Source organism: Telmatherina bonti (assembly GCF_933228915.1).
Source record: "Telmatherina bonti genome assembly, chromosome: 3".
NCBI lineage: Eukaryota > Metazoa > Chordata > Actinopteri > Atheriniformes > Telmatherinidae > Telmatherina > Telmatherina bonti.
The window spans coordinates 30,799,779-30,871,867 of NC_136621.1; the positions used below are offsets into that span (position 1 = coordinate 30,799,779).

The window sequence follows — 72,089 nt, forward strand, 5'->3', positions numbered from 1 at the left end:
GTCATAATAGCTGTTTGTAGGTTGTTAAACAAGATGATCAAATATCAAATTGGTCTCAGTTTGAAGATCGGCATCAAATATAGATAACTTCTTTTTCTTTCTTGACTTAACATTCCAGGTAAAGTAATAAAAGTGATAGAACCATTATGTACCTAAGTTATTGGCTTTGTAGTTAAGTTGCACTGTGGTGTTTTGTCCACCAGATGGTGAAGCATCAAGGGGGAACTGCCAGCCAGCCTGTCGTCAGTCCCAAGTACTGTCCCGGAGTAAACAACAATCCAGGCTATCTGTGTGAAACAGGACACTGCTGTGGAGAGACAGGCTGCTGTACCTACTATTATGAACTCTGGTGTAAGTTATCTGATCAAACTGGGATGATGAAGTGATGGCTATTATTTTCCACCTTTATTATTATTTCTTAATACTTCAAGACTGATATTTTTATTTGAATCCAGATAAAAAAAATATTTACAAATAGATTTTTTAAAAAGTGTTTACTTATATTACAACTTGTATTAATTGAAATACTGGCGTATTTTGTCTTGTCAGTGGTTTTCTATAATGTCTGACCTCCTATTGGATATTAGGTGTAATCATACTCCAAATGAGTTTTTTCCCTTTCTTTCTGTTCCCATTGTACCTGTTCCCTGCTCTTCCCTATGATAATCTAAATCTAATGTTAATACAAATAATCTAATGAAACAAGAACATCAAGATTTATTCACACAAAGTCAGAACACCAGCTTAAATTGGCAGGATGCGCTTTGTCATGTGAGATTTGCTGTTTCTTCTTCCAATTTACGCCTTTATGTTGTCTGTTTAGATCTAACATGCAAGTAATCACCTATAACCACAAAAGAATCTTATAGTTTGTTTCTAATAATGATGAATATTTTATGTGTTCTGCAGGGTTTTGGTTGTTGTGGACGGTTCTGATCCTGTTCAGCTGCTTCTGTGCTTACCGCCACCGTCGGGCCAAGCTGAGAATCCAGCAGCAGCAGAGACAGAGAGAAATCAATCTGATCGCTTATAATGGAGCTTACAACTACCCTTCCTCAACGCTGGACCTCAGTAGGTTTCAAATCATCTCAAATTTACATTCAAGTCTAGCAACTGGACAATTTATTGGCCCAAAGAAGATCTCATGTTTCTTTTACAGTATGTTTTGGGGGATCTGTACTGTGCGGCACAGGCTTAGTATTTGAATAAATCTGTTAAATTCAGCTCTATTCTCTTTATCAGATTAAATATATTTACAGTATCACTTAGTTGTCAAACATAGTTCTCTTGATAGTCATGCATGCCCATACCATTACACTTCCCCTACTATGTTTAAGGGAAAGTTTGGTCACTTTGAGCAGCTTAACTGATGTTCTCTGGGAAATTTTAGTCAGGCCTCTCTTCTCTTCTTCACCAGTCTTCTATTATTGAAGTAACCCGGCTCTGTTTATATCTTAAATCTTTAAAGTGATTCTGAGTTGATTTGTTATGGTGAATGGATTCTTTTCAACATTTTTTTTTTTCATTTATTTGGATCCCCATTAACTTGCAGCAGCTACATGTATTAATGTTCATATTCACATACCAATATACAAATACTTATACATACATGCATACACACACATACACATGTACTGTATACATACAAAAGCATATCCATACATAAATACATACATGCACACATACATATATACATATGTATGTACACGCATACTTATGCATACACATGCATGTACATACATTGACTTATACAAATTTAGCAATTTAGCAATTCACCATTTACCATTGACAAAATTGTACACTTATTTACTGAGGCCACAGCTACTTCTTCCTATGTTTTAACTGGGTTTCCATTTCAAGATTTAAAGTGCATTTTAGATCATTTTTAGACATTTAAACAAATGCACAAGTTTCTTTGATTTGTTTTTGCCTGTTTCAGACAAGACGTGATGCACATAAGAGAGAATGAAAACCCCTTTCTGCAATATGTTGAAAACTTGGGGAATTATAATTATTATATTATAATTCAGTATCCCAGATATTTAACAAAAAAATCTCCTGATTTTCATTTTGAGGATGTCCACTGCAAGGAATGTTTACAACTACTTCCTTTGTTGCAGGTTTTCTGACGTCTTTCAAGTTGCCCTCCTATGAGGAGGTGGCTGCGCAGCCCAGCACCCCTCCTCCACCATACAGCTCCATCTTTGCCCTCCAGGCAGGTACCACAGGAGGTTGCAGCTCTTCCTACTCCCACCATCACCATCACCACCACCACCACCCTTGTCCACCCTACGTGAGCCCTGGCCTGAGTGGCCTGACCTCCTCTCAGAGCTCTGACAACTACACCAGCTGCTCTTGCGAGTCGTGCTCCCTCAGCTCACCTTCCAGTACCTCCTTTTCTCTCCAGGTGACAGATGAGACGTATGACAGCAGCCACATCTCCACACCCAGTGAAATACGGGGAGACTTTGCCATCTTGCCAAGGGTTGGGGCCATATTCACACCGACACTCTCCCCACCTCCCCCAATGCAAGTCCCACCTGATGTTATACCTGTAGCTACTCCCGATGTCATACCAGTGCAGAGATATTCCCCTAACAGCAGTGAAGGAGCCTCATATTGTACCCCTCCTCTTTCTCTCCCTTTACACTCTCGCCTTGCATATCCTTCACGCTTCCCACTCTCCCCCCTCGTCCTGTTGTCCAACTTTCCTCCTGGTCAAGCTCATCCTCTTGTCCCTCCAGATGCATCTGGTGCCATGGCAATCCAGAGACCGGAGGAGGGGGTCTCCTCTCGTGATCACACCCCCACACAGGTTCTCCACTTATCAAACGTGGCTGTACATAGTTCCAACAGAGAGGAGCGAAAACACGAAAGAGAGGAGGAAGAGGAGGAAGAAGATGATGAGGAGGATCATTTCAGGCATCGACGACTAACAGGTGACTCTGGCATTGAAGTGTGTCGCTGTCATGTGAAGAGAGACGAGGATGGACTGCAAAAAGGCTGTGTGGATAACGGAAAAAAAGAGATGATGCACGAGACCATGGAGCCCAGTGTCCGGTCACCACTACTGGACTGCTGCGAGGAACGCCGTGGCCATGTCTCTTCGTCCTCCGGTGGAATTCGAAAGGCCATCGTCACTGTGGAGTCCTTGTAAGTTGGCAGACAGGAAGATGTGCTCAGAAAGCAATAGATGAAGAGATTGATCACTAAAGAAGTCTTTTAGATCTATCTGTAACCTTTACAAGCAGAAGGACAGAAGGAGTTGTGCTTGTTTTAAATGGTAAACCCCCCCGGTGAACCTGGGAAATGATTTTTAAAATACTTAATAGTCAGTCAGTTCATTGCGCTTGTAGTTTTTAAGATGGTATGCTGTTTTTCTTCTCTGTCTTTTTCCTGCTGATGCTACTGGAGCTTGCACTGCATACAAACCAGCCCTACTTTTCTCCTTTTTCTCCTCTCTTTTCTCGTCTGTACGATACAACATTGCTCTCAAAGTAGCATTGTAGCTTCATGAGATGAAATCCTTTATATCTTCTGTTTCTAGCCTTTGTGTCAGAACTTCTTTAAGAGGTGACCATAAAGTAAGTAACAGTGTAAGAAAGAGGAAAAATATTTTGTTTTATTGTGCAGAATCTGAGAGATTATTCTGAATTTCCTCTAATCTGTGCTTTCTTAAAGAAACTCCAGATAGGTTTATGTCTGAAAGTACTTAAAAATGTGTTTGGAAGTTTTATAACTTCCAAATGTATGCAATGCATGCTAGGACAACCGCAGAATATTCTTTAATATACAACAGATAATAATAAAACAGAATCACACCTCTTACCCAATGCAACAAACATAAATAAGACTGTTTATTAATACCTGACAGTTTCATTAAATGTGAACAAAATGTTCACCAAGTGAAAAAACAAGAAAATAAAACACAGACGTTTATTTTTAGAAATGCAGCTCCAAAGCAAGTGTGTTAAGATCGTGTAATATAATCTGTATTTAAGGATCCTTTCACTTATAGAAGTTGCGTTCACAAATATTAAAGCTGAAATGATGACAAAAGTGATATTTTTCTTAGGTTTCTTCTAGCCTATTTCCCTCATTTACAAGAAGATCAGGTGTCATCATATGTTGCATCATGTATTGCCTCTTTGATGAAAAGGGATGCAAACATGGCTTAAAATGTATGACTATACTATCTTATATGTGGTGGTGTTGTAATGGTTAGAATTTGTTCTTTCTGACTGTTACATGGACATACGGTGTAATTGCGCAGCTTTTTAACTTTGAATGTGTTTACCATGTTCCTAGTTGGTAGTTGCCGTGTTTTACAAGGCAATGCGAATCTTATTCCTGCATGGGCGGACTGTTGAATTTTTACGAGGCAGACACTTTATGCTCCATCTTGTCATTGATAATGAATGTAAAAGGTTATGCAAAGCAACAGAGAATACACTCATACTGTCTGGGAAGATTCATTTTATTGTGGAATGCTGGATTGAAAATTTCTGGAAAAAGTGCTGAACTGCAGCAGGATGTTGGAGTTGGAGCGCTTTTAAAAGAAATGCCCGTAGTAAAGTCTTTCCATGTTGAGCAATGCTTGTTAAATATATCAAATGTGTGAGTTTGGGGTTTTAAGTGGCTGAAATGTTTTCCTTGGTGATTACTGCTGTGGATAAATATGTCACTTAACAAGAGTTGGACTGCTTTTCTTTAAGCGTGCCCCTTGTGGTCCATGTGTTGAAATCCAGTGCCGATTTTCTGTCTCTGACTCTTTACTGATGCTGTGGTTGTATGATGTAGCAGGGATAGCGCACATGGACTGTCTTGTAATGAGCTATTATGTGAAATTTTAGTGAATCAAAATGAACAAAATGTACAAGTTTTAAAAACAGAGAACATCTCAAATGACATTTTGTTCATGTTTGTCTTGCTGTTGCTGTGAGACAAAGGTCTCCGCAGCTCATCAGCTGGGGGTCACTTTACCGTGACCTCAGTTAAAAGCTGACTTAAACGTCTTATTTCTGAAGTGTTGAATAAATTTATTAGCGTGTGGACAGGAAACTTTGCCACACTTAACGCTGTAGTACAGTTTTTAAATGGATGATTTGATCATGCGTACTTCATCGGAATTGCGTTGCCCTTTGGTTTTCTTATAAAGGTCATCTGATCATCTCTGTTCAAAGCTCTTGCGCCGTGTCTCACAGGTATATATCAGAGGACACTGTCTCCTCATCCCTACGAATGACATGAAAGCCTTTTGGCACATTTCATTTCCATGTGTTCTTTCTTGCGTATGTTGTTGATCAGAATATATCGGTGCCTAGATTAATACAGACACTCTATGAGGCATTCTGTAGTGAATTACTAGTTTGTGTGTGTGTTTTCTTTACATTGTGAATAGCTCTACATTTGACTGATAGGTATTTTCTAACAGCTCCTAGCAGTACATGTGAGACTTAAAACAATTGTATTTAGCAATAGCGTTCACAATTTTTCCTGATTCTACTCCATGCTGGTTGATAGGAAAGAAACTGTTGTGAAACATTTACCTCTTTATTACAGATCCACAAGCTGTGCCGGGCAGAGGCCTCTGATTGTACAAACACAGCGTTTCAAATGCCTTTGGCTTAAGGGTTTCTCTCAAGCGCAAACTCACATTACATGGTTCCACCGTAGCGCCTGTTTGTGCCCCTTGTATTACTGCTACATTTGGTTCACAGAGTCCAGCACTGTCTATGAAAGAACCTAACACACATCTCTCCTTTTGCTCTATTTACTGCTGTGTGATGTGAAAGATTTGGTGCCCCATACTCAAGTTGCAATTTATTTGAAGGTACATCCAAATTTAAACATAATAATTATTAAAAACTATCTTTTGTGTTATTGTTAATTTAATGAGGTCCTAATATATGTGTTATGTCTTGTCATAACAAGAAATTTAAGGGTTTTACCAGCACAGTTTTTTTTTAGCTTGAAAATAGTTGCAACATTTTGAAATAGATTTAATGTTGTGACTCACAAAAATACACAAATCGCCTAAAATCTGACTAGTTGCTGACATTTGCAGTTTCAAATAATATTCAAGTGGAAACGGACATTGGTTCATTTGGAAAAAGCACAAAGTTTAGTGGGGTTTTTTTCTGTTAGAACTGTTACCTGCACAAAATAATATAGAAAACTGAAGCAGTGATTTATGCATACTGCTATTAGTTTAGTTCATGTCTGAAAATGCACGTCCATCCTGTGGAGCTGGCATTAATAAACTAATCTTTTGTCTGAATGGCCATAAGAGGAGTTTAGGACGCTGCAGAAGTGTAATCACATTCAAATATAGTAATACACTTGATCGCGGATTTTACAGTCCAGTTCTTGAAGGCCACCGTCCTGGTTTACATGTGTCTCTTCTCCAGCACGCTTGATTCAAATGAAATGGCTCCAACAGCTTGTTGTCAAGCCAGGTGTGTTGAAGGAGGCTGAACATCTAAAACCTGCTGGACAGTGGACCTTAAAGACCTGAGATCCTGGCATTTGATGCACAAACTAAACCCAGTTTTATCCAAACTCTGATTTACTCCAAACTAAAGCCTGACTTTTCTGAGATCACTGTAAATAGAAAATTGAATTTGTTTTGTCAGCAGCTATTGTGTACAAATACTCAAACTGTAGGCCAAGGCCAGATTCAAGACTGTTACCTCGCTCGAGTTTTGACTGCAAAGGACTGTTTTCTTCTTCCTCTGAAGATAGTGCTTAATATATATTTGTACTACTTTGTTTTAGTATGCCAAGAGTTGGAGAATTGAATTTAAAAAAAATATCCCACACTGTTACAGCTGAACTTACAACCGTTTGTCTCATGGGACACAAATAGTTCCCGTTTCACTTCTGCAGCCTTGAGGCAGCAGGATCTATAGCAGTATCTGTATGTAACTGTTTTTGGAAAAGTACATATTGATATTACTCCAACGTGTGGTGTTCTTTGAGGGTATCTTTGTGCAATCTTAGCTGCAGCTCTTCAGTGTGTTGTACTCATGTGTGAGTGAGCTGTCGTCAGCTGAGTTGTTAAAAATCATTGTTGCTTACTATGAAGCCAAAGGTGAGTGTTGATGGTATTTGTTAACATTGTATTTGTTACTATAAATACATATTTCTGTGTGTCTGCTTTTGTATCTTGGTGTATAGCGTAGGTATTACTCATTAAGGGCCATTTTGAAGTGTTTGCACATGTTTCTTTGCATTTTTTCAGATTTTGTCAAACAGAAACATCTACACTATCTTACTCAACAAAAACTTTGAATTTTGTGTCCAAATAAATGTGCTACCAAATAATATGTCTTTGTTTTTGTTTTTTTTTAAGGTACAAATTTATTCTTCTTGTTGCATTTGGTGCAAATCTTCTGCTTTAAAATGCATAAAGAGGTGAGATAAACAAACTAGTGCGTATGTGCTACTGTGATTGAGTCAGGATGACTCACCCACTCTGAAAGCATTTCAGGAAATCCGTGAGCTTGAAATCAGACCATATACCAGGAAGAACCAGGCGTCAGCAAAACCAGCCATAGCATGCACTGTTACGACACTGAAAAAGATTAGTAACCACACCGACCTGTTATGTCTTGAATTTAGCTGAACATGTCTGTATTGAAAGACTTAAAGTTTGGGGTTATAAAACGCTGAAGCACGGTCTTTCATAAGGCCAACATGCTTCATCTGGCCGGGATCTCCAGCTCTTGCTTGAGCAATTCACAGCCGAGTGTAAAAAGCTATGAAAGCGGCTGGGATGGGAATCAGCGCCTTCAAATCTGAGACCATGGTCCTCAGCCGGAATAGGGTGGATTATCCTCTACGGGTCGGGAGTGAGGTCCTGCCTCAAGTGGAGGAGTTTAAATATCTTGTTCACGAGTGAGGGAAGGATGGAACATGTGATTGACAGACAGATCAGTGTGGCGTCTGCAGTAATGCGGACTCTGCGCCGGTCTGTCAGGGTGAAGAAGGATCTGAGCCAGAAGACGAAGCTCTCGATTTACCAGTCGAGCTACGTTCCTTCCCTCACCTATGGTCCTGAGCTGTGGGTCGTGACCGAAAAAACGAGATTTGGTCTACAGGCAGCTGAAATGGGTTTCCTCCGCAGGGTGGCCGGGCTCTCCCTTAGAGATAGGGTGAGGAGCTCGGTCATCCGGGAGGGGCTCAGAGTAGAGCCGCTGCTCCTCCACATTGAGAGGAGCCAGTTGAGGTGGCTCGGGCATCTGGTCAGGATGCCTCCTGGACGCCTCTCTGGTGAGGTGTTCCAGGCATGTCCCTCTGGGAGGAGACCCCGAGGAAGACCCAGGACACGCTGGAGGGATTATATCTCTCGGCTGGCCTGGGAACGCCTTGGAATCCCCCCTGCAGAGTTGGCAAATGTGGCTGGGTAGAGGGAAGTCTGGGCTTCCCTGCTTAGGCTGCTGCCCCCGCGACCCGACCCCGGATAAGCGGTAGAAGATGAATGGATGGATGGATGGGTGGATGAATCACAGAATTGACTGACCAGTGTATTACAACATTCCAAAATCTAAATCTAAGACAAAAGTATAAAGGAAGCAGGCATGCTTCAGATTTTAGTTTTGCACTCCATTTTAAGACAAAGTACTTTTTGTTTTTCTGAAAAAAAAAAAAAAATCTTCAGGCACTCAGACTCAAAACCAGCAGCAGAATGTGTCATTGCTTTTGTCAGAACAGAGTTTATTCTTCTGTGGTCTTGGTGTAGGCATGTCTTTAATATCATGATAAACTTATTAAAATGTTTTTTAAAAAAAACAACAAAAAACAGGGCAGAAGTAGTTTAGTCTTTTTTCCAAAGTGAAGTCCCTCAACCTGAGAAAATCACCTGAGCAAAAAAACTGCAAGAATTTGTCTGATACACTTTCCAAACAAAAGTAGGGTGAAATGTGAAATGTCAATAAAAGAAATTCAAGCTTCATATTTCATTGAAAATATGTCAAGTTACAACAACAATAAATTGCCTCTTTTATTGCCAATATATAATCATTTTCATATTCACAGTCAATGCTAAAATGTAGTGGATTGCTAAATCACTTCTTTTTTGTGACTAAGGAGTTTTTATGCTTCCCATGTGAAATAGAAATATATCCATTGACTTTATTTTTTTTAGTTTTGCACTAAACGTTTTTATCCAATCAGAAAGGTCAGATTAGTAACCGTAGGGTGTTAATAGATGATAGATTGGGTTCTGCTTCCTTCTTTTTTTTCTTTTCTTTTTTTTTATTTTAATCAGTTCCACTATGTTTTGGAAACCTAGTTGGAGAAAGACTGGCGCATACATTAAACTGGTCATGATTATAGAAAAACCTTGCTATTATGGGTTGATCTTAGGATTTATTGTAGCGCCACATTTACAAAGAAGTGCATAAAATTACATTGATGACACGGAGAATGAGATAGCTTGCAGATATTTTAATGTAACTATTGTCAGTCAGTGGTGATAAATACCAAGGGGGATCATAGTTCTTGCGTGGCTATTATTAGATGTAGCCCATAGGCTGTATATGAAAGATATTAAGCCACAATGTGATCACAGCACCATCAAGTGGTGCGACTTCAAACGACAAAAACATTTTTTGTGCATTGCAAGCTTCTCTCATTTCCAACAAAAGCTCATTAGCAGCTGCCTTTACAGTCGTCAATGTAAAATGTTGCATAAGCTAGATTTATACTTCAGTGTGATCTTTAAATATTTATTTGTAAAACTAAAGCTTAGTTAAAGGGTTAAATATAAACAAAACATCTTATAGCTTTGTAGCTAATTATATATAAATAATAGCTTATATGTATATTTTAAATAATGTAATTTGATTAATTTGTCTCCGGTAATAATTTAAGAACCGTAAACAGCAGAAGAAGCACATCCTCACAGTGACATGGGGAACGTTTCTGCTCTGTAATTGGTCAGAGTGGACCAGCACCCACCCCCTCTTTTAACCACTCCCCATCCTCGTTTTTTCCACGTGACACCTCTCTGAACGCTTTGCAAAGTTAAAAACAGACTTTGTTTATCTTGTTGGCCGTTTGCTGAAATCCTACCCGACCTGTTAACCTCCTTCCTTCCCCGTCGTTTTCGTCATTTTGGACTTTTCAGCCGTGGACGCTGAGAAGAGTGCTAAACTGTCGAATCTCGCCCCTTTTACACTGCAGCATTTCTAGTCTGTGCAATTCATTTTCTGCATTTTTTGTGCTCTTCGCACGTAGAGATTGTGCACCATAAAAAAGGGGGTCAGAGGGACTCGAGTATTTCTCCTTGTTAAACCTGCTGTTTAAGCGTAAACCTGCATTAAATTAATTGTGGTTGTAGGCTTGCTGTGTTTGAAGGGGATTCTGTTGCAATTGAAAGCAGCTCGACGGAAGACGCGAGGAGGGTTTTTAATCGAGCCACTGAAGAGCGCCATGGCGACCCAAGTGGATGCGTGGTCCACCGCTCCTCAAGTCGACGGTGAGTACGCGGTCACAGCGTCGCTTTATGATCCACATATTTAAAATCTCACGAGGCTGACACGACAAGGCCCACAGACGTGCTGTAATCGATCTATTGTCCTTGCATGGGATGGGCTGCGACGCCAGCCATGCTTCACCATGTGTCCCCGCTGCAACCACACACAAACTCACCGACTATTAATGCAACATTCAATTGCGGTTTGACGCAGATTTGCACTTCAGGAGCCATAAACGAGACTAAATTGGATTCGCTTGTGAGATTTATTTATTTATTTCTTGCAGCAGATCGTTTGATTGTGGTCGTCATTTCACTGCGCTTGCATTTAACCCTTTCACGCTTTTGATTGGACGAGGCCACGGCGCTTACTTCCGCTTTGACAAGTCGTGCTTTCTGCACACAGATTTTCTCTGTTTTTTGCAGTACGTTTATAGACGTCTGAGGAATTTATGCATGGCTCTGGACGCATCATTGACGCATTTTTGCATGCATTCGCCGTTTTATTTTTTCGATTTATTTTGCTAACAGTGTTTTTTTTTTTTAAATGACATTTAGTGTTTTTTCTGCACCACTTTCTTGCGTGAAATTGTGTTTTCGCGATTAAAATTCAGTCTTCTACGGCCATCCTGGATAAAATCATTATATTTACGTGAACTTTTCTTTCATACATTTTTACTAAATGTGAACAAAACTCAAAAGACGTTTCTTGTAGCCATTATTTTTAATGCAACTCTGCATATATGAGCTCCATGCTGTATTCTCTCAGCTAAGTAATGACGTAAACGTGTACAGCCAGTATAATAGCCAGTAGGAACAGCCTTACATAATCTCTATGTTGCTGTGTATTTAAATGTTACACAATAAATATATATTGTTGGTAATGTCATTAGTGTTCATTTGCAACACTTGGTTTGATCCAATGATGGACATCAGACTTGGCCTCTTTTCTTTCTTTTTTTTTGCCTAAAATGAACAAAAGGGTGGCCATGACACACCACATGTTGTGCTGTGGTTGTTGGTGTGTAAATGTAAACATGTTCTATGCCTCAGTGCACAGATTTATTTTAAAACATACTGGATGAACCTTTTGAGAAACTTCAAGCATTTCTGCATGTTGAGGGTGTCTTTATTAATAACACACACACACACACACTGTCTAAGAGTCTATTGTCATGGCTGGAATATAAGTGGGAGACAAGTCTTCTCACAATGTGGGTCAGTCTGGACACTGAGCTCACAGCAGGGGGGTTCGTCCTGTCAAACATGCATTTGCATTTGCTCAAACAATCGGACTTTACAGTTGTCTCTATTCTGTCACAATGATCAAGTAAAAGGTTTTTTATTGTTTATTATTGTAAATAATTGCAAAATAATCACACTTACATTGAAAGCTTTTATTGGGTTTTACAAAGTGGCTTTAAAATTGGCACCTCTTAAGCCATTTACACACCAGTGACGGCCATAATAGTGTTTGTTTTCCAAAGCTTGTTAGAAGTTTCAGCTTCTGCTTGTGCGTCGTAAACGTCATCATCTGTAATAATCTAGGAGAGTCTGTGAGGTTCCACTTCACACTTTCAGCCTTAAACATGAAACTGAATCTGTGTCTTGTTCAGGAAGAGGCGCAACAAATAAATAAAACGAGGTTCAGGAGAACAAAATGGAGCTTTTTGAGGAATAATTGCCATTATTCATATATTTTGATGTATGGCTAACTGATATAATTTCTATGCAAATTATGGTGCAATGATTTATGCATATATCATTAAGCGAAACTGTTAAGTGAACTAGGCTGTGTTTTTACAGAGGAAATTAGCATTCAGACAGTTGTTTTGTATGACAGAAAATATATTTTTACTGGTTTTTACCACAGCGAGTGGTGTTTAGCTCAACTGGTTGAGCAGCCACCTCATATACTGAGGCTACATCTCCTCAGTGCTGCTGGCTCAGGCTTACGTCCCGGCCAGGTGACCTTCGCTGCAGGTTATTTCTCCACTCTCTCGTATCTAAAACACACCTGTGAGCATGTTGATGCAACTCCTTGGTTAAATACATTTGTGTTATGGAAGAAGTCTACTGCTATTAATGTCAGGCCCAATCTCGTCATGTCTTGCTGAGTACATATTCTGTTATAGACGTGACTGCTCCCGTTCTGTTTACACTCACGCTCTTTTTCACATTCACGGCATGTTTGCTCACACCATCCACTTGCATTAAGTCTAATAGTTTAGAAACAGAACAAACCACCCATGCAAAGTCGTGCTTAACAATGCACCTCTGAAGGTGGTTGGCTGCTTAGAAGAAAGGCTGCCTTTAAATCAGGCTTTAAATCATTTATCTGAGCGACTGTAATCTATTGCATGCATTTTATCTGTTATGGTTCTGCAGCTGTTACAGAGTGTCATTTTGAAAGCTCAGTCAGCAAAAAATGTACTGAAATAGGGTTGTGTATTTGTGTAATTCTTAAAACATCACCGGTAAGTAAATGAAAACAGGCAATATGTTTCTTGCTGGCGGCCAGTGAAGCCTGGTTAAAGGCTGCATGTGTGGGCTATTCCTCAGTTTATGCTGTTACTGCTGTGTATTTATTCATAAGCCAATATTTGTACACATCCCTAAGTTGTGCTTCTTTAACCTCCTTTCATTAAACAAAATGACAGTTAAACCCAAAGGACATCCACACCCTTAACTCTTGTCATAGATAATCACCACAAGACCATACACAGAAAGGCTGCTCTCCATTCGTCCCCCTTTTATCTCACTGCAGATGCTTATTTTACTCTTCTGTTTTGCACTCAGATTAATGGGCAAAGGTTCAAGTAGACTTTTATTTACTCTGTAAATCTTCATTCATCCCAGATTGGGCATTTGGCATTGGATCCGGTGATTTTGTTCCACAAACTAACCCTTAACAATTAAAAAATGTGTATAAAAGAAAAAAAAAAGTATATCAAACAGGTTTTAAGAACTACTCGCAGTCACATATACGAATGGTTTCTTTCTATTTGCTTTGTGTAACCCAGTATAACATTAAGTCTATAAACAGTTTATGCAGTTTTAATTTGTACACAATTTGCTTGAAATCTTGTGTTTAAGATGTGCAGGACCTTATTAAGCAGATTAAAAATCAGATTTATTTAGCAAAGTATTAAAAACAAACAGAGTTGTTATTCAGCTCATAACAGACTTGCTGTAAACTTGGATTTAAGGTGAGCCTAAATAAACTTCCTGCTTGGCACATACATGTGAAAACAGCCTTCTAAGGATAGACATTATGTGATATATATTTGTTTTAAAAAAAAAAAGGGTTTCTATAAATGCTGCATATTTAAATTTAGACATAAAAAAAAAAACTGTTCGGCCTCCAGAGAGCCATGCGAAAACTCTGCCCCATTGACCCCCTTCTCATTCACAAACACGGCTACTGCATGGATACCTAAAACTAAACACCTCAGCACTACTGCATAGCTTTGCTAGTTGTGGATTCCTCCCACACGCCATGTAGGCACGAGGTCCCTCGCTGGTCCTGACTGTATCTGGCTCTGTGTAAACTGGTTCACTGTGTAAACCGGTTCACTGTGGAGGTGGTTCTGAACACCACTAAGTCCATGTTATGGCACACGTGCGGTGTTAAAGCCCACGCGTGCCATTGTTTTGTTTTTTTTTTCCCCATATTTGTTGCAGCTTCAGGGCAAAATGACAGTTCATGGTCAAGCTCTGGTCTTACAATTACCCTGTTTGTTTTCAGAAGTTTGTCAGTCTGGCTGCATTACGTTGCGCTTGTTTTGCAAGTCTTGTCTTGGCAAACCGCTGCAAATTTTCCTGCCTTCTTGCTCTTTTTTTTTTTCTTTTTGCTCTCTTCTCCTGTTGGTTGGTTAAGTGTCTGGCCTGCTGCCATTGGTTAGTTCCTAATTTATGACCGTGGCAGCCGCTGTGGCCTACATTGAGGAAGGAGGAGGAGATGACACATGGTCGGCTGTTTACAGATTGTTGAAGGCCATGGGTGTGGCATTACTTCTACTGCTGCAGGTTAAGTTGAGGGAGGCAACCTGCTTATTTTTTTGTTAATGTGACTGCACTTTGCAGAAGTAATTTTGCATCTGTTTAGCAACTTTTTCTAACTTTTTTTTTTTTTTTAAAAGCACCATAAACATCCTATTTGCAGTTTTTTGTTGTTGCTTATTACACTGCAAGTTTAATCTATGGTTTGGACACGTTTCCATGCTTTCTGCATGTCCTGTAATCTGTATGTCCAGAACTTTGTAAACTGCCATTTGGGGACATCCGTAAGGGATCCAAGTATTCATTACACCCTCAGACATTCCTCTCCCTGCTCTCTTGCACTCCTACTACACTGTCATGTGATCAGTTGGAGACTTAACCATGCCATATGTAGTCAGAGCCACTCTAAAAAAAAAACAAAAAACAAAAAGATAAAAAACATGGTGTCAGCACTTCTCCAGCATGTGCGCCATTTGCTCCCTCCCCCCTTTCACGGCTGCACTGTATGACCGCTTGTTTAGTTGAACACGTGTGTTAGTGTTTTACATACTTTAACCTGATTTCTAAGTATAGCATTTCTTTACACCCACAGAAAAGTAGTATGTTAAGACCCAACCTGACTCACATTAGGTGTGCTGATAGATCTGGTGAGTTCCTCTTTCATGAAGTTGTCCATTTGCTCCACCATCTTCTTGTATTCAGGTTTTGGGTGGACTTTGGCATTGCTGTGCAAAACACTGACATGTCATACAGAGGTAACTCTACTTAACTAGCCAGAAAACATTGCTTTCATGGTCTGAAACTACCTACTTGTTGTAATACTTTATTTAAATGACAGAATATTATTTAAATGCCCAATAAATATTCTCTGCAAGCTGTCGCTTTGTGGTCTAAAACAGGAAACCCCACAGCCATCGATGTGCTGAAATGTCTGCTTTGTTTACATCTGTTAAAAACATGGAACCCAAACCTACTTTCCATTTTATTTTGGGCCACACAGTTCAAAAACTAAGATGTGGGTGTTGTTGCAGGGGCTAGTCTGTTTGCAGAGAGCTCATATTCAGTCATCTTCGTTGTGATTCTTCCTCATTTTGAGATCTGGTTGGTGTGCAGCATAGACAGATACCCGCCCTTTAGCACATGCAATGCACAAAAAACAAGGGTGACGGTGGATTTGTGATGAATGCAGTATTTGGGCTTGCTTTTAAGAAACAAAGATTTAGTGAATTAGCCAAAGGGGGCTCAGCTACAACACAGAAGCTGTGGTACGGACTCCTGATTCTATATGGTCCGAAGTTTGGGAGAAAAAAAAAACTTTTCAGTACTTTTTAGTAAATTTATAGTTCAATGTCTGGCCTGCAAAATTAGGTCAGAAAATTATATCAAGTTTTTAATAAACAGATAATTATTTTGTTTTTTATAAGAACATTAAATCATTATTTGTGTAAGGTATGACGATGTGATGTGTCAGAATTATTGTATTGCAGAAGGCATCCACCAGCAGCAGAAGACAGGTATCCAGTTGGCAAAAAGGTTTCAAGGAACTTTTTTACCATTTGGTGATGAAATAAGGCTCAGAAACATGTGTTTAATATGACGCATTAGAGTTAAGTTGTAGTTGTTGTTGCTCCCCGGCTCTGGAGATGTTTGCAAACATATTGTCCCTGGTGGTCTCGCAGCCATTGCCAGCTTTTCCAACACTGCAGCTCCACAATGTCTTTAAATCTGAGTTTTTATAGATAAAATCCAGCAGTTACAAACATTTCTCACTAATTTTACTGATTTAATTCACCACAATAAAAAAAAAACCCAAAAAAAACATGATGATCAATGATGTAAGATTAAGTGTTTATTTTCTAAATGCAACTGAATAAATTGTGATAAATTGTGTAATTTTGTTAGGTTCACTCTTATTAAAATAGGTTTTGCTTCTTGTGTCAAGACTTGCTCAGTTCTATTTTAAAGTTGCAGTCCACCTCTATTTTTACTTTTAAACATTTTATAGCATAAACACTAGGGCTGCTTTTGTCTCGATTTCGATTCTGATTTTAAATTACGATTCTGACAATTCTTTGATATTGCTGATTTTTTTAGAAACAAAAAAAAGTGTATAAAACTTTTTTTTGCTCGTCATTTTTCTTGATTTCAATGAGGAAAAAACACAGTAACCAGATCATCATTCTGCTGCTATAATGCCCAAGATGATAAATAAAAAGATCAATAAAAACTACAAAAATTACAAAAATTTTATAATGGAGTATTTTTATTTATTTGGGGAAAAAATATCTTTTAACAAAAAAAAAAAATTTAAATTGTAAAGCAAAAAAAATTCTGATTTTCGATTTTTTGATTCGATTTTCCCTCCCCTAATAAGCACCAGACTAGCTCACTGGACAAGTGGAGGACAAAAGATAAAATTGTACACTTAAAAAAAAATCTCTCTGCTGCAGATGAAGAGATTTTACCTTTAGAAATTAAAACCAGTCCACCAGAGGCCTGAGAGAAATGCATCCAGCCCTTCAATTCATCCAGCTACTGTTAATTAAAGCCTCCTTAGAAATGGGTTGGAAGGAGGATTATGTATGCCAGATGATACAAGAACTGGTCTGAAATTAAGTAGCTACAGCCTTCAGCAACATCCAGGAAGATTTAGAGTATCCTTACATGAACGATGGAGAACTATTACAGATCTTTAGAATGATGATTACGAGTTACGAGAACGTTTTCATGTTCATGACGTGTCAGACTGACGAGGAAACATTGTGCTCATGATACACACTATCAAGTTAGTTAAAACATTAAAGTGTTTTATTCCTTTAAGACTGTATTTCTCTCTGTGTACAGTCATCTGTTTTATTCATACCCTCCCATTAAACAAGGCAAAAAACAGCTGCCTGTGAAATAAACAAAAATTGACAAAAGTTATTATAAATAAAAGTGAAAATCATTACATTATTTTTTCATTCTGGTTCAACAGTAATTTTGAAAAAAAGCCAAAAAAATATGATAAAATCATATATGTTACATCCCTCATGAACTAATATTTTGTTGAACAGTCCTTTTGATGTTTCCACTAAAGTCAGGTGTTTTCTGTACCTCTCAGTCAGACTTCTGCAATATTTGCCTGCATTAATATCTGCATTATTTATATCTGCCATATTTTGTCCCACTGTTCATCAGAAAAGTGCTCTTATTTGTCCAGGACTGATTTTTTTTTTCTTTTTTCTTCAACTCAAATAAAGAAAACAGTGTCTTATATCACTAAATTATTTAGTACATTTTTAGTTTATTCCTTTTATCACTCTCCATATATTTTAGTGACTGTTGTAAATTCAGCCTTTTCTGTAATTAATAAGTTTGAAGACGATTATGCAAATTTTTAAACAAATCATTACATGACATTCCTGTTTTCCTGGCTATATCTACATAGGTATATATACATATAAAGTACACAGGAAACATAATTTGTCTTTCAGTGTTGCTTACTACCCAGTGCAAACCATATTGTAAGAAGAAATCAATCTGCTCTCTGACCATAGGGGTGCTTTCACTCAACGACAACCTGGCTGAGGCCAAACATCCCTACAGTGACGACGACGATGCGCTGAATGACGTAGAGGTGAACGGCAACTGGACGCCTCAGGAGAAGGCGCTTCACGAGGCACGTCTCAAGGCCAAGGCCAAACGCCGCCTGCGCAAGTCCTCATCCCGCAACTCCAACAGCGAGTCCTTGTCTGAGTCGGGAGACCTGGCCGGAAGCGACCCGCACAGTCCAAAGGGCAAAGTCAACACCCACGACCGCAAATCCAGGACAGGCAAAGGCAGGGGTCTGCCGAAAAAAGGTACAATTTGCAATCATATGACTGAAATCAGAGCTGTGCGAAGGCAGTGAATAGATGGCATCTGATTACTTCTGTTGTTTAGGAAACAAAGTGATGCAATGACTTTTGGTGTGTGTGTGTGTGTGTGTGTGTGTGTGTGTTTGCATGCTGACCTGGGACAGCAGCAACTAGTTTGGTTGAAAGTGTGTCACCGCTTTTAGTTGATTAGCTGTGCTACTTCTTGTTTATAACAACTATATTGAGTTTCCTTTCAGAATATATTTTTGAATTTTTTGCATGTCTGGTTGTCTGCAGGTGGAGCAGGTGGTAAGGGAGTTTGGGGTGCTGCTGGAATGGTTTATGAAGATGAGGAACCTGATGTGCGTGACCCCAACTATGATGAATCTGCTCAGGTGAGCAAATTTCTTCAAATATGTAAATGTTTCTCTGTTTAATTTGTGGTAGGAATATTTTATGCCATCTGCATCATGAATGAATTTCCAAATTTATTAGGAATATAAACAAGCAGAGTGATTGACAACACAAATATCCCAAAATGCAGTTAAGTATGACAGTATACACAGTGACCAATAGAAGTGGTAGAAATGTACTTAACTACTTGTTAATCAACACCAATGTGTTGTAATTATATGATTTAATGGTTTGCTGCCATTTTAATTTCAACTTTTGGACAGATGTCCTTGCACTATATTCAAGAACTTAGTGGCATCATGCAGAAGTTAATCTAAGGACTGAGAGCTGCTCAGTCCCTGAGCCAGTGAAGTAATCCCACACTATAACACTTCCACTACCGTGCGTCACAGTTGGAATTAGGATCTTTTCTTTCTGGTCTGATTTCACCTTACAGCTTTCATGTTCTATTTGTACAGCAGACACATTGTCTTAGCATGCTTCATGCAAATATTGCATTTGCAGTAATGGCTGTAAAAAACATATGCACTTTGACACGAACAGCTGCAATAATTACCTGTTGATCTAGAAACTTTTCATTTGAGAGTTTTACTTTAGAGTTCAGAACCATAAGCAGTTTGTTCTGCTCTGTAAAAAAAGATCACTATTTTTGACTGAATAATGAACAGTTTATTTTGGCTGACAGTGCAGATGCTCTTGAATATTTCTTTTATATAACCCACACTTTGAATGTATGTTCTGTGCATTGTAATTTATCTTTGAAGACAAATTGAAAAGCTTTTGCCAGCATGAACCAACGTGTTTCTAATGATTTTTTAGAAAACTCTGTATTTTGTTGTCTTTGATGTGTTTTCAGGATGTTCAGATGTTAGAGGATCCCCATCAACACTTGTTCATTATGGGTTTTATGTGATTAGAATGACCGAGGAAACACTCATCAAGGCTTTCTGATTTGGCCAAAGCTCATTTGAAACACCCCTGCTCACATGACTTTTTAATCCAGATGGTCCTGTCCCATCACAATCAATGCAATTTTCAATATTCAACCCTGTTATCATGCAAATGCTCGGTCTGTTGCTGAAGGCCAGGCTAGTTTGTCTCCTGCTGCAGTCACACAACTGAATGCAGGGTGGGAATGGAGCTTCTGTCAGTAAAAGGCTGATAATGTTTGGGAACAGCTCAGAGGAGCTAGTGTGATTTGGCCTTGACTGTAGCACAAAGTAAGTGGTAAAGTGGTGAGTGTTAAAAGGGGACTGGGACAGAGTGGTACAGAAAAATAAATGGGACATGTGCAGACCATGGCCTTTGAAACACCAGTAAAGCAAGGATTTCAGAATGGCACAGGTCACCCTGTGCCTGGGAAAATATCAGTGTGTTGTGGTTGACGTATGAAGCGTTGAAGCTGATGCAAAAATGAAAAACTGTTGCTGAAATATTAAATTCTTGTTTGTCCTCCTACCAGAGTTTGACTTTGAACTGGTTTTCTGCCAGCAGTCAGTTGGGTTACAGAAGCAGAAAACATGGAAAAAAATGTAACTTTTTACAGAAACCCTTCCTAAAACTGAACAAAAACGACATGTTTGCAGGACATTAACATATGAACCCATTTTTTTTGTTTCTTTTACTGTGTTTTGAGTATTCTTTATGCTTATTCTTTGCAGTTTATTATTGCATCAACATATTTCTCCAGGTAAAACAAAACTGTACCTGAAAAGTTGGTTGGACAGGTTTTTACTGACATTCTTGACGTTTGTGGCTGGAAGCAAGTCTTGAAATGAGACTTAGTTTAACTTTTAGAAAGGACTTCACAGATGAATAAAACAAGGTTAAATTAAAGTCTTTTAAAAATATGTCGCACAAATTTCAAGCCTTCCACTTATCTTTCAAAGATAATTTGCAGCTCTAAGCAGCAGCAGGACAGACATACTTCATACAGGATGTACTTCAGCTGAAAGGGAGGGGATTTAAAACAAACAAACAGCAGATCATGAACATGCATCCACTTTGTTTGTGAACAAGGAATAATTCCTTGAAATAATGTTTATTTCACAGGGGGACACTGTTTATGCAACAGTTGTGCCAGAGGTGGATGAGAAGGAACTGGAAAAAATGGTCAACCCCATCGTACAGGAATACTTTGAACATGGAGACACAAAAGAGGTCCAGGTAGGCGATTTCAGATGTAAACTTGAAATCCATCAAAACATATATATTGTCTATGTATATTGTGTATGTATATGTCTGTAATTTATTTATTTAAATTTGCTTTTCCTCATTTTGCCAGATGTTGCTGAAGGAGCTCAACCTGGGCCCACATAAGTACGAGTTCTCCTCTTTGGCTGTGTCCCTGTCCCTCGAAGGCAAGGCCAGTCACAGAGAGCTGACCTCCCGCCTGCTGTCGGACCTGTCGGGCAAGATGCTGTCGCAGAGCGACATGGCCCGAGCTTTCGACAAGATGCTTAAAGAGTTGCCAGACCTCATACTGGACACACCGGAGGCTCCACAGGTAGAGCTGATCCACAGAGAAGTAGCGGTCTGTTAGCTATGCTCCTCCGATGTGTGTTTAAGTGGGTGGAGAGGCACTGCAGAGATTAACAGTCTTAAAAGATTAATTATGGCACAATATTTGTTATATATTTTGTTTGCACACAGTAATTTTCCGCTGTGAATTGCTGCTTGACTATACTTGGTGTTTCAGGGGTAAGGACTGAGTTAAAAACAGATTCCTCAGTAGGAGAGAGCCCAGCCCAAACAGGAATCCTGATCACTCCCTGTTATCTTACACATCAAACTTTTGGCTGTTGGCAACACAAATCTTACAAGGTGTTGCTTTTATAACTTGTTTCATGAAGATGTGTTGAAATAATGTCTTTATACAGACTTTATTTTACAAGTGGTATGATAACAAACAGTAGCTTTTTTAAGAGATGTTATTTTTGAAGGTTTAGAATTGGTTTAAAGTGATTATGGAAGCACAAGGATGTGATTTAGTTTCAGCTCAAGTTGATCTGACACAAACAGATCGGTGTGTGTCCGATTATGTAACTGCAGTATGGTCAAATGATTTTTTATGTTTTAAATCGACATTGAAGATAAAAATGTTGCAATTAGCAAATGGCAAAGGAGTGCAAATACATTTTATGCTGCACAGTGCGAGGTTGCAAAACCACATAACAAATCCACCCGCTTCAGCCATAATATCTGTTGTCTATTGTTATTTAAACATCATGTGACGGCTACATTCAGCCGTGAATACGTGATGCGTTGTCAAACCTCACCACAGACTAATTTTTCCATAAATTACTGAGCAGCTGCGACAAAAAACGGAGACAACAGAAAACAGTCCAACTTCTAAAATGTCCTGATGATGCGAATATAAACTGTTCCACTGAGCAGAGTCTCGCTGAATATGCTGGAAAAGTTCAGTAAAACATACAAAGAAGACTGGATCAATTTAAAGCTGTAATGTGGCTCAGAAGTGACTGCAGATTCTGAGATGGACACAAAGCTCTCTGCATAACGATTGTTTCAATTTTCACCTGGTTCTCTGTTTACTGGTTGGAGTGGGTTTGCTTCTATGTGCGTATGTGTCTGTGTGCGTACACATCGGGGCAGAACTCTGCGGTTCGCATTACAAATGAGAAGTAGAGAGAAACGACACGTGAAGAACATAAATAGTATCAGGCTGTTGAATAATTAAAGTGTAAGTAAACCTTGTAATTTTTGCATAACTCCACCCACTGCCAAATGTTGAAAGATGCCAGAAAGTGCAGGTGTGGGCGTGCGAGGTCTGAGGGGAATAGGGTGTACGCGAATACACACGTAGAAGTTGTTGAATTGCTGACAATAGCTCAGACTGCTAGCAAGATGGAAAGATGCAGATTCAGAAAGCACCAAGCGGTCCTTGAGGTGGAAGACTTTTCACCTCCAGAATCCCCTCAGCTTACACAACGCACTGGTTCTGAACCGCAACGCTCTGGTTCTGAACCATGTCACTCTGAGCCGTTGGTGCTGTTGCAGCAACGGTTGTGACAACAGCTCTGACGAGGTGTGGTGACTCACAGCAGGTTGGTGCAGTTGGATGATGTACCACTGCAAGCTACCGCCGCTACAGTTTAAGCTGTAGTCTGTCTCCAGATCAACAAATAAAGAATAAAGTCCAGTCTTGCTTTTACACCCCTTAAAAGCACTAATCTGTCCCATTAAAGCCGCATTTTCTCAAAAGCTCTGTAAAAGTCTAAAGTCCGTTTATGTCGGTTAACAAGTTTACATCCGCATATATGCGTCAGCGGGTGTGGTTTGTAGTGACCTCCCAAGTTGACCTCATGAAAATTAAACTGGGTTTTATCCTATAGGTTTTTTTTTTTGTTGTCATTTTTGAGCCCTGATTTTAAAGAAATTTAAGAAATACTCATATTAAGGGGGGGGTTTTCATCACAATTAACAATGTTACTTACAGCTAAAAAATACACATTTTTGCATGCACTACCCCTTTTCTAATGCATACACCTTTTTTAGGGGAAATGTTACCTTCAGTGCCCAGTGTTTTGGCAACAGGTTGCATCTTACAGCTAGTTGAAGATATTCATATCAGTTTTGTTTCCCTGTATTAGACTATAGAGTGGTTCATATTTTAACATCATCTTGTGTGGTCATCCTCCACCTCATGTTCTAAACATATGTGGGTGTGAACACTGAAGGAAAGCTGGAAAACTAAAAGTTTTAATCGTACACCAGACTGCAACATACGTCAGAAAAATTGAATTGATTTTTTTTTTTTTAAACCAAATTTTTCAGACCTTTTCTAAATATTTACCCTTGTTTTAAAACTCTCATTTGTGTTTTTATAAAGATGTGACCTGAATGGACCTGAATTTACTAAATTTTTGTACTCAATCAAGAACTGAATCCAATTTGAACCATATTGTTACCAGTGAATTTAAACTAAATAGTGTGTTTACAGGCCTCAGCAGCTTCTCTATTTTGGTCTACAGCTGAGTAATTTTCTTTTTTCAGATATGTTACTGTAGCTGTCAGAAAAATGACATTGAAATTCCGATGGATGGAGCTCTGCGGTTTAGCTAACCCTTTCTTTAAATGCTGCTTTCATTACGGTGCAAACTCCACCAGATGAAATATCTGGGTGGCTGAATGGGTGGAACGTCCTGTATATTCCTTCACTTTTCTACTTACCGTATTACCACTAGTTTTTATATGTTGATATTTTAATATGTTTATATCTATCGTACTTCTGTTTTTTATTTCTTTATACTTTTGTTGCACCTTAGGATGGTTTGCATATTTTCAATTTTGCTGTGATCATGCAATGACAATAAAAACATTCAATTCAATTCAACATGAGGGGATAAAGTAGTGAAAAAGAAACAAAAGCAGTGGAAAAGCAAACACTGGTTAAGCTTTTAACATCAGTAACATTAGATTTACATGATGCATTAAGAAACCAAAGATAACTTTCATATAAAGTCCCCATCTGTCCTCTTATTCTGTTATGTTTCCCCCAAAGATTTAGAGCTGAGTCTGGAAGTTATCGTTTGTAATCCTTTTTTTTTTTTACCTTTTGTCTACAGATTTGTGGAGCCAATTCTGTTATGATTAAAGAAAATATATGGATAATTTGGCCCCTCCAGCCTGTCATTTGACACATTCTAGGAGTTTTTGTGTTTTCTAAGTTGCTCTCTGTAAATCATCCACAAAGTGGAGTTGCACATGAGATATGGAGATTCTTTCCATGTTCTTTAAACATTCATTCCCTCTTCTTTCCCAGATGTTAGGTCAGTTTATAGCCAGAGCCATAGCAGACCATGCCCTACCCATGAACTTCCTGGATTGTTATAAAGGCAAAGTGGACTGTGAGCATGCCAGGTGAGCCTGCACAAGCAAAGCTGAAATGCATGTGGATTCTGAAATTGTTTGCATTTGCAAATGTGTTTACTGCGCTGCTCAGTCCTTCCCTTCGCTTGTTTTTGTCCTCTTCTAGAGTGGCTTTAGACCGTGCTGCAGTTCTGCTGACCATGAAGAGGGAGATGGTTCGTCTGGATAATGTGTGGGGTGTGGGTGGAGGACTGAGACCTGTTAAACATCTCATCAAAGAGGTACACACACACCCAAAAAAAAAAAAAAAAAAAAAAAGTTGTTTGTGGTTTGTTTCACTATTCAGTATGATTTTATTGATGTAATAATCACAGGGAGCCATTAAGTTCAGAAATATTGTGTTAACAAACTCAGCATCTTTTTGTTGTCATTATGTAATGTAAACAGAAGGCAAAAATGCACGCTGGGTAGGAGAGGCACGGGCCAGCCCTCTGCTGCACTGCTGTGTCAGCAGAGCCTTTTTCTCTCCTGGGAAACAGGAATTATGCAAATGAGGAGACAGGAGGGGCCAAAACAAATACACACACACACACTCACACACAAGTCTGGTTTATGTTGCCTTAGTGGACTCTCATTCGCCTTCAAAACCAGTTAGGATTTTAAAACCTCTGCACCCGTTTTGTGTCTTCTTATTAGTTCAGTTTCTTCATCCTCCTTTTCGTCACTGTCCAGCTTGTCTGCATCACACCCCTCTTGTTCAGGCTCAAACATTCCAGCAGCTCAGTGAATCAAAATGCAGTGTTGACTCAGAAACATCGGTCTCGCTCAGATGGCTCAGATTGATTTTGCTCCTCTCAGATCTCAAGTGTTATGACTAATCGCAACATGAATAGATTTTTAAGTAAAAGAGTGCTTGTTGATGTACATTCAGATTAGCAGTGAGAGTGCAATAACCAAGCCTGCTCATATAAATGAAACCTGAACTAAAAGGTCTGTGCACAACTCCAAATGAGAAATTTTTTTTTTATTTTCTCCCCGTTTAGAGACAATTGCATTGAAGCAGGTTTTTGTTTCCTTAAGGAAGTCTTATAGCCTGAGATAGTCAGGCCTGGAGAGAATACATTGGTGCGGTTACGGGCTTGCTGCTTAGCTCTAATGGAGTTCTAACTTTAGTGTGAAAAGCAGAGAAACAAGCAAAGGGAAACATAATTAAACTATTCATTATAATAAGGTAAATTCAGTACAACCACTTCACTTCCATCAGTAAACAAGGAAATAGATTCTGATGTAAAAATTTAATATTCAGTTAATTCTGAGCGTAATAAACAATTGGACTAAAATATCTTGACTATGATGAGTAATACACATTCTTAAAGTTATTTGAATCTTCATGTAGTTCAGCTTTGCTCAGACTGGACTATGTTGTGTGTTTTCTGCAGATGAACCTTCTTCTCAAGGAGTACCTGATATCAGGAGATGTGGCCGAGGCAGAGCGCTGCCTGCGGGACCTGGAGGTCCCTCACTTCCACCACGAGCTGGTCTATGAGGTATTTGGCACTTAAAGATTTCAAGGCGATTCTTTCCACCACCAGGTGGCAAACACCTGGTTGTGAGCAAAACCACAAAACTGCTACCTCCACAAACGACTACAGGTTGGCAGTAATGAGCAAAGCTCACCCCTCACCCCTCCTCCTTGCCAGCTCCAATGAGGGCAGGAATCGCTTGTGAGCTGTAGCTGAGAGCTGCTCTGCAATAAATGGGTTTATACTCACCCTACTGGTGGAAAAAAGTACTTTTTTTTTTTTTTTTTTACTGGTCAGAAAACATTCAAGAAGGGTATTTGTGATTATTTAAACTTGTAATTTAATAACACATCAAAAATGGACAGACTGGAACCTACATGTTTAAAAAACTATCTAATTGTGATTGTAGTTATTTTTTTAGTTAGTTCATTTTGAAAATATTGAAAATCTTACATACTCTACCTTTAATGGGCAAAGGGTTAAAAATGTAATCTATCTCTGTATTTCACACTTACACAAAATGTCTCCTTAAATCAACAGTTACCTTTTTTTCTCTTTCGGATCTGATGCAAATGTCCTTACTATTTTCTGCCAAGGACATTATGTGTTTTGGCAGTGACTTCCTCTCATTTGCAATAAATGTGGTGGTGAAGCTTGTACTGCTCAGGAATCTTTTGTGAGACAGCTTGACGAACAGCTATCTGCAGAAAACGTTTCAGAAATATGCCCAATTCAGTGGTCACAAAACTAACAGGGACATCTTTTAGACTGAAACATGAAATACTGAAGTCACGATCATGAACTGAACCAGTCGGCATTAAAACTTTTTCGGCTGCTAATGTTGGACTCAAAATGTGCAATGTTTGCACCATGTTGCCTCAGATTGCAAAGTTACGTAACTTTTTTTTTTTTTTTCAATCATTGACTTTTTTTCAACCATCACATGCATAGAAGAAGAGGAATAAGGCAGTAAAAATTGAGTTATTAAAATATCCATAGATTCTTCAACAGAACCAGTTAGTTTCTCTTCATGACCCGTGTTTCTCTCCTGTATTTAATGCTCCTCTTCTGCTTTCTTTTTTATCTTTGATTGCAGCCCGGTCAAACATGGGGGAGTTGAGACGTGGAAGGAACTGGATAAAATCCATTTTACGTTTTACTGTGGGAACACAGTTAGAAAGTGCTGTGTTCAAAAATGTGTATCGATGAAATATATTTCAATGTAATTCCATTGTGGCAAGCCACGGACAAGTTCATTCGGACCATTTACTGCATCATATTATAGGCGGGAAAGTCTAGACGTTACTTTTGCTAATCAGGTGATTGTCCAGCTGGTTGCAGTGCAGCCGCAGACGGTCTTCACACTGAAGCATAACACCTCCAGGTCTTTGATGTTTTCTCATTTTTCAGTCCAGTGAAGCACAAAACCAAATCCATCACAGCCCAGTGATGGATTTGGTTTTGCAACTTTCTTTCTTTCTTTCTTTTTTTCTTTCTTTCTTTTTCTTTCTTTCTTTTTTCTCTCTTTATTTCCTTGTAAATTTAACTGCACCTGAATTCATTGAAGCTCTTTGACAATAAATAAGGCTGTGCGATCAACTTCACGTTGAACTGAACAGGTTACTTCGATTATGATTACTTAGCAATTATATCATGATCGTATTATTTTTTTAGTCCTCATACTGAATTTTTCTGTTGCAAATATTTTCATAATGGAAGAGCAGATATTGGTTATAAGTTAAAGGAAACTGTTCAAATAATTGTCATGAGGAAGATTACATCAATTATAGGTTCCTAAATGTCATTTTCAAATAATTTTCTTTCAATTGTGCGGCCCTAATGATGAATGTCAAACTTGGTCTTAGAAATGTGAGACCACATCATTTTAACTTTATCAAAATACTTCCTAATAAGGAGGAAATTTGGCATGGGCAGTCCTGTTGCCTGGCTCATAGCTTTAGGGCTGCATGTGACTGGGTAAACTCTGCAGCAGTTCTGGTCTTATAAGAATTCCTGACTTTGGAATGACAGATGTGCGAAACCATGCTGTCAGCCACACAAGCAGAGACCTTATTCTGTCTTTGTAAGACAGCTTACAGACATGTTATAAACAATAAGGCAATCTGCCAAGGATCTTGTAGTTTTACGGAGGTGATCCAAATCTGCACCGGCATTTAATTGTACGTGCAAATGTCTGCCAGCTGTCTGATGATTATCATGTCAAATGCAGGTGGAAGCATGGCCACCATGTGGTGCAATGTGCACCTTCTACTGCATATTTCTCATACTGATTGTATCCCTGTCATGTTGTGCATTTCCTTTTTTCAGGCTATAGTGATGGTGCTGGAGTCTAAAGGAGACACTGCAAGTCATATGATGATGAAACTTCTTCAGTCCTTCTGGAAAACGGGTCTCATCACTGTGGATCAGATGAACAGGGTTAGCCTCTTTTAACATGTGCTATCTTGAACTTTTTTTCCCCAAACAAGTTGTCAGGATTTAACCTGAATACTACTTGTGTCTACTCACAGGGTTTCCAACGCGTCTATGATGAACTTCCAGAAATCAGCCTGGATGTGCCACATGCCCACTCCATCATGGAGACCTTTGTGGATCTCTGCTACCAGGAGTCTGTCATCACCAAACAGCTGAGAGACGCCTGCCCCTCCAGGTTAGTTCTGTGGAAGTAATCAGTGGTTTTACATCCACCACATCATCATTTATTTTGCTTATTTAACATGTTTCATTTGGTAGTCCATATTAAAATAAAACTGTTATCAATCTTAATATCAAGTGGATGCAGAAATTAAATTAACACGTCTAACTCCCCTTTCTCCACTAGAGGGCGGAAGCGTTTTGTCAGTGAAGGAGACGGTGGAATAATCAAGAACTAATTCACAAGACTAAGAAGAGCAGGAAGAGGATGAGGAGGGAGGGGGGTGGATGTCTACTGGCTCCTGTACCGTTTTTGCCTCCACATGTTCGACCACAACCTTTTCCTCTCCTGATTACGATGTTATACAAACCAGCATTTACGTTCAGTGACAGTTAACTGAAGAGTGGCCTCGGCCCTTCATCTTGTCGATCGCTGTTTTTTTGACAGTTTTTGAAGAAATACTCTGCATCGTCTGGGGTTGTGGAAACCTTTTGCCTCAGTCGTTGTACTCATTAAGCATAATTCTAGTTAGAGCTGTGGAGAGACAGGAGGACAGGCTAGGTTTTGTGGGAGATGAATAGTTTTTTTTTTTTTTTTTTTTTTTTAAGCATTTTCTTTGTTCCACTTTTTGCGATGTCTGTTTCTCTTTTCATTCAGTGAACTATGAATAAAAAAAGAAATACTTTAAATACAGAGTGGACTGTACAGTCAGAGAGCACTTGGTAATTTAGCTCAACAGCAAGGATCTAAACCTTCTGTCAGAACCTACTGGAAATTATTATAAGGACATAATTCATTGTAATTCAGGGGGCTTCTGTTGATACTTTATGAACAGTGCATTTCCTTTTTTCTTTACATTTTGGTCACTTGAGGCCAAGTGTTTACTTACTGAAGCAGCTATCTATGCGAGAGTTGTTCAGTCTCTTTTTGGGTTTTTATTTGACACACACATTACAGCAGGTACACTTCACAAGCCATTTCTGAGAAAAAACATCGGGGTAAATGTGTGTAAAATTATAAATAAAACAATAAATATGTAATACTACTTTGCCTTGGCTGGCAATTACCAAATGTATCTGCAGCCACGTGATCAGTGGATTGATCGGAACAGTTAATTTCATCTGAAAAAGCAAGGCTTGATTTGCAGAGGATCTGTAAATTGTCTTGAACAAAAGTTGGAGTTTGGTTTGGTTGAAGACGTCAGGCCATCACACAGATTCCAGAATTTTATTACCTCAAAACCGTTTGTGAAAGACTTTTCTACCCCTGTCGAGCAGTTTTACATGTTGTTCAAAGCTATGATAAATATTTCATTCAAGTGCTGTTTCATTCAATAAAAGATGAAAATAAAAGAAAAACTCAAATCTGCTTTTTTTTTTTTTTTTTTAAATTTAATTTTTTATACCTGTTATACCAGGCTAGCCAAGCATTTGTCTTTTCTGTAGAGCGAGTGTAAAATCATCAACTTTTATTTATAATAGGCGTTGATATGATAGGCCATTTTTGTTTTTGGTTCCCCCCCCCCCCCCCCATGAGGTGACATGTCTTCATCTATGGTACATTTTAATATGCCTGTATTAATTTGTATACCACGGCCCTATTGAGTCTACTTACATTTTTATAAGAAATGAGACGAAGCCAAGTTTTACATATGGCATTTTCTATTTTTTATTCGTTCTTTGCCTTACACTTGCCCACTGTTGTAGAAGATAATGTGCTGTCATTTTTGCAAACCTTTTTTAAATTTTATTTGAAACTCAAACAGATTTTATTTACTTAAATATGACATATTTCCTCATGTACTCGTGTTTAATTGCGTGAATGCTTTTCAGGCAATGTACATGAATCTTAGACGAATTGATTTGACAAGACTGTTGATGACGTCACTGCCGCACGCTGCGGAACAACGGACACGTCAGTGAAAAACTAGTAACCAGGAAGCAGCTAGGAAGCTTAGCAGAGGGTCATGAGCAGCTGAAACTCGGGTATTTCGACAGGTCTGTTACTAATTTGCTGAATGAACATTAAGCTAGAACTGCGAAACGGACGCATTTTACCTATTTCCCACCAAGCCAACTAAAAGCACACGTCTCGGTGGTTTGTTGCCATGGTAAAACTCTAGCATGAAGGCACGAGCGAGTAGCGTGAAACCTGAAATACAACGTTGCTTTGGCGGAAGGTTATGGGGAGTTTCTACTACCAACGTATTAAATATATCGATATAACAAATGGATCAACTGTCAAAGCCGTGCAATTAAAGTGTTAAAGTGTTCAACGAGGCAGTAGACATATATATTCCTACAATTTATCGTTCAAACGTCAACGTTAGCAAGAGCGTGTCTGTAGCCCAAAATCAGGAATCAGTTCATGTACATTATAAGGTTCTCAAAGCACACAAAATATGTGCTACAAACACTAGTAATAAGTGTATTTTCCCCTCCTGAGCCCTTTTTAAGACTGAAAAGGAATCAAAGCTGTGATTTGGAAGCACCAAAAGAAAAGTTGGAATGACTGATACAGTAGCTAAATATTTCTTTTTTGCTCAGAATTGATCTGCTTTTATTTTACAGTGACTTTATTTGTATATTCAAGACAGGACATCTTCAGATTTAAACACAAGTCTTATAGGTAAAAGATAACCATACAGCAAGCATTTTAATTTTTATTTTCAGTCAGTATTTGGTGATTGATGTGTGTGCCTTTACATAGTGTGTGTGTATATATATATATATATATATATATATATATATATATATATGTGTGTGTGTGTGTGTGTGTGTGTGTGTGTGTGTGTGTGTGTGTGTAATGTATGTGAGAGAAATACATGGTTGTATCAAAAATGTGATTTTTACAACATGCTTGTGTATGATGATGCAAAGAATATTAATGAGGTCCTTGAATAAGACATTGCTTTTCAACAACATGAAAAAGATGGAAAAAATGGTTGGTCAATAGTTTTTGATCCCACAATTTCCATGTTCTTTTGTGTACAAATGGAGAAACTTAAAGATCAATGTGTCTCTCCCAAGTAGCGGAGGACCAAAGATCTCTTGCAGCAAGACTTGAATTTCATAAGTGAAACTTCAATGCAACTGATAAAAGACCCTCTCTCAAAATGACTAAGTCTACCATCAGGAGAGAAAAATTGTTCCCTGGTGGACATTACTTAAGATCATATGCAAAAACCAGAAAGCTGCAGAAACTGATGAGATCAGACTGAAGTGCATTACAGTTGTTACTGCAAGAGGGAGTCATGCCAAAAGTGCTATATGTACAATGTATAATGTGGTGCTCACTTCAGTAAATACATATTACTACATATAATCATTAGGACTTTAGGGCAGGGCGACATGTCCTAAAAAAACAAAACAAAAAAAAAAACCAAACATATATATATATATATATATTTTTTTTTTTTTTTTTAATTCAATTTTTTTTTAAAAAACCAAATCGAATTTCTGATTTTACTCAATTACCTGTTAAGTTCACAGATTTAGAATAAAAGATAAATTAAAAATATCAAAAATGATTTTTTCAAAAATGCTTTTATGGCAGTCAGCCTAGGAGTTTACCTATATTTAAAGCGCAACTAAACAAGCTGTTAAACTAGCTTGTATAAAAAAACAAAAAACAGATTGCCGATGCTGCCACTGTGAACAATGAACATATAACACACAACATGTTTTCGCTGAGTGCTTTTCAACCGTGAGCTAGGTTTTAGGTTTTGAGCATACATTTAAGACTAGGCCTCACTTCACTTGTGTAACTTTATTCTAACGTAAAAAAAAAACTAATAAATTGATAAATAAAAGCGCCTCCTCTTGGAAGAAAAATAGTTACTCCTTTTAAAGTATTTTGACAATAAATAACCAAAACAATTTCCCACTTTGGGAATGAGGTAATAAAAATTAAAGTTTCACTTTTTTGGGAACAAGCTGTTCTTTGCTATCTGCCATGTTGATGTGATTGTGGGAAACCAACGGGAGTGTGCTGGCGTCACTATGAAACCCAAAAGGTGCTGGCAGGAAAAAAATAATTGCAATTTTCATTAAAAAAAAAAAAAAAAAAAAATCTTTATAAACAGCAAATTTAAATTAATCAATTAAATTGATTAGTCGCTCAGCCCTATAGGACTAACTTATTTTGGTTTGTATCAGGCCATTAATTTGGAAATATTAAAATTCTGAAGTCTTCATAAGCTTTAATAAACCACTGTACAAAGCTTTGTTAAAATGAGTGTACAGATTCACAATGCTAAAAGAAATTGCCGTTTAGAAATGCCAAACCACTTTTGAAGTAATTTAGGAAAACTGTCTCAGCTTGTACCTTGTCCAACAGAGAGCACATAATAGCTGATTTTTTCATCTGTAAAATATCTAAATGCATCTTTGTCACAAAAGGGAAAAAGACTGTTCTTTTCATATTATCAACATGTATGTGCAGAAAGAAATATTATAAAACACTGAATACATGCACATCTGTTGATACTGGCCCAACTGTTTCTTTTGTACAGTCATAAATTAACAAAATCTTTGTTCTTTTAAAACTAGTTTATTCAGTTGATTAAGTTTTGGTCAAAATGTAACTTTTTAGGGTAATTGTTTAAAAAAAAAAAAAAAAAAAAGAACAACAGTATTATGTAGAGAACCACAAGCCAGCCATATGGCAACTGGCTTTTACAATCTGTCAAACACTTTTGCTCTTACGTTGGAGAAGGTAAATCAGAGAAAGATACGATGGGAAATAAATTGTTTATTTAGTCTGAGCGAAGTAAGTTAACAGAGGTGAGAAAACAGTTTATTAAGAGCAATTAGCAACAGTGTGTAAATGTCTGAAATTTTTTTTAACAATTTAAGTGGTTAAATTTTTTTTAAGAGATGGTCTAGTTTGTTTCAGATAGTTTATTTTTCATTTAGATTTACAGAAAAAGTATAACTCTTGAATTTCTTACAGTTGCTATTAAAATACAGATTACTTTAGCTATTAAATGTAATCTTTGTTCTGCATTGAAAAATATTTTCTTGTAAAGAAAAGATATAAACCAATACCTGAACAGCTACAGTTTAATGTGAAGATGGTTAATGGCTTTCAGATGAAGTCAGACGGAGACGTAATGGCTTATCAATTGAAAACAAAACATTTTTGCATGTGTGTTTGTCATTCATAAATCACTCTAATTTGCTTTGGTTCTTTAGGTGTGACCATGTAAAAGTTGTAAAAGCTCCTTTCTACTGCTCTTAATTTTTTTTTGGTTAACCCTCCCTTCAAACTTTGGGAAAACTCAACTTTCAGCAACCTGTTCAAATTCAGAATTACAGCAGCTCAGTGCTTTGCACCATTGGCAATATTGACAGATGTATTTGAGATAAGAGATGAACGTGTCGGCAAGCACGGGCCTTTTAATCAGTTCTCCTCAACAGTGAAAAAGGAACAAAAAGGACAAACGTGTGAACAGTAAGACAGAATGAAAACATGTATCTTTTACAAATATCTTAACAATCAAATTGATTTATATACTAAATACATTAATTTAACAATATACTCAACCATAAAGTATTTGATCTACTTGTGCTTTAATTATATGGGACTAATATTGATCAACTTAATAATTTAGCTTCTTAGTTAGTTACAAGAATGCAGGAAACTAGAAAACAAAACAATCCAAAGAACAAATGTAGAAAAGCGTTGTTTGGAAATATTTGCACGATAAATGTATTAGTAACTCCAAGCATTCAGAGAGTGCAGACCTCTGCCGAACCATTGTGATTTTCTTTACCAATGATTGTGGCCATTACTTGTTATTTAGAAGCTTTAATGGCAAAGTTATCCTTATCCCTTCATAGCAAAGAGTCATTTAAAATTCGTGGTTTCAGGTGGTGATACCAGTTGCCCCCAAAATCGAATCACTTGTTCCTTGAATTTCATTTCTGAGATTTCCTCACAGTTTAAACAAAATCTATCCATTGATTTTTGAGTTATGTTGGTAACAGACAGACAGACAAACAAACGCTTCTGAAAACGTAACCTCTCCTCTGGCAGAGGTCTCTGAATTCTGAATTCAAAATTTTTGGAGTGCAAGTCTTTTGATGAAGCATTTAAAATGCATTGAAACTTCCTAAAATACATCCATTTCCTATTGTTTCCATTTCAGAAGGGCAGGATGGGCAGGCAGAGGAAGAGGGTGGTAATGGGCGAAGCTGCTCCACCGCCAAGGAAAGATGAGAAGCCCTCTGCATTGCACCGCAAGGAGAAGAAAAAGAAAGTTGATATTGGAAAGGTTTTTATCAACATCTCTATTGGCCTCTGCATTTTCAGCCTTATCTGGTTCTTTTATGCCCTCTACATGCGATCCGTTTTGTCCAAACGAGTGGTGACTCTGCACCCGTCCCCTTGTGTCCTGGATGCTAACAGCAGCAATCCAAAGGTTTCCCCACAACGGTTCTGGGGCTCATACAGACCTCAGGTCTACTTTGGCATGAAAACAAGGAGTCCCAGGTCAATTGTGACAGGTAGGTTCAGAGTCAAACTCAAGCATTTATCGTAGATCTTAATCGTGGTTTGTAATCTCTTGCACACAAGTATTTCTCCAATTTGTGTCTTATAAACCCTTTGTCAAGTTCAAATTTTGATTGTAGAAGATATAATAAAAAATTATATTTATGAGATATGGTTGTATTTCTGCACATACTCAGAAAATCAATAACTGGTACAAATACAATTTCCAATGCCAAGGTGATAGAATTTTACTGAAAGTAAACATTAACATCAGAGTAAATGCATTTTGATGTAAGTGACCATATAGTTAAGTACAGCTGAATAAAAACAGCTAGCCCTGTTTTTGGCCCCGTCGGTGGGCTGCTCTGATCCAAGGGGCATGCATTGACTTCTTTATGTGTAAGCATAGTGAGATCTCCAGGAGTATACATGTGCAACGTGTCGATATATGAGCAGCGATTTGCGTGCACTCAAGTCACTTTGTGATGTGGAAAGAAGTTACTAAAGGCTCAATAAGAGCTGTTGTGAATGTGCAGAGAACATGTAGTTTCTCTAATAATCTATTGACCATCATCAGTCGCCTAATAATGTAACAACAGTGAGAGATGAGTCTCTCACCACCACCACTGGTCCAGACTTGCATTGACTGAGTAAAACTCATGGAACTTCACTCAGGTGAAGATGTAAAACTGCAGACACATCTGACCTGGATTTTATTTTATTACTAGCAAAGCTTAGTTTGCTGTATCTGGTATTAATAGAAATAATAGATTGTAGCTTCATTTCTAACCCCCCTGTGCTTACAAGCATTCCTTACTACGATATAGCTATAACTTTTTTTTTTAATTTTGCTGATTTTCAGTATTCAAATAACTTTTTTTAACCTATAGAAATGATAGTTATGTTTTTGTTGTAAAAATAGCAAAACAGTCCATTATTAATATTTTCTTTTAATCTAACTTAAGTATATAAAATACCAACATGTCTCTTGTTGTTTTATCCCTGAGTTTTTGTTTGGTTTTTTTATGTGTTGTTGCACTATAGAGATCTGCAATGCTTCATTTTACTGGACAAGTGAAAGAGAACATAAAAGCCAGTCCACTTGTCTCATTGAAGTACATTTTAGTCTAAGTTCCTACGCCTATTTACCCTTGATGGCCAATCTTGTTAATTAATTGATAGCACAACATGCACAACATTTTCCATTACTGAGTAATCAACGCTTAAGTAAAGTAGGCACTACTCTGCTGCAAGCCCTGTTGGCAGGTTGCATAGTTCGTGTAGCCAGAGATGCCTTTATATCTGAAACTGTTTAGTAAATCCTGCTGTGTACTTTACAGGATGATTTTACAACTGTTGGAAGTCTGTATCCACCATGTTTATATCTATTTGTTGTCTTCTATTTTAATATCTACAGGGATGATGTGGATGCGTCAGTTTTCTGATTTCGATGTAAACCTAAGGCACACTTGTGAGCAGGGGGATCATTTGCAAGGGTATGGCTGGCAGATGCATGATGGACTCACTTTTGGTGTCCAAGAAATCCGCGATACTGATTTCATACTAACCACAGAGTTTGTTAAGAGGATGGGAGGGGATCATGGAGGGGACTGGACCTGGAGGATCACAGCCAAACAGCATGTGAGTTCTGCAGCATGTTTCGTCATGTAGCCATAAGAATCTTTTGAGTGCTTTTCTTCCCCATTTAACATATTTTTTAGATGGAATGGTATTTTTTTCCCTTGTGTCTTTACCCACCAGAGTTCTGCCCCCCAAGCACCAATCATATCCCTGATGCTTTATGCTGCAGCAGACACACAGGGCTCACTTCAGGCTCAGGTGGAAGAGAAAAGTCGACTTGCTTCTATAAGTGGTTTCTCAGAAGAGCTTGGAAAATTCAAGATCACCTTCAGAAAGCCTGTCACTGGGGAGGTATCCAGCACTAAATATGCCAGGTAATGCATGAATACAGACATAGATGAAACCAAGGACAAGGTAGCAAGAAGGAATGTAAAGCAGAAGGACTGCCAGTACTAACAGGGTTAAAGACGCACAGTAAAATAATCCTGCCAAAAAGACTTTGACTAATGAAACAATATTTGAATAACAGAATGCTATATTTTGCAGTCCTTTCAGTGGTTGTTATTAACCTTAAAAAGGAGAGGATATCATTATGTAACAGCCATGAACAGGGGCTATTTAAACAGAAGAAGATGCACGCAGACAGTTAAATTGTAATGTAACGCTGAATCAATATACCTCAGAAGATCTTCATATTAACCTGCCATTTTAAAGTCAGTCGGCGCTGTGTACATTATCAAATGTAGGGTGGTTGTATGTTACTTCTGGGGGTTGAAAGATAAACTACTAGATGGTGGCAGAAGATTATTTATGCTTTAAGTTTCATTGTGTATTTAAAATAGTGTATTTACTGTATAAGGAATGTAACTTCTGTAAAGCCAAAGAAAAGCAGAACCCCTGTATGCGGGTTCAGTCCTTCTGAAACAGCACAGGTTTCATTCAGTTGGTGAAGGCTTCATTCATTTGCAAAAAGATCTGTTGTCTTTATTTCTATCCAGTGTTTCGGGGCTATGCTAGCTTTCTTTTGGCAACATAGTACCTAGTTTGTGTACTAATTTTTCAGATTTTCAATTGAACATAGAGGAAAAGTGAAGCAAAAAAGAGGATGTACTGAAATATATGATAAGAACTATTAAGTGTTATTCTGATAAATATTTGCAAAGTAGTACTAATGTAGGTTAAGACAAAGCTGTGCTCTGGTCAGTTTCTTAAGTTTTACATCAACAGTAAAGCAGGAGACGACTAAAGCTAAGCTGCAGTATGTTGAGCATGTAAACACAGATAGGATCACTTATATATCAATGACTACAAACTTGGTTTTGTTGCAAAATGTTGTTAATACAAGGTTCTCATTTTCAGCTACAACTACCTTCAGACCGTTTCTCCTGGCTTGGAGAAGTTGACCGACATTGTAAAGCTCAGTCTGAACCGCAGACTTGTCTACAACCCTCCCTCTGGGGAGAAGAGGCATTACATCGCAGTAGACACGCACAAGCCCCCCCATCACCAAAACCAGCAGAAACCTACAGACACGAGGAAAGAAAGTGACTTTGTGGTGCATCAGGTGACTGTCCAGGCGCCCTTCCAGATTGAAGTTCTGTTTGAGTCTGGAAGCTTCTATGATCGCCCGAACCAACTGGTGGGATCTGTTATGACTCAGGAGCTGGAGAAAAGGAAAGCTGAGTTTAATGCAAAATTCGAGAGGAAGTTTGGGCTTGAGAGCAGAGGTTTTAGCCAGGGACATATTAAATTTGCCAAAGCAGCACTCAGCAATATGTTGGGTGGAATGGGTTACTTCTACGGGGAGTCAGTTGTACACTCAGTCTACAATGAATCCCCACTGCTGTACCCTGAAGGGGCTTTATTCACTGCTGTCCCGTCACGTTCGTTTTTCCCCAGAGGCTTCCTCTGGGATGAGGGTTTTCATCAGCTGCTGCTGAGTAAGTGGGATCCCCAGGTGACAAGAGAGGCGATAGCCCACTGGTTTGACCTTATGAATATGGAGGGCTGGATCCCCCGTGAGCAAATTCTCGGCGATGAAGCTCGCAGTAAAGTTCCAGCTGAATTTGTTGTTCAGCGTAATGAGAATGCAAACCCGCCTACTCTCTTCCTGGCTCTTCAGGAACTTATTGAACAGCTTTCTTCAAATCCTGAAGAGGAAGCATCACAACCAACCCTGCCTTTCCTCCGACGCCTCTTTCCCAGGCTGAAAACTTGGTTTGAATGGTACAACACCACTCAGAAGGGGCTCCTACCTAATTCTTATCGCTGGCGTGGCCGTGACAAGGACACCAATTTGTTCCTCAATCCCAAGACCTTAACCTCTGGGTTAGATGACTACCCACGGGCCTCACATCCCTCTGCAGATGAGCGGCATGTGGACTTACATTGCTGGATGGCCTTGTCTTCAGGCATCATGGCTAGCATAGCCCAACTTCTTGGTGAGCCCCATCAAGACTACAAACTATCACATGATGTGCTCAGTGACAACAACCTGCTCAATGAGCTCCACTGGTCCGACCAACTCCATGCTTTCAGTGACTACGGCAACCACACACAAGCTGTGTCTTTGCAGCAGGAGAAAGTGTATGTACCTCATGGACAGCCCCGTAATCAGTTCCCTGTGGCACGTCTCGTCCGCTCTGTCCGCAGAGCCCCGAAGCCACAGTATGTCAACGCTTTGGGTTATGTCAGTTTGTTTCCGTTTTTACTGCAAATCCTCCAACCAGACTCACCCAAACTAGAGCACATCTTCCGAGACATGAGAGACTCCAGTAAGTTGTGGACACCCTATGGCCTGCGTTCTCTCTCTAAGGCTGACCCCCTGTATATGAAACGAAATACAGAACATGATGCCCCCTATTGGAGGGGGCCAGTATGGATTAACATCAATTACTTGACAGTCAAGGCCCTCCACCACTACAGCAACACAGAAGGGCCATACCAAGAGAAGGCAGCTGTACTTTATGAGGAACTCAGGACTAACCTTATCAATAATGTTTATAGACAGTATGTTGAAACAGGGTATATCTGGGAACAGTACAATGACAGCACTGGCAGGGGCCAAGGAAGCCATCCGTTCACTGGCTGGTCTGCTCTGACAGTACTGATGATGGCTGAGCAGTATTGATACTATTGATTTGATCTTAATAATGAAACTCTGGCCTTTCATTTATATGGATGTGATTGAAGCAACATAGACCTTTAAATGATAAAAAAAAAAAAAAAAATAGTCTGGCTGACTACAGGGACAAATTGCATGTAAAATCACATTTCCTCATAACAACCTTAATTAAAATAACAAGTGCAGCTGCCCGTTTTTGTTTTATTTTGAACACAGTTCTGTGAAGTGTTGTCATTGCACACTGTTTTATCAAAATGAGAAATATTTTCATGAAATTCTCATTTATCTGTCTCTGTGCTTCATTACTCTTGGATATGGAAAATGAGGACAGATGATTATGCCTGTTTAAAATGCAGAACTGTTTAGCTAAAAGAGGATTTGGACTAAATCAGGGCAGTTCGTTAAATTAATTAGATGTTTACAAGGTTTTTTTGTGGTTATTTAAGTTGTGCTTTCACTTCACAGATAAATGCCATTATCTGTAATTGTGCCAATTTCTTATATGTCTGTGACAGCATTTTTCTTCTGTCTTAATGACTGATAATGTTATTTAATTCTTTAATCACAGTATTTAAAAGATAAGAATAACAACAAAAAAAAGGTGTCCAGTCTTATTAAACATTTCCAAAGTTCCATCCTTTAATGGCAGAAATTATGGTTTTGACTGGCAGGGAAAGCAACAATGACTGTTAAATTTGATTTGTTTTGTCAACAACAATAAATGGTTTGAATATATTTTTTTCTCAGGTGTATTTATTTTGGAGATATTTCTGTTAAAAGTGTCAAAAGTTTTCTTGTTGCTACGTCTTGACATTTTCTGTCTCTGAGCTTCAAATCAACCTTAGTTCTCATGATACTCTCTTACGCTTGTATGAGTTGCAACATAGAGGTCTTACTTAAATGCAGTTTTAAAATTAAACTAAAATCATTTTTCTTTTATGTGAATCAGCTGTAATTGGAAAATTAAGTCTACATTACAACATGATGGCTTCAATAAAACTTAAACATGCAATACAGTTAATACATGTCGCATTAAACACAACATACCAGGAGTGAACATAGTAAATAGGCCTGGGTGGTTTCTTATTGTGTGCAAATATTTAAATCATTTTATTAAGTTCTTATTGGCTGTATATAATTTTCAACCATAACTTATTCAACATGTTTTTCATTTCTGACTAGAAGTGGTTATCATTTCAAAATTATGCAACTCCCAAAAAGTTAAGCATGTTTGCAAGAATGTAGAGCATTAAAGTAGAATTATGTAGTTAATTCCATAAAACTGGTTTATTGAAACAAGAACAGTTGTGGGTAATCGACGGAATAAAATATAAGTGTCTTAATAATTTGTTATGCTTTAGATGTCTTGGCCCGATGATGGCATAATGTAGAAAGTACAATAAAAAGGACTGTTTAAATAGAAGATGTCAGTGAGACTGAACAGGTAGTGGTCGATTCATGGTCATGGTTCACTGATAATCAGGAAATCTTTTTGCACTCCACTTGTTTAAGAACAGCATGTTATGCAATAAGTACATTGACATTGAGTATTTGTAAATGTGTAATCAGAAGTTTAGAAAAAGTCAAATCAAGTTCACCTGCAAAGGTTCTTGTGCGTCTTAAGAACATTTTGGTATTGTACAAAAACCTGATTATTCCTAACTTCTATAGTAGTGTAGTGATTAGTGACTGGTGAGATTTGTAGTTCATATAAACAACTTTCTGCTTTGACTTCTGTGTTGACATAATATCTATTTAGCTGGTAATTTAAAGAATTAAAGCTACATTCAATAAATCCTCGTGTGTAATCCAGATGTTGCCATTTCAGTTATCCAAAGCAAACAGCAGCTTCAACACTGACCTTAAGTACAACAGCCTGATGATTTTTTTTTTTTTCCTTTCTTCAAATGGCACATTGAAGGCCTCCAGCTGACGTCAATTTCTTTCTTTTTTCCTTTTTTTTTTTTTTTCTTGGTTGGTTTCCATGGAGCACTGTTGTTGTGAGGGTTTGGTGCTTAATTACCCCTCATCAAAAGGCATGGAATACATTGATGGCAAACTCTTTTCACTCCTTGACATATGCTGGTGGGCATTTACAAATTGAGGCGTACAGTCACAATGTTCTTATTAATACTTCACCAGCAAATATGAAACACCGATAGTGAGAGCACAGGCTCTGGCTCTCTGTTTGTGTACATGACCACTGGGTTCCAGCCTGTAGACTTTCATGAATCCTTTGAATGGGTTAGATGTGCAGTTGTATAGTTGAAGACTTAGCATGGTGCTGTAAGGTTGCATGGCTATAAATAGTTCCTCTATCAGTTAGCAGAACAGCAGGTACGCTGTGAAGCAGCACATTGGTGCTTTTGCCAAACGTCTTGTTTTCCACAGTATCAGTTTTCTATGCACAATAAGTGCAGATTCTGTTCTAAAATAACATAACTGAGCTTGTTAATGCTTGTGTTCAGCTTCTTACTTTCATTTTTATGACATTCATTTGGACTTCTTGTAGATCCCAAAAGCTGGTACATGCTATTTCAGTGGGAAACATCTGATTTTGGGCAAAGCTGGAGGAGATTCCAGCTCATCATTTAACCCTTTGATCTGCTATCGCAGATTACACTATCGAGGGATTTTGGACGCAGATGAGCCATATCCTTTTTCTTTTGTTGCTTCTCTCAGAGGAAATGGATTCCACATCCCCTCATTGCAACTACAGATGAAAATGCATTATTTCTTTGAAGAGTGTGGACAATCTGTGACTAAAGCACTCACTGCGCAATCCATCCCCCTCACCCCAGACCCTTTTTTCATAGTGAGATGGGATAATAGCCAAACAGCATCAGAGCTAACTAATGTGACTGCATAATAAACAGATGAGTCAGTATTCATTTGCATTTCATGTCATCCCTTCCCAACCATATCAAACCCTCTATATGCGAAATATATTTAGTTATTGATTTGACCTATGAGTCCTGTAATCATGGAGTAAATACAATGTCCAGAATGCTGCTCTTAAGGACTAAAATAGTTGTTTTCCCTTTTTTCTTTAAATAAAAGAAAATCATCATTCATATTATCATAGCAATTATAAAGTTGACTGATAGTGCCCTCTTCCCATCCCTCCTCCCAATCCAATTGCACTGACTACTGCATTGAATGTAATTACTGGGAAGAAATGCTAGAGGGAGCTAATTAATAAGGTATTTGTGAGTGGAAAAGTGCCTTTTTCAATACAGCTTAGCTATCATTTTACTTACAATGGAGAGCTACTTAGAATTAAAGCAGTATAAGTGGATAATTATGCTAATGGATCAATTTGGATTTAAGATATGTTGGCAGGCTGTATTTCTACATGATCACTGTGCGAGCATTAAACCATTGCGGTGGCTCTCACACAGCTTCTGTGCATATGTAGGCTTGTGTATTCATATCCTCTCACTGTAGGTGTCAGGTTTTTTTGTCCTAAGGCCACATCATGATATGCGTGTGTGTGTGAGTGTGAATGCTTTGTCTTCTGACACAACTTTTCAACTCCTATACAAATAATCAGAGCTTCTGGGGTTACTGGTTGTGAACTTGTGCATCATGTGACGTGAGCGTGTGTCATTTTTTTTCTTCTCTTTTTTTGTGCTTGTGTACTCCTCAAGCCTCGTGGCTATCAGCTATTTAATGGCTCAGGTTTTGTGAGCTCATTGCCTTTTAATGCTGTTTGTGGAACTCCAGCTTTGACATCACTGACCTCGCAGCACAGCGTAGCAGCATTTGTTTTCACAAAGGTATCAAAAGCAACAAGCCTTCCTCCATCTTATACTGTTGCCATGAGCAATATGATCCACACTGTGCTAATTGTTGTTTATACTTACACTGCTGTAAAATTTGCTCCAGGATCCAACATCTTCAGCTCTGTGTACTCTGCCTTTGGCCTCTAGAAGCTTAATGTTTAGTAACAAACTTGCCTCAGCCAACATAGGTCTATGTATGTTATGTAAGGCCCACTATAAATAGGTTCACCCGGGATCTTTTGTCTTTACCTGATTCGCTCTTAGCCCAACAGTTTTTATTTCTGGAGTGAGCTGTGGAAGGTAGTGCAATGTAGAGCTGGCCGTTTCCATAGTTACTTTTGTTAGCTGCGCGCTCTTAACATTCTTCATCTGCTTCCTCACATGTCTACTGTTGGCTATTTGTTTGAATCACTTGCATTGCATATCCAAATAATGAGCGCATGTACATCAATAAAGCAGTGACAGAAACAATGCTTTCTAATTAATAACATATCTTTTCATGAACATTGTGGTGTCACTCAATAGGAGAAAGACTAACGAAGACAAATCAATGTAGGTACAGATGAGTCAGACCTGAATATATAGATCTATTACTTTCTGTTGGTCAAAAATATGTACAATTATTGTCCATGTTGTGTGATAATGATTCTGTCTTAGATGTTATTGAGCTTCAGACTGACTGGATTGCTGATTCTGATTGTTATTTCTTAATGTAAATTACCTAGATATTTGCATTTTAACTGTTTACCGTTGTACTTTTTCTGATTGAAGCAATCCTTCAGTTTGAATGAGTTGTGCAGACACTAAAGCTGTAAAATATATATAATAAAAACCAGGGTTGTTTTCTGCTGATTTCTCTTTGAAATTTGCAGGCGGTTAGGTAACACCAGGTGCAGTAGCTGGATCAGACCCAGAAACTGGACTGTCAGTGCTACAAGCATGGATTCAAAAGAGAAGAGGGCAAGGTGGGAGCCATGTGAGCACAGTGTGTGTGTGTGGAGGAGTCTGGGGGCATGGTTAAAGAAATGCTGGGGCATTCTGCAATCACGATCGGAGCGCTGAATGTGATTCTCACCCATCCCTGTTGTAGAACCAAAGAGTACAAGCGGCTGGGGACCGAAGTGGGCGAGTGTGAAGGTATTTTTGGATCACACGGGAAACCTGCCACACCAACAGCAGCAGCATCGGGGCCTGGTACCGGGCTTCCCTAACCCACTCCCACTCTTAGAGGAAGAGCAGGAGAGAGATGTTCCTTCAATAGAAGAACCACGCTTCCGCTGCTTTTATTTTTCTTATTCATGCTATTTTCCTTTCAATTGCCCAGCGTTTGAATGATGATGTAGTATATATAACCATGCAGAGCCCAACCTGACAGAGAGATGGAGAGAGAGAGAGAGAGAGAGAGAGAAAGAGACAGAGAGAGAGAGAGGAGAGAGAGAAAATAACGAACTTGGCAGCTGAGGCGAGTATCTTGTATTTATAGAAAGTCGTGTTTCCGGCAGAGGTTTCGGCGGTTTTAGCACTCCCAATCCATTTTTGCGGTGTCTTACAGGCCCTATTGTATTCAGCTTGAGATTGAAGATGTTCCCTCATCTTACGCCTTGGGGGGGAGATTTGACTGTGAGACATGTCAGAATTTGTTTTGGGGGGAGGCAGATGGATTTCTCCAGCTCTGTTCAGGCCTAGCTTCCTAGCTTTCGCAGGATTGATCCAAAAAATGTATTTTGCAAACCATTAGTCAAAAGTACAACGCAACACTGGAGGCTAAATGTAAATGTGTGTGTTGTATGATATATATTGATCTCATATGGATGCTGGTAAGGCAGAAGACTGTCTTACTCTTCTCCACATAATTTCTTTTGTATTTGTCTTGTACAGTATTTTGTGTATAACCTCTCCTGATCATGGTGGGTTTGAAGTGCTTTTTCATTTGAACAGCAACGACAGCCTCTGCATCTCAGTGGATTTCCTGGTATGGATCAGGTTCTTCTATTATTTACTCTCAAACAGTGTGGGCTGCATAGTTGGTTGACTTGATGCCAAGGCATGGAGTTATTCAGCTGCAACATTGCTGCACATCAAATTATTTATTGTGGCAATAACTACAAGTACAACATTAGTCTTATTTTGTGACAGCAGGTCTTATTATTGTTGAAAATCTTAAGTAAAAACGGAAAACTGGCAGGATCCAACTGATATGATCCACCAATGAGCTGACTTGATGAGAAGTCTATCTCGCTAGGCTCACTGCAGAGCTTTGCAATACCAACATTACACTGTGTGCACATTTCATTCTGAGGCATGTGTCAGGTCTGTCTGAAGCATAATTTATTATCTTGTTAACTCTAAAAATGTATTTTTATTTTGATTTTTTTTGTGTGTTTTAAAGGAAGCAACTAAGTTTCTTAGTAGTACTGGTTTATTTTGCCTTCTTGTCAATAAAGCAAAGAGGAACTTTCTCCTATTATACTAACGAGCACTGAAGAAGTCCCATTACAAGCCATGATATAAAAATATAGAACAGGTTTGCTGTCCACCATATCATGTCTCACAGGGCAGTCACTCCTTATTGCCTCTTCAACTTTATCAGGCACCCAATGGCAAAGAAAAACTCCCACTCTCTGTCCAGAACTGAACTTGGAAATAACATGGCCAGTGGGTTACATACACTGTGTGATGAAAAGTAGTTGCCTTTCTTTGTGGCACAAAGATTTCCAATCATCTCAGTCTTTGAAAACATTATTTTTTTCTGCCAACATTTCTTACCAAGTGGTTTATCCTGTAAACTTCTGCTATTCTGGATTCCTAGTTTATGGTAATATTACCTTGAAATTGATCAAATACAGTAATCCAATAACATTTTGTGGAAGAATATACCCTTTCAGTTCAACGACTATATGCATCAAGGCATAACAAGAAGAAAAAACACACATAAACCAAACTTATACACTTATTTATAATTCATTTAATAACCAGCTGCTGGTGATCAATTTCACTTGACTAATTAAAAAAAAGAAGAACAACCAAGATCTTAAACTTTCAAACAAGGATCACCAACTCTTAACATCTTGAGCTAGTGTCCTGCAGGCTTTTTTTTTTATGTTCCCTGCAATGACTCACCTGACTCAAATAAAGGGTCATAAAGATCTTGTGCTGAATTTGATAACAAGGTATTGGGGAACTATTCAATTCAAACCAGGAGTGTTGCAGTAAACACTGAAAGCTTACAGGCCACTGGCCCAAAAGGTCCTGGGTTTGTGATCCCTACTCTACAGGCTTCAGTTTGAAAGCTAAATAGAAAAGGTCATGATTATACAATTAGGAAAGCACTGAAGAGTATGGTTCTCTAAAAAGAGCATGGTAGCACAAAAATTTAATTTGCATCTGAACTATAAGACTTTTGGAACAATTTCCTCTTGACAGGCAAAACCAAATGTTTGGTCATACTGCACAAAACCGTGCTTTTGTTGAAAGCCAAACATGTATACCAATGCAAATGCACCATGCAAACACCCAAACACAATGGTGGACCTATGATGATTTCAGTTTATTTTGCACCATGGGACGTAAACACCTTGCAATCATGTACACCAAATCTTTCTATTCAAATATAAGGACAAATCCCATATCTACAACCAAGGATAGATAGATAGATAGATAGATAGATAGATAGATAGATAGATAGATAGATAGATAGATAGATAGATAGATAGATAGATAGATAGATAGATAGATAGATGGATGGATGGATGGATGGATGGATGGATGGATGGATGGATGGATGGATGGATGGATGGATGGATGGATAGATAGATAGATAGATAGATAGATAGATAGATAGATAGACAGATAGACAGACAGACAGACAGACAGACAGACAGACAGACAGATTGAGCTAATTTTACGTCACATTTCATTTATACTGCACTGAAACTACTCATTCACTAAAAGAGCTTAGATGTCCTTTCATTAAAGCAATGTTTAATCTTTTTTCAATGTCCGACACTGTGAACCTCTTTTAAAGTCAAAGTCTTGTTAAAACGTGGAAGCGGCTCGACATTCTTTCCCTACCCATCAAGCTGTTCCCTAAGAAACAGGAGCGTTTTGTCTCTTAATGCTCAAATGTGACACAATAAAACAAGGGCTTTCATTTAACTTTCACAGGTATGGCGTTACCCCGTGCTATAATGTCAGTAAGTGCTAACATTACGTAAATCCATTACTTAGTCCCTGTGCTGTGGCATTTTGTGGAGGAGAGAGGTTAGCCACATTGCAGTTATCATAACAGCATCCCATGATCCGAACTCTGTGTGATCAGATTGGTTTTAATAGACTCTGGATCACTTGGAGGCAGTTCCTCAAAGCTAAACATCTCTGGGGCTAGAATTAGAGTGCATGGCTGAGGTGAAAACCATTTGTTCCGGAGAATGTCACTGCTGCAGTGAAAGAGCTTATATGCTATTATCATACTTTGCCTTAAAAAGATGACAGGGTAGCAACTTGGAGATCCTTTTGATACATTTCCCGCTGCTCAGTATTAATGGAAATAGCATCAAATTTGAGGAATTTAGTTTGAAATGGTTATTTATTGCATCTTATAATCTTTGTGCATTGCCACTGTAGCAGACACTGTATCTTTTCTTCCATTTAGCCCTTAATCTTAATTTTATTTTAACCCTCAGTTTATCTTTCTGATAACAAAGCGTACTCAGGTGCCATTCAAATGAAGTAAGATTTGAGCTCACAGGAACCATTTTAGATGAGTTCAAAATTTGAGAAAATAGTCTATCTACAAGTGTGAAGAGAAATGAATGATTTGGGTTTTGTAACATTTCTGCGACTGTATACTTGTTCATTCTTGTTAAAGGTCTCATGCTTTTGTCAGAGGTCCATTCAGAAGAGATTTCTCTTTCCCTTAGACATACATAGTTATAAATGCATGTGTATGTATTTACTTGCAAAGCCTTGGAGAGCCCCAAACTATTCGGTATGTAAAAAATATTGTATACGGTGACTGCTGGAGCTGTCTGGAGCTTGTATATTTATATCACTGTGGTAACAATTAGTAGAGCAAAGAAGACTGAAATCAATCCATGAATATTGTAATACTTTTATTACAACATGGTGTTCAAACCATTCAGCACCTGCTCATTTTGTACGAACGGGATCCCTTTGCTTTCTTTCTGCAGACAGAAAATGCTCCACATGATGAAAGGTAAAATCCTGTTTTGTAGTTATGTGTGCATATAATTTCACGTGGACCTCTGCGGCTTGAATGGATTTAATGCAGAGTAAAAAACAATTCAACTGAGTCTAGAGCGACAGCAACTATTCAGAGTGAAGTAAAAAGAAAAGGGTCTGTGTCTCGCTGGTTCACGTGTGATTACACGGCTGAATGCGGCACCGTCGCTATCCATGGTGCTGAACCTCCAGCCGGTGCCAGAGGTCTGCTGCACACGGCAACGTCCTATGAAAGAGTATCGACTTTTTGTAATAGGAAGTGTGACCACGGAGTGCACCCAGCAACAGATGCAAAAAGAAAGGGAAAAAATGCTTTGGGGGTTGAAATGTCATGTGAACAGTTGGGTTCAACCACTGAACACCTCAGGGGTGTTATCGACTCCCTTCCATGCTTTTAAAGGCCAAGGGTTCGTTCGGACTGGGCTTTGCAGTTACACGGCCTGATCGTGAAAGCCACAACAATTTCCAGAGCCACCTCGAGAGGAAATGAGAAAGTGAATTTAGGCAGTGGACTAACTGCCAGACAGCAGGGGGGAAAAAAAGACCAAAACCTTGCAGTCTGGCTGAGCTATGAGGAGATAAAAGAGGAACTGTAGAGAGAGACATTGGCTGTCTTTGACTATAACTTGTTTGAACTGTTTTTTTTTTCTTTTTTTTTTTCCAAATGTATTTAAAGATCTTTATTTGTGGACTTCTAAAGACACTTTTATACAGGGAAGCATATTAGAGTAACTTCAAGTATTACAATTGTATGATTATTTTTATTTCTTTTTTTCTTTTACAATTGACTTAGTTTTAATTGGCTTTTGTTTCTTCTCAAGTCGTACATAAACATCGCCATTAGGTTTTCAAAGTTCAGGTTTTTCCAAATTATTCCTTATTTTTCTTGTTAGGCTGGGAGATATTTAGGCTTAATGGGCAAAATAATGAATAAATATTTATTGTATAAGCCCATAAGTATTTATGCACCTATAGAGATTTGTTTTAATGATGCTAAAAACTTGTCAAAATATTAATTTGACTCTGTTTAGATTACATAAAGCCTGGTGGAACAAAGCAGAATAAAACATTTTTACGTAGTTCATAAAAATGCTGCGAATTGGCATTTCTTTTTACATTTCCTTAATTACAGAAAATTGATCAGGTTAGTTTGAGCAGTGCTGTTCTCATGTAATGCGCGTGGAGATAGACTACGTAGTTTCACGTGACACTTTGAGTGGTAGACTGTTGGAGATTGTACCAAACATTACAACTTCTTTCCTTTCATACTGTTTGGTTTGAACTGGCTAATCTTTATTATAGAGATGAATATGAACCAGCACTGGTTGGCACTTGTTGCAACGTCAGGATCCGACTCTCCTGTATGAGAAAAAAGGAGGATGTTTTGGGAGGGGAAGGGGGAAGGGGACTCCGTCATATCCTCTGTCCATATATGGGCATGAAGTTTACACGCAGCGGGGAATCCTCTCACTGGAGCTGATGAATGGGGAGGAGGGCCGAGGGAGCTGCCAAAGTGTATATAAGGAGAGAAAGGGGAAGTCGCTGATGTGAAATCCACAGCAAGCAAATACCTACCGAGGAGCAGAGACGAGAAGGAATACCTTTATTTGCTTTTTTTTTATTATTCATTTTGGCAAAGACCACCTTGGATCATTTGTTGAAAACCATCACAAGAAAACGGTCATCTGCATAATTTGTTTACCCCTTCTCCCCCCCTTTTTTTTTTCCTTGAGAGTTACGGACTTCTAAGTGCATCATTATGTTGAATAACATGGATTTGAATGCGAAAGATTCTTTTTATCCACAATTTGAGAATTGCAACAGTTCTTCCTTGGGAATGGAAAACAGTGTGCGAAAAGATAACCAGGAGGTGTATATGGAAGCGGAGCGGGGGGTACCTGCCCAGTTTGGCCACGGTGAGTTGGCATGTTTGCACAGTCGATTAATCTGCATGCACGAAGGTATAGATTTTCTAATGCGAGCATTGCAGGACAGATATGACACTTTCTGTGTAGTTAGATTTAAATGGAGGAAATCAGAAAAAACAAATTTCGCATGTTTATGTAACGCAGATGTGTTTCCATCCTCCATCCTTTTCATTTAACTGGGCTTTCTTTTTTTTTTTGCCACTCGCGGTGACAAAGTTCTCTCTCCTTTTCTAATTTAACAGAAGGAACTCCTGCAACCCTCAAAACCGAGGCTTCCAACTCAGAATTTGCCTTTAACCCATGCGAGTGTCCAAAGGAAACCTACACTCCCTCCTCGCTCGCCTACTCCGGCAGTTTCTATGTTGAGGCATCTCAGGGAGCGCCGTGCAGCACCGAAACACTCCTCAATATGATCACTGAGATCGTGGGTATATCTACAGTGCCACTTTCTGAAGTGCAACAGAGTGGCAACAGTCGGGAAACTTATCCATCACCTGCGCCCCTGGAAAGCAGTAATGGGAATTTTGGAGACTCTACCGTCAAGAGGCAATCGTACACCTGCCCAGTAACGAATCCTTCAGTGTATTCTCCGGAGCAGACGTGCCCTGGGTATACGGAGGATCAGGCTGGTAGCCAGGCCCAAGACCCCTCCACTTCCCAGCTGAGCTTCAGTTCCCCAGGAGCTCCAAACCAGAAAAAGGCTGAACCAAAGTCAGAGGCCGCTTCATTCCCCGTTGTGGTCAAGAATGAGTTTGAAAGCAGCTGCTACGAGTGGGGGGCATTTAATAAGTCTGACTGTTTGGAGACGAGTTTCCAGACAGAGACCTTTCCGATGTCAAGTGATTTCCCCCCTGACCAGCAAATGGATGTAAAGGACCTTTTAGACACGTTCCCACCAATTTGTCCCAACCCAGAGATGGAGTTTAAAGTGGAGGGGGGTATCAAGCAGGAACCATGTTTCTCTGACACCTGTTCCCAGAGCTATTCCAGTCCCCTGTACAACAATTACCTCCAAGCACCGCCGGTAGGACTCCCCAACATGAAGCCCTTCCCCGAGCCCCCGCAGCCGTCTAATCAGTGCGATACTTTATACACATCACCAGCTTTACCGAGCACCATAGACTCCATCCTGTATTCTTCCTTGTTGCCTGATTCTTTTCCACAAACTTACAGCAACCGCGCAACGAAGCCCCCCAGGGCCAGAAAGAGCCCCGCTACCTCGAACGGCCCAGCCAAAGAAAAACCCTTCACCTGCCCCATGGAGAGCTGTGACAGGCGCTTCTCGCGCTCGGATGAGCTCAACCGGCACATCCGCATCCACACAGGCCACAAACCTTTCCAGTGCCGCATCTGTTTGCGCAGTTTCAGCCGTAGCGATCACCTTACCACCCATACCAGGACTCACACGGGGGAGAAGCCGTTTTCCTGCGACGTGTGCGGCAAACGGTTCGCGCGCAGCGACGAGAGAAAACGGCACGGACGCGTACATCTGAAACAGAAGGAGAAAATGGAAATTAAGCCACAGGTGAGCACCAGCACATGGCCATTCACTCTCCCCGAGGGGATATGAAGGCGAGGCTGTGTGCTCACACACAAATAAACGAGGCCTATTGGGATCTTTCCGTCTTGGAAGATAAGCCAGCTGACAAGAAGTTAATGTCTGAGTTGGGTTTTTTTTGCCTGGCAAGCCAATGCCTGACTTCAGAGGTGAGGCGAGAAAGAGTTTGTGAGAAGAGAAAGAAAAGGAGGACTGCTTCTACCTTATTGCCTGTTGCTGCTGACTTTATGCAACCACGCATAAGTTGTAAAAGTCGTCGGAGAGCTCAACAGTGACTTGATGCTGTTACTTTGAGTGGAGCCTAACCCCTGTCCGCATTGCATGACTGCTGTTCAGCACCACTTTATTTGGACAGCTCCGACCTCCATTCGCCTCTGAGCATGAATGGATTGCACTTAAAGATTATTATTATTATTATCTCAATTTAAGATTCTTATTTTCTGCTTTTAGCATTCTTAGAGCAATGGTTTGGACTATGTTTCTTAAAATGCATGTTTATGTCAGGTTCTTTTCTTCCTTTAACTGGAATATCAACCACTGTCAAGGTTCTCCTTTGCGTCACAGTGAAGGCTTTTCTTTTTCTTTTTTTTAAATTTATTTATTTTTTATTTTTTACATGAATGTAGGCTAACATATTTCTGGCTTTGACCATAAAGCTGTCCATCTTTGATCAGTTTGTGTTTGTTTATCCTCTTATCATTTTGCTGTTAGTGTTTTTGTCATTGGTCTTTGTGTTGTGTTACAATTGTTTGGATTATTACAGTTGTGAAAGATATATCATAAATGGGAAATAAATATATTTGTATTACTGTACTTCTTTGTATTTTTATAGATAACTGTATATTTTACAATGGTGATATTCTGACGTCCTTTCTAAGGTGAAATGTATTCTCAACCATTAATAATGTCTTGGTTTTTTGAGGGCTATTGTTTAGTAACACAATATTTTAAGTGTGACAATTTGATATTGAAAGCATTTTCGTAAGTCATCCCATTGTTGGTATGATGAGAATTGTTTCATTGAATTGTAGATCTAGATTTAAAAAGGGAATGTACTCTTGTTGTGGTACAGATTTTCAACAACATTTCTTTTACAGTTTGTACAGAAGTATGTTAAACTGAGCTAGAAATACTAGCAAATCATATAAATATTGCTTTTAAGTAATCAGGTAGCACACATTGCTGCGAGTTTCTGTAGACTTTACCTTGGAGATGAAAGACTTTTGACTTCTGGTATGTTTTGCTGGAGGTAGAAATGTTCACTTTAAAGAAAAAAAACAAACAAAAAAAGAAGAAGAAAGTTGAGCTTGGTGAAATGATCACCAACATGGTATTACACAAAAAAGGAAAAAAAAAAGTATTTAACTTGCCTTAAGTTATATTAACTGTTCAAGTAAAGATTTTGTACATAGACAGTTTCTACAATACTTTAAATTAATATTGATGTTGTTATTTTTATGAAAAGTTTATGAATAAAATAAACATTTTCTGAAAGCTGCAAGTTTCTTGTGTGTGGTCTCAAATGATCAAATTGGCTATTTTCCCTTTTCCTGGCTTTATCCAGTCTGTGTTACACAGCACTAAGACCCCCCATCAGAGTGCTGAAATGAGTGTGTCAATTCTCAAAATACACATTCTAACAGGCCACCTGTGGCATTGGACTGTCGCTGTAACATTAGACATCACAGTCCTGCTTGTGAGTCACAAGGGTAAAATGTATTAAAGTTGTTCCTTTTACATTTTTCTCATGATCTAAACGTTGAGATTCACACCACGAGTGGATTGGTTATGTATTTAAACAAGGCATTATTGTACCACACTACGGCGATGATAATCTGAGTCTCTCCGTTTTATTCATTCCTTTGTTCCTTCACTGGTCCATTTTTTTTTACAACAAAAAGAGTTTAATTTCCATTTGCTGAACATGAATCACTTCATTTTCTTTCCTTCAAAAGATCTTGAAAGTGAAGTCTCCTCGTATCAACGCTGCCCTTGCATTGTACCCTTGTAAATGCAGTTAATGATCTCATGCTTTCAAACCTTTTTACTAGACTGAAAAAAAAATGAATGACAAAAATCAGTGTGAGCTCTTGCTCCTTTTGCCGGAGGTTAAAATCTTTTTCGCCACTGTATGTCACTTGAGAGGGAACAACAAAACTGCACTGCTTTTTCATGTGATATTATAGAAATCATTTTAACAGTTTGCAATTAATGTTTACGTTTGCAAACAAAGCTGTTTTTAGACTGTTCCCTTTTAACTTAAAGCGGGGCCCCAGTTGCTCTTTTTGGACTCTATCTTGTTTTACAATGGCATGTTTTAAAATCTGTTGTTGCCAGTCATCAAGTCATGTATAAGAGGGACTCCATGGTGGTACATTGGACATGCATGTGCCCATGACGCAGTGGGCTGGCAGAACAGTACATTGCTTGCCCACAGCAGTGCGTAAGTGCCTGCGTTGTCTGTAGCTGACAAACATACTGTACCAGTGTGAAAATGCAAGCTGCCACATGGAGCACTGTGAATAGTATGTACCCGTCCTCTCCAAACTATCACTCACCCTCTCTTTCAATAGCACAGAGCCTCACCATCATCATCAATACATGCTCCCTTATCTATATTATTTTAGCAGCAAACACTGTCCAGCTCTAGATGGATGAGATTTTGAATTGCAGTGATGTGCAGTCACAGTGACCATTATCCACACACTTGAAGACTGAAGAGTTATTGAACTCTGGCTACTGATGGAATTTCTGCAATTGTGGATTTGTAAGCTCAAATTCACATTTGCATACAGTAAATGGTCTTAAATGTATCTACAATCATGGGGATATGCTTGCAACAGTGCTGTGTTTACTGAATATGTTTACCATGTTGGAAACCTTCCTAACTGGAGCCTTGATAGAGACAAAAGACATAAATCACTTTTTTTTTTCCTGCTGCATGACATTTATGTTTTTTGTTGCTCCTGTAGATATGCAAAATAGCTGAAGCCATTAAGTAATTGTGCAGGGCGGGCACTGAGAACCATGCTTTCTAAGAGCAGGGATCACTGTGAATGGTGGCATATCAAGTCCATTAAATCTTTGCCAGGGCATTACTAATGCAAATATGTTAAGATTAGAACTGTTACGTTGGACTGGTTATTCAAAAGCGGTCTGTCTGTATGACTAACATTTTCCATATGGAACCAACCAAGAAGAGTCAATTTACGTCTGTACTGTCTGGTCCAATTAATTTACGGTGAAGGATCACTTCAGGATAAATCAACTGGACTATTTATCTGCAAGATCAAATTATTACTTTGACTCAAGATAACATTTTTGCTATCTTAAAAATGACAGTCAGGGATTATATGGGCCTAAATTCTGAATTTAAGTGTCACTGTAGAATGCTGTGTACTTTCATGCTCAATAATAATAAGCAAGATGTTTTTCTTCTGACTGGCACAAAAAAAGTAATTTTTTTTTCTTCTACAGTATACACACCCAAAAAACTGATCTCTAGGCATTTATACTCTGTAATACAGGCTAATAACCTCCTCAGTGTCAACAACTGTGTTGCTGTTAAATGTTTGGAGACTCCCTCAAGAGGGACAAGTACAGCTCCAGTTGCCTGTGAAGTGCCCAACATCCTTTTTATGCATGCTTGAACTCCAAACATTTCTCCCTCTACAACAATAATCCAATAATGACTTTCAAAATGTAAGAAAATGAATTTATTTGCTTATATGAAAGATCACAAGCAGTTTTAGTGCTTCAAGCTTCAGATATCAGGTCACCTTAAGTACCTATTAATAATCACAGTCCTACTTGAGACAGTCTGTATAGCCACACAGTCTCATTCGTATGTGGATTGATCTATTGTAGGGTAATCACCACATAATTTTATGCGCACCTTTGAAATGTGCACCGGGGCACGTCATGGTCCTTGGGGTGGGCTCGGTAATCAAGGTGCATAATCGCATGGCGGTAATGGCAATCAGGCTCGGCAGATTAATTCCTCGGATCATACATCAGCCTGTCGGTCCTGTATCTGATCATGAAGAAGGGTGTAGGTGGTCTGGAGAGTGCAGGTGATTAAAACGAGGAGAGCCATTGCAGCGAGAAGGTGCTCGTTATGCAAACATTTTAAAGTGTCTAATTCTTTTCTATGCTCTTGCTCCCAAAATTTTCATTTGTGTTTCTGAAGCACAATGCCAAGGGAATAACTTTCTCCTTGTCCTTCGTGAGTTGCAAGTCAGCTCTAAGGTCAAGGAGTTCAGACTGCCATCTTTTTCTTGTGCACAAGACATGTTCATCAAGGCTAGTACACATGCTGTACTTGAAGTGAATTGAAATTGGTAAGCGCTCCTGCTGTAGATGAATAACTTGGTTATAATTCAATTACTCAGGAAATTTATAGCTGCCCTTGAAACATTCCAGGTTTGAGGTCTTACAATACTGTTACAGCAATATTATGCTGTTGTGTGTATAGTGGGAGCAGACCTACAGGAATTGTGCCAGTCAAAACTCCTGTAGTCATATACTTGTTGCTGTTTTACCAGATGGATCATTGTACCCCATATTTCCAGTGCCAAACATCTGGTTTATAGTTAGTTGGTGATATGTGAGTAATTTAATAGCTGGAAAAATGTATTTCTCTTGGGAGCTGATGGAAATGGAGCACTAAAGGGAAAACGTTTATGGAACCCCAAATGTGTACCTGTGTTGTTTCTGAATAGTTAATGTATTACCAACTTGCCAACTTCATAGAATAGATGCAATCGAAACAATCCAGCCTTGAGAACATATTATTTAATCATTTAATTTTCAAATCTCTTTAGGGTTGCATGAGACACATTGGAACATAGTAACTTAAAAAATGGGCCTTAAATGGAATATAATTGTTGTTTTATACAACACACTGGTGATGTGCATTACTGAGCAGAAGCAAGAGGATGTTTGTATGGTTATTTCTCTTCCAATTTGGCTGCCTGTACCCACTACAAGTAAGGAAATTTTTGCCTGATTTGTGTATTGTGGTGAAGTAGTGAAATGATAAGAATAGAAGCACTCAGCACGCAGACCACCGCCAAGCCATTGTGTGTTTATTTGCCAATGACTGCAGGCATTATTAAGTTAGAAGCTTGCAAAATGATCCCCATCTCTCTACAGTAAAGAGTCTTTTAAAATTTTCCTGGATCTAGGTGGTGATCCGGATCACCCACAAAATCTAATAGTTTGTTTCTTATTTCATTTCTGAGGTTTTCTACAAATGTCGTCCCAATATGTCCTCAACTTTTTGAGTTACATTGCTAACAAACAAACCAATGCCCCCAAATACATGAATAAAAGTATTCTCCCAATACTACTGGCTTAAAAAGGTGTTTCTCTATCCAGGATCCATTGTCCTGTATGTTTTAGAGGTAACCATAGTTTAGCACAGCTGAATGCAATGAATGACTCCCAAACAGGTTTGAAAAAGACATGATGAGGAGGTTTAATAACCAGAATCAGATGTTTTGGATTAGGAAGACATCTAAACCATGCAGGGGCAGGGGGTCCTGTGGAACTGGATTGAGAAATACAAGGGATATAAACAGCAACTATTCTACCCTCTCTGCCTCCACGATGGGAGCAAGTAGGACAGGAATCTTAAAATCGTCCAACAGGGCCTACAAGTTTTAGGTATTTCTCTGCTCCATCCACCTGATCGTAATGAAACACCTTGCTGTCAAATTGTAGCTAAACATTGATCCATTAAATTGAATTAGATGTGTTAAAGCAGGAGGACCAAAGTTTGAGCTACTTTACATATGAAACTAAAGCTTATGCTACCTAGAGGGTACAGGAACAAAATTATGTCATTTTGGTTTTGTCAATAGCTCAGAAATGATGTAATTTTTGTTCCCATGCTGATAGGGAGATCTTTTAGGGTTTGCTTCCTCCTCATTAATCAAAGCATGGATGCTGTGTTGCCATGTAATGCTTGTTTTGAGTCAGTTGGGCCTGTTTTTGTGTAGCCTAAATTAAAGTTCCTTGAAATGTTGTCAGTTGTGGATTTGGGGGCTTGTTCTTCTTGTGTAGTTGGTTCTTGGGCTTAAGTGCACCCTTTATGAAGCCCGCCTCACATTTTCTCACAACTGTTCTAGTGTGGAAATTGAGGACCAAAGTTGGCCTCCTCTGTGAGGAAATGTGTGTTTGAGAGCATACTAATCAATTTAATATATTAATTAAATAGATGGATATAATTCAGGGAAGTCATTCTTTTAGACAAAGTCCACGGCTTGTCTACCCTGATAAGCAATCTTTCTTGCCTGAGTGTGAATAAAAAGGACTTTAATATCATATTTGTATGATAATAAAACATAATGCAATGATTTGCAAATTCTCTAAGTCCACATTTTATTCCAAGTAGAATATAAGGGACGGGTATCAGATGTTTGAAACATAAATTTTACCATTTCAGGAAAAATATTTGGTCATGTTGAATTTGATGGCTGCAGCATATTTGAAAAAAGTAGGAATATTGTTTTGATAACTGTCTGTAAACAACTGGTAAGTGAGGACACCGGTTATTGTAGTGTCAGAGGAATAATACCATGATTCTTAATGCACAATAGCACTCAGTCTTCATTGCCATTTTTTTTAAGATGTGCAAGAGGTTTCTGTTGGTGGTCTGGACTGCAGGCAGGCCAGTTGTAGGTTTATGAGTTCAACTTCTTTTGAATTAGGGTTGTAGAATAATTAAGGAAAAAAGGAACAACAGGATTAGGGGATGTTTTCCATCACATTTATAGGACAACATAGACTTGATTAACAATGACAATAAACAATGGCACTCTGGCTCTGAGGTCCAGCTCATTAGATAGCTATGACAGTGGCTTGTAATGATAATGGAATGGCATGTAACATGATGGCACAACCATTAACCTGATCAAATAGTGGCAAAAACCGCTTCTTCTAACCACAATGACTGAAAAAAAGTTGTGATATGTACCATGTATCAACAGTGACATCACACACACACATGTGCATAATTAACTCTGCCTTAAGAGAATATGAACGATGCAAATACCCAGACACGTGTGAAGGAAATCAATTTAAGGTGCACATATATATAACATTGTTGAAAACCTGTTGGATTGACATTAATAACTTTGACGGAAGCTTGTGCTTGCATGAAAATGTCTACCATACTATTACTTGTTGCAAATATCTAGAAATTTGCTGCCACATTAGCATATAACCATCTGGCAACCTTTCCGAAACAGAAAATATGTAGAGTCCACTTATCTGTATATTATTATAATTTTATATACTTTCAACTGTTGACCCCTCTTACCATAGAATAAATTACTACTGTATATGACCATGCATCCTGTAGAGCTGCGAGTGATTACTTTAGTGCTTTGACATTTGCAACAGCTGTAATGAGGCATGTCCCTGACAGTCGTGTCACCACCAGCAGCCTATGTCTCAGCTGCTCAGTTCAACACTAGGAAGAAGGCGCACTGTGGCCAAACACTAGCACTCTTTCTAGATAATGATGGTTCACCCATAGAGAAGCAGAGGAAACGTGTCAAAGTCGAAGAAAACTGTGTGCATGTGAGTTTTAGAAGGAAGTGAGTGAGAGAAGCTGATTGAGAGCTTGTGTGAAGTGAATTTGTTTGTGTATGTGTGTTGTGTGTATTGTGTGTCTGTGTGTTTGTATATGTGTCTGTTATTGCCAAGATGGAATCAGAGCCTGGGATGGAGGCAATGGGACATAAAGGCTAGTAGCAGAGAATAAAGTGAGTGGGCTGACTAGTGCACCCTTCTATCAAGTCAAGCAGCGCAACAATTTAAATGCACACACCAACCACCACAACACCAGTTACTCTGTTTTCTGCATCTAAATTAACTGGCAAAATCAAGCGTGGCTCTTTGGAGCTCCATGAAATGTATGCAAAATGTAGCTACTTCAGCAGCAGCTTGCTTGCTCTGTCACAATCATTGTTTTAATACCAGCTGAATTCTGTTGGCTGTGAATTTGAGCCTTAAGTAGAGAATAGCTGGAAACAGACATACTCACTCTTATGGATGAAGAAGTGAATCAAATGCTGAAAGTGTTTAAGTTATTGAGTTTTTTTCTTTGTTGATTAACACATTTAATTTCCAGGTATTTGGTCATATTCTGTTTCATTATGTACAAAATGTTTCCATTTCTAGTTCCATGGTTGTAAAGCTCTCCTAAGACTAGGCATTCAGCGTTTTAGCCTTGACTAATCTTTTACAGTTATAGCAGCATGTCTGCAGTCATGCTTTCAATTCCTAAGGTAATACAATTTTTGTTTGTCACAATACGTACATTTGTATTATGTAAAATGACATTTATGTCAGCAACAAGCTGTTACTTTAAGTTAAACACATTATAACTTAATGTAATGTAGTTATGTGAAGCATGAAATAAGAAGCAAACTGCAAAGAGAAATTAGCCAGGAGCTTGCAGGTGGTAGGAGTAATTTGCTTACAGTAGCTGCCGTTCATTTGGCCTTTGCTTGGTCCAGTCATGATATTACACCCCAACCCCATGCACTTGAAATTTGTACTTAAGTTATTTTAATTGAAAGGACATACTTTAAACAAAAAAATTATTACAGCTGGTTTATGTTTTACTTTTATTGTCTGTACCTTGTTGTTATGTGCATTGTGAACTGGCACAAATTAGCTGCTGGGCGGACTCTCTTGTACATTTACATGTGTGTGTTTGTACTTACATCCATTAATGTGCAATGTTGTCCCTGCATAGAAGTGAGAGTCCACAATCTTTCTCAGACTACAGGCTGCTGCTCAGCAGATTCAAAGCAGAAATCTCCTGATGGCTGATTTTGCTCACAAAAGATCTCATTACACATAAGACACATCTAATGGACATGTTGATGGAATTAAAACATTTTTTTTTGCATGTGTGTGTATTAATACACGTGTATATTGATACTTTAAATAAGGCTGCATGGTGCTGTGGTGGTTAGCACCATGGCCTCAGAGCAAGGAGGTCAATGGTTTGCACCCTGGCTGTGGGGAGTTTCAAACAGTGGCCTTTCTGTGTGGCTTTTCTCCAGGTATTCTAGTGTTCTCCCTTCATTCAGAAACATGCACCTTAGGTCATTCGGTCACTCTAAATTCTTTCTGAATTGAAGTGTTAGGACTTGTTTGTCTTTCTGTGTTGGCCTGTGATAGATAGGCAATTTGTCCAGGATGTACCCTGCCTCTCATCTGTTACCTATAAATAGGTTCAAGCCTCCCCCAACCCTGAATTGGATTAAGTGGTGTAGGAAATAAATGAATGAAAAGATTTATTAAAAGTTTGTGGTTTATTTCTGCTCACGAGGGTCAATTATATGAAGTGATCACATTTTATCACATACTTATGAATATGAATCACCAATATAATATCATAAATATAGAAGATGTAATATCATCATTCTTTGCTCCACATTTCAGTCCCTGGAAAGGTTTCTGTACTGTTTTACAGGGCTCTTGCATCTTGCAGCCTCCTCCCCTCTCTATTCCTCGCTGCTTTCCACCCAGCAGTGCATAATGGCCAGCTCACTACCTCCCCACCAAGGTGGCTTTTAACCGGTGATTGACTGTCACTTTCACCAGTCGGGGGGAGAGCACACAAAGAGTAGCGTTCTCCTCTGTCTCGGTGTATAGAAGCCATGCTAGGTTCATACAGGGGTGTATATGCTGTATGTTTCACAAATCTTAAAGATTTGGCTACATATCAGACAGGAGCCGTTTCTGATCTCAATCCTGAAGGGAGCTGGAAATCTAGAGAGATGTGTTTTGTCTCTCCCGTGGTTTTCAGTGCTTCAAATCCAGTCTTTCATATGGATTAGTCAGAGCGGCAGTACACATTTGAAAATCAAAACACTTTCTTTTACTGCAGGTCCCTAAATCCCCTTGACTTGTGTTGTAAGGAATCACCATGTGAGTTAATAAAGTGATTTAATGGTTTTTGTCTCACTTTTTGTTGCTTTGGAGAGTAGATTACATGCCCAGGTAAGACTGGAAACAGTTTTGGAGGGATTTAGATTTATAATTTACACTGTACAATCATTTTGCTAAAGATTTTTTTTATTTTTTTTTATTTTTTTTTTTACAATGAATACTTTTATTAAGTTAGGTTTCCTGCAATGAATTAGCAGAAATAATAACAATAAATGTTCTGAAAAATCAGCAGCTGAAATGCTCAGTTACAAAAAGTGAAAAAGGAAAAAATGGCGCTGCTGTTGTTAGTCATCGGGGATCATGTCAGTCAATGCTACTGCGGCATCGGGTCTGCTTCCTGTTAACAAGATATGTTTACAGCATCAGCACTGGGCTCCCACCGTCTGTGTATTTGTGTGTTTGTACTCCTTGTCACTCCTCAAGACTGATGCGTCCACATGTCTGTTAACCATTAACTGGTCAGGAACTGCCATCATTGGGGACACAGATAGTGACAGGGTCCATGGTCCTTCACAGTACTCCATGGCTGAGGCAGGCCTTCCTTTGTTTAGAATGGCAGGATGATGTGTCTAACCATTAACTGTATTCTTGACACCAGAACTTACTACTGAGGTGACACATCACAAAGGCTCCCAGAACTAGGGCTGGAGAAATATTAACCCAATCTCAGCTGGGGTTCTTCCTCTGTCTTCATGCAGATAAATGAAGAGATGCTGATACTTCCATCACCATCAGCTTCTCCTTCCTCCCACTCATTCACTTTCTGTGTTTGTGTCCCTTCTGGCATTAGTGACAGTGGCTTCTTGTAAAGAAGGAGGAGACTGATACCATGATAGGTATATGTGCTGCTTCCTGGCACTGGATGAGAGACAGATAATTTATACACTCATCACTTTGCAGGTCGTGAAAAACTCTTTCTTTTTTTTTTCTTTTTTTTTTTCTTTAAAACAAAGAATAGTCCTCAAAGAAATTACAATTATGAACAAATACAGAAGTATGATTGGAGTTGAACAATCACTTAAACAGTTGTAGAGCTGGGCACAATCAAGGGATTTAATTTATGGAGCAGATTCTCTACATGTATGATCTCTTACGGTAGCTGTAAGTGATCCGTTGCTGTTCATGTCGCCCATTCACTGCACCCTTGACTGTTGTAGGTCTTCCTGTGTTTAACACCTCCAAAATATTTTCTCCCTCCTTCCATGAGATGTTAAAAGGGTGATGGGTTTAACTGACGCCTCGATCATTAAATCCTGCACCCCTTCATAAAGCCAGAACACCTCCGCGGTGTCTCGGTCCCATGCCATAATGGCCGCTCATGGTCCAAATGGACTGAAGAGCTTTCATGTGTCCTGAACAGTGTACTCCTCTCATTATGGGCCATAGTGGTCCCACATCAAACAGCCTCATTATTTTCAACAAGGAAAGAAGCGCAAGAGTGTGACGAGTTGGAGCTACAAAGTGACTTACAAGTTCAAATAAAATCTGCCCTTTGTGGTTTATACTATGCAAGCAAAATACTGCAGAGATTAAAGTACTTTGTGTCTCTAGGATGGTATTATTGGGTTTCAAGTTATTGGTTTTCACACATATTTACAGAGAGTTTGATTAAAATTTTATTAAATTGAAGTCTTTAATGTTTTTTGATAAGATATTTGAGCTGTTTAAGGAAAAAAACAGCAAAGACCTACTTTATGAAAGCTGAGCCATACACTGATTATGTTGATAAAAGATTAACATCCAACCTCAGCACCTCTGAATACCATGCATCACAAATCTGACTGTTAAAGTGCAGCAATGGTGTTTTGATATCACAGACACCATCACACCAGCTCTTAGCTGAATTATGCCTATTTATAGGTTTATAAAGCATTTTACATCATTTACATAAAAAGCCTCTATTACTAGCCTAATTTAATATAAGCTGACAACAATTTGACAAGGCAAGATCAAAGGTTAGGCTAACACACAATGGCCGTTAACTCTATTAACATGGAAATGAATGCAACAACTCCTAATAGCCTGTTGTCATACCTACAGTGAACAGCCTAAATAAGTTGCAGTGAAAAATCACAAGGGCTGTACTTGATAAGACATACTCGTGTTACTATGGCAACATCCGTGGCTCAAGCTAAGAATGCAGAGATCTGGATAATCATTGTCACTGTGTTTTTTGCTATAAGACACATATTTCCTTGTTTGGATGATAATGTTTGCAAGACTGCTTTTCATTCAGAAATTCTTAATAACAATAGATGTATGAGAATATGTAGTACAATGCAATACAAATGCTTTTACTATTACCGTTTCTCTGATTTTACAATCATCATTTATTTCCATGTTGAGTTGAAATAAGCTGTCTATCTTGCTGATTAAAAAGCAAAAACAGAGTAACTCAAGAGTATTATATATTGCACTCGCTCTGTAAAATTTAAAATCTTGTAGGGAAAATGACTTTCTTCTCTATTCTGTCATAAATGTGTAGAATTACCTGCTAAGTAGGCCTATATGGACTTTTTGATTTGATCACATCTATTTGTTTTTTGCATTTTTGCAATAAGCCAAGAAATACATTCTTTCTGGCTTTTACTTGTTTGGCTTGTGGAGAAAACCTAAAAAAATGTTGTTTTTTTATGTAAACTAATACAGAGCAACATAATTGTTAACATTTTTAAGGAGTGGTAAATATTTTAGTCCCCGTAAAAAACCACTCAAGTAAGAATAACTTCCGAATTCTCACTACTCACCTCAGATTGCTCATTTTGATAGCTGGACTGATGGTTAATAAACTGCACACTTAAAGTAGTGTTGAAAAGATGAATGTGAGTGTGATGATGACTCTAAAGCTGTTAGCCTGAAGTTTTTGCCACATTTTCATCCCTTTGATGAGCATAATTGGCACGTGAGGTGATATATTGATATTGACTGAGCTCCCACAGGCTTGTGTGTTATTCCATTGTGTTACTCTGAGTGTTAACAGACAGCTAAAGCCCATTTGACCTACTGATGTAGCAAGAAATTATCATGCTTTGAGGAAGCCAGACGGGCTGTCATTTTGCACAGCAGGTGGTCTCCACGTACAGTGAGTGCAGTGATTTGTAAAAAATATCTGCTCAACATTTACAGCTGATTGATAAGGCACACATATTCAAGTGCCTTATTCATAACATTTTGCATTCAGGACTCCAGGTTGCACTGAATCCTCACACAGATTTCCAGACATTTTCAATATGAGCTCTTGCTCAGATGAGTGAGAAGTCATATTTCATGTGGTAACTGTTCCATTTCAGTCTGTCCTTGTGTATTACTGGTGCCACCTGCTGTTCACAGCTTAAACTGACCTCTGTCCCTTTGTTTTTCATTTGAGAGTGGTCACTTGCTCGAACAAAGTGATGAATAAAAAATTTTAAAACCAAACCTATTGATCTAATTGTGTCAGATTTAGCCCTTAAAGAAGCTTTTCTGTTAAGAGTTTTCAAGCATTTCACATGGAACTTAATTTATTTTAAGATGATGTATTTAAAAACTCTAATTGTGGGTGCACTAATGTGATGATGTTTGTATTTTTAAATGCCTCTTTTACAGATTTTGCTATGTTTGAAACAAATGCAGACAAAGTCAAGATGTGTTTGGCAAAAATGAGCAATGCACACAAACGCAGGCAGAAAAGAGAGGTAGCAAGGACATGGCGCACACAATAACAGCACTTTCAGACCTAACAGGAACTTAAATGCTACAAATCACATGACAAACCAGAGTATTTCAGGAAGGGATTTGGTGGCGATAGAACGGCAGAGGCAGCTGAGGGTAATCAGGTAAGTGGCTGCAGGTGTGCTGATACAGCCGCAGGGGGCAGGTGAAATGACTGGGAAGCTGATGACAGGGAAACAGACACTGGGGACCTCTGGTGGATGGAAAAACAACAAGTCGAAAAGAAATAGGCTTTTTTGGAAACAACAAAATCTGAAAGAAAAAAAGCATGAGATAACTGAGATAATAAGTTCAGTCTGAGACCATGACAGATTGTAAACCTGATGTCGACGTGAGTTTAAAAAAAAACCCACAAGGCTAGTACACTGCAATGAATTTTATTTTTTCAATCTTCATCTCTTTTATCTTTTTTGTTTTATTCTTACAGCCAAAATAAACTAGACTCGAGGCAAAACGTTTTCATTCTACAAAAAAAAAAAAAAAAAAAGTCAGACATGTGCTGTGGTTGCTAAGCAAACAGTGACTAATAATATCTACATGGAAGAGGTTCGCATTAGTGCAGCAAGCCAAAGCACAGCATGTCTCAGTCTCTACCAATCTAAAGACAATGAAGGTTCACCACACTGTAATTAGCCAACAATGAATTTGTCAGTCATGTCCCATACATATGAATAAGGGGGGATGGATAAAGGTGTTCGGTCTAAATTTGCCAGGGTTTTTGACGTGAGAGAGAGAAAACGGCCCCAGCATCATATTCATCCTATCAAAATCTCCTGAGGGAGAGAATTTTTAAGCTTTTGTGTGCCAGTCTTTCCCTGTCATGACTGGATGAGTGTGGCATGTAGAGGGCGTAGAGGAGTAAGAGATTGATGTAACAAGTTTAGGTTTTTACTTTTTCTTTATTGTAAGGATTATATAGCCTGTGGTTGTTGGCCACTTCTGTGAAAAGCAGAAAATTGTATAGTTGACAGTAAAGCTGGATGGAAACACATACCTGAAGCTTTGGTTCATAATTCATTTAAACATCAGTTAAATTCCCTGCAAACACTGCTGCAAATGACCATGGAGACTAGTATAATCAAAAGCGGCTTCATCATAACCAGCTTTAAATAATTATTCAGTTGTTTATTTTAGTTGTCATAAACTAACCAATTAAATCTTTATTTTAGTTGAGGAAACTTTTTTGCCAGCCTTGTCAGTTTGCCTTATCTAAGTTACTTATATTAACTACTCCAATTCAAGCACATTTTACTTCAGAAACGACCAAATCTCAAACTGTAAAACACAATCAGATTTGTTTGAGACTATCACTTAATTCAGGCTAATTTGGTCAGGATTTATAGCAAATTTCTGAAAACTTAAACCAACACCAAACCGTTTTTTTTTTTTTTTTTTTTTTTTGAAAAAAATGATTAATTCAAGGACTTTTTATTTTAGAGAGATGAGAAGGTGAGAGTCATTTTGTAAGGATTAAGATTCAGTAAATAGAAACTGTCCAGTCAAATAAATAGCTTTACATCTGTTTGCACAGTCAATTTAACAGGTGAAGAAAAGATGAGGTGATAATCAATAAAACTTGATCAGCTCTTATTGAGGAAGCTTTGATCTTCTAAACTAGCAAGTACAGTCTTTGTGAGTTTTGTCATTAAACACTGGTGGCTTCTGGTTGACAGCATCATTGATGATATGAATGAAAGATGAAAGATGCTTGGAAAGGATGGTTCAGTGACTGTTTTTAAAGGCATCTTAGAGATAAGTTATATGAGTACATTTAACTTCCCACTGGCCAGAGGATGTAGAGAAAAACACATTCTGTCTCTTCATGTATTCATGGAGGGACTCCATAATGTGTAAGACGCACCATCTGTTGCAAGTTGCCACATTATTTCGGTCACTAAAAAGAAAAAAAGAAAAATTAAGCGTTTTCTTTGTTAATCACTGTGTCTATTTCCTCTTGAAATAAATGAACTCAGCCATAACCAGACAGCTCCTTACTTGATGGATGAGAATGTCAACATCAGAGCTGCAAGTGACTCTGTTAAATACATGGCAGCATGCTTGGGTACTTATATGCAATGTTTAAAAAGAATAATTTCAGAATGAAAATCATTTTCTGGTAATATTAGCACACTGTCCGCTAATTATAGCATTAGTTAATTTATATTTATTACAGCAATAATCATAGATGCATTCTGACCACACAGAATCTTATATCTCCTACTAGTTTACTGTGAAAATTAGTGAGAAAAAACAGAGTCTTCACATTTTGCATGAATAATTTGACAGCTGCAGGGAGGGGTGTTGAGATATGGCCCATTTGACACTTCAATGTTCCACATACTTACACAAAATGATCAAAGTTGAGAGTACTAAATGAATTAAATGAAAACAGCACGAGACTAAAAAGCTTAGAGTCCCTTTTCATCCTGGATATTTACTCTAGACCACATGAATTTTATAGTGTATATTAAATTTATATGGAAAACCCTAAATAAAATAAATGGTTTTGGTCTGTTCAGTGTAAGTTGATGAACTATTTTTGCACCAGGAAATAAGGTTTGTTTGTTATAGCTTCACTATAAAAATGCTTGATTGTTCAGGATAAATGACGAAAACAGCTTTGGGCTTGTGGGATTGTGCAGTCTCTCCTAAAAATTCAAAATTTCAATATAAACTTTAAGATTAGAAGATTTTTATGTCCCTGAATTAATGTCTTTGTATTTCCAGATGGGTCTGTGTACATGATGTACTTCTTATATTTGACCAGGAAGTGGTGCTTAAGCTCCCACATGGTTATTACCCTCTCTGTCTTGCCTTTTGCAGTCATCTTTAACAGGACATTTTAGTGACCACAGACAACTTTACTAACCATAAACTGGTCTCATCTCACATCTTACCCTACTTGTGGGCAACACATGCGTCAGATGTGGGTTTTTTTTTTTTTAGCTCTTCTGTATTTTAACTCCATGAGGATTCAAGTTATTATATTAAACTGGCTTTAAACTGATGAGGAAGTCTAAACCACACACAAATCCAAAACTGAACACGGCACAGGATATTCTGATTGTGGTGTAAACAACTTCCTTAATTATACCCACCCCAGTTATACATTGTTCTGTGTATATTATGGCATATTTACAAGGGCCTAAATAAGCTGGCATTAAGCTTCATAGAATTTGTATGCACTATCTGGTTTGGTTACATAAATAACAGCCCAGGGTTGTTTTTCTTTCTTGTACGAGACATAAAAAAAAGCAGGTGTAATGTACGTTGAGTCGTATTTGGCTCTCTAACCTTCCTAACCTGAGGATATATCAATGAGTGTGTTAAGCGGCTAATTAGAAGAAAAACCATGTATTCCATAAATTAGTGTTATTAAAAACTCAAACAGATAAAATATATGCTGCCGACTTATTCATAACCTTTTATAGCACAAATCAGTGCAGCTGGAGAAATTGCTAAATTAAAGAGTCAAATCAAAGAAACTGGTTTATAATATAAAGGAGATATTTTATAGTCTCAGTATAATCTATAACAGTAGCCCTTTGACTGTAAATTAACAAAAAAAATTATTAGATTATTAGCCTAGTTTTCCATTTTGATGCTTAAATTCAACCTACAATAGTCAGATTTAGAGTAAAGTCTATTCTGAATACATCTTTAAAAACATAAAATTGCTTCATGACAAATTCATTTGCGACAAAAATGGAACATAATGTCAGACAAAACAGACATGGCTGCAACAGCTAGTTCTTACTCTTACGAAGTGGTTCTTAAACTTTTTAAGTAACGACTCCAAGATATCATATGTTGGTGCTTACAACTGCAAGGCAAGGCAAGTTTAATTATACATAACACAATTCAACAACAGGGTGATTCACAGTGCTTTACAAAGACAATAAAACATTAAAAAATAAGAAGCATAATTTAACATTTAAACAAGAAAGTAATGCCCTTACAACTGAATGATTAATTGTGTTATATCAAGTGGATCATCTTGCTCCCATCTCTAAATGAAAGGTCTGAAAATGGTCAGAATCTTCATAAATAAGGAGAATAACATGATTTTTGGTGGATTCAGTTCAGTGCTGTAACAAAGAACCTGTCCAAAATCCTCTTCTAATGTCACGGTTTTATCTATGATTTAAGAGTTTAATTTTTACAGTTCTGATAAAAAATTCCACATTTATGTGATAAATGTAGGCTATATATATTTTTTTACAATGATCTGGCGTCCACCTGAAATAACCCCACGACCACATAGGGGTCCTGGCCCCTCAGTTTGAGAACCACTGCCCTAATGACATTACATTCATAGTATCTTAATATTTCTTTAATCAATCAGTATGTTAAACTTAAAAAAAATGAAATGTTCACCAGAGTTTTACTAAGTCCAAAGTGATGTCTGGAAACCATTGTAAGTATGACCTAACCTGTTTGATGGGTGGCTTTAGGTCAGGAGGAAGACCGGAAAGTTGGTTGCGTGATTCCAGGCTTCGCCTTTCTACATACCTAAGTGTCCTTGTAAGGCACTTAACTCCATGTTGGTCCCCAATGTCAATAATGGGGTATGAGTGGCATATGTGTCTATGTGTGAATGTGGCAAGAAGTGTTAAAGCACCTTGAATAGTCAATATGACTGGGAAAGCGGCATATAAGTAAAGTTATTTAAGATTTTTTTTGTTTCATATCAATTTTTTCTTTTCACTTAATTTGAGATAATTTTACAAAATATGCTTTATTCTATTTGGAGAAATTAATCCTGTAAACACAATGTTATATAATGCAAAAGCCAAAAACACATTTGCAAGTAACAAACTGCAAAAACTTAACTTTGGGCATTTTTTTTAAACTTTATTTTTGATCTTATAATTGCATAACAGTATATAGCATGTTGCAATACTCTTTTTGCAAACTTCTTCAGAGTTTGATAATCATACTCATTGGATAAATAATTTAACCAGGGACAAATAAATAAACAGAGTACCATGGGAAAATGACATGTATAGACACTGATTCACCCTACTAAGCATTGAAGTCCAGGTTATGTTTGGATGCAACAACTTATTGAGATTTGCTGGATATGTATATAGGCTTATTTTATGGAAATCATGCAGCATATTGATACACACTAAAAGACTGTGCAACTGCATTATAGATCAAGCTGGCAGTTATAGGAGTTTAGTGGGTTGATGCTTGTTGCACAGCCTCACCCACATGCTCTGGTGGTGCTTTGTGCCATTTCATTTTAACTCTTTTCGGGTGGGATAGTGGTTAGTACTGTGGCCTCACAGCAAGAAGGTCACTGGTTCAATCCTCTGTTGGGGGGAGGCTCAAATGATGGTCTTTCTGTGTGAAGTTTGCACATGTATGTGTGGGTCCTCTTTGGGTACTCTGGCTTCCTCCCACCATGCATGTTATGTTAACTGGTTACTTTAAATTGCCCATAGGAGTGAGTGTGAGCATGAGCATGTTGGCCCTGTGATGAACTGGTGACCTGTTCAAGGTGTACCCCGCCTTTCACCCAGACTGCTGGGATAGGCTTCCTGCAACTCTTCATCAGACTAAGCAGTTTCAGAAAATGAATGTACTCTTTTTGGTATTTTAGTGTCAAATCTTATGTCTGTTTTATTTCTCCCATAACTGTTTGTGCCTCAGTTTGGTGCAATCAGCTCAACACAACTAGAACACACCAGATAAATATCTAGACTGCCATTGGTTAATGCTGTCTTATTTGCCAACAGGTCAGTTGCAGTCATCCATGGATGTTGTTGCTATTATGTTTTATCTGTGAATCCCTATGTTTGATTCAGTCACAGTCATTTTTTTTAACCATTTTTAATCATTTTGCAAGTCATTTTGGTTGTTTCGCATGTTTCCTATTTCATTTTTCTTTTTTTATTAATATGCAAAAACCCTTTTCTTCACAGTTAACCTTTAAAGCT

At 38.4% G+C, this 72,089-nt stretch overlaps 3 protein-coding genes across 3 annotated transcripts; all 3 read left to right on the top strand.

The window, feature by feature from the left end:
- The first annotated feature begins 10,060 nt into the window (after positions 1 to 10,060).
- pdcd4a (programmed cell death 4a) lies at positions 10,061 to 30,074 on the top strand. The gene is made up of 11 exons (XM_079238150.1): positions 10,061 to 10,483; positions 18,022 to 18,324; positions 18,619 to 18,716; positions 20,788 to 20,901; positions 21,020 to 21,241; positions 24,521 to 24,618; positions 24,734 to 24,848; positions 26,007 to 26,114; positions 28,419 to 28,529; positions 28,622 to 28,761; positions 28,933 to 30,074. The coding sequence occupies exons 1-11, from the start codon at positions 10,438 to 10,440 to the stop codon at positions 28,982 to 28,984; spliced, it is 1,407 nt and encodes a 468-aa protein (XP_079094276.1). The 5' UTR covers positions 10,061 to 10,437; the 3' UTR covers positions 28,985 to 30,074.
- A 598-nt stretch (positions 30,075 to 30,672) lies between these two features.
- On the top strand, positions 30,673 to 40,539 carry mogs (mannosyl-oligosaccharide glucosidase). Its single transcript, XM_079264641.1, has 5 exons — positions 30,673 to 30,743; positions 34,898 to 35,255; positions 36,659 to 36,882; positions 37,003 to 37,196; positions 38,182 to 40,539. The coding sequence occupies exons 2-5, from the start codon at positions 34,907 to 34,909 to the stop codon at positions 39,950 to 39,952; spliced, it is 2,538 nt and encodes an 845-aa protein (XP_079120767.1). The 5' UTR covers positions 30,673 to 30,743; positions 34,898 to 34,906; the 3' UTR covers positions 39,953 to 40,539.
- A 10,192-nt stretch (positions 40,540 to 50,731) lies between these two features.
- Positions 50,732 to 52,470, top strand: LOC306774960 (uncharacterized protein; the record flags this gene model as incomplete). Its single annotated transcript, XM_079265153.1, has 2 exons — positions 50,732 to 50,888; positions 51,143 to 52,470. 2 exons carry the CDS (start codon positions 50,732 to 50,734, stop codon positions 52,468 to 52,470), a joined length of 1,485 nt encoding a protein of 494 aa, XP_079121279.1.
- Between the last annotated feature and the right edge of the window lie 19,619 nt (positions 52,471 to 72,089).

Coding starts and splice junctions, on each gene's coding strand:
- mogs (XM_079264641.1), top strand. CDS start 34,907: ATGGGCAGGCAGAGGAAGAGGGTGGTAATGGGCGAAGCTGCTCCACCG. Junction 35,256..36,658: donor TCCCAGGTCAATTGTGACAG/GTAGGTTCAGAG, acceptor TAATATCTACAG/GGATGATGTGGATGCGTCAG. Junction 36,883..37,002: donor GGATCACAGCCAAACAGCAT/GTGAGTTCTGCA, acceptor TTTACCCACCAG/AGTTCTGCCCCCCAAGCACC.
- pdcd4a (XM_079238150.1), top strand. CDS start 10,438: ATGGCGACCCAAGTGGATGCGTGGTCCACCGCTCCTCAAGTCGACG. Junction 20,902..21,019: donor GAGACACAAAAGAGGTCCAG/GTAGGCGATTTC, acceptor TCATTTTGCCAG/ATGTTGCTGAAGGAGCTCAA. Junction 21,242..24,520: donor ACACACCGGAGGCTCCACAG/GTAGAGCTGATC, acceptor CTTCTTTCCCAG/ATGTTAGGTCAGTTTATAGC.